This window comes from Diabrotica undecimpunctata, chromosome 8 (assembly GCF_040954645.1).
Source record: "Diabrotica undecimpunctata isolate CICGRU chromosome 8, icDiaUnde3, whole genome shotgun sequence".
NCBI classification, from domain to species: Eukaryota; Metazoa; Arthropoda; class Insecta; order Coleoptera; family Chrysomelidae; genus Diabrotica; species Diabrotica undecimpunctata.
Window position 1 is genome coordinate 134,268,743 of NC_092810.1, and position 72,089 is coordinate 134,340,831.

Genomic DNA, 72,089 nt, shown 5'->3' on the forward strand with positions numbered 1-72,089 from the left:
TACATCCAACGGTTGGTGAGAAAAATTTCCACTTGTATGTCTGTATTTGCTGAAATTTTCGTGAAAATTAAAAGTGAATATTTTGTTTGAAATTTGAATTATTTCGATTAAGGGTGACTTGCTGTTTAAAAAAAATAGACATATGGCTAGAAATTATGCACCGTTTTGCCGGAAAATCGAAAAAACTGTAGACCATTGGATTTTTATCAAATTTCGTTAATCGGCTATGTTGGCGTCAATTTTGGTCCGAGAGTCAAGCGAATGGACATTTCCTACATAAAATTGGCGGCTCGTTCTTCTGCCATACTCAGAATTTTCCTACATCTAACGGATCGTGAGAAAAATTTCCACTTGAATGTATGTATTCGCTGAAAGTTTCGAGAAAATTAAAAGTGAATATTTTGTTTGAAATTTAAATTATTTCGATTAAGGGTGACTTGCTGTTAAAAAAAAATAAACATGTGGCGAGAAATTATGCACCGTTTTGCCGGAAAATTGAAAAAACTGTAGACCATTGGATTTTTATTAAATTTCGTTAATCGGCTATGTTGGCGTCAATTTTGGTCCGAGAGTCAAGTGAATGGACATTTTCTACATAAAATTGGCCGCTCGTTCTTCTGTCATACTCAGAATTTTTCTACATCTAACGGTTCGTGAGAAAAATTTCCACTTGGATGTATGTATTCGCTGAAAATTTCGAGAAAATTAAAAGTGTATATTTTGTTTGAGTTTTGAATTATTTCGATTAAGGGTGACTTGCTGATTAAAAAAATCTAAACATGTGGGTAAAAATTATTCACCGTTTTGCCGGAAAATCGAAAAAACTGTAGATTTTTTAATTCGATTTTTCCTCTTTTCCGGCAAACTGGGGTTAAGGGATTAGAGAAAAACGCATGTTTGGAATAAGCTGGACCAAGTGCATGTACCAAAACATTAAACAAAATTTTTTTTTTGGAAAATTTGGCAAAAATTGGCAAAAAAACATGGAACAATGCAGTAACAATTTTATTACACAAGAAAGGAGACAAGGCGCACCTAGAAAACTATGGACCATTCAGCTTATTGAACCACATCTATAACATGTTTACCCGAATAATTACGACAAGACTAGAGAAAAAGTTAGATTTCTACCAGCCCCGAGAACAAGCTGGCTACCGCTCAAAATTCAGAACAAACGATCGCCTACAAACAGTAAAAACCTTAATAGAAAAGTCGCTAGAATATAACAGACCACTGGTACTTATCTTCGTAGACTTTTACAAAGCCTTCGACACTGTGGAATTAAACAGCATTATAACTGCTCTGTAGCGGGTGGCACTCCTTTACGATCCCGGTAGAGGATAGGCTACTACAGGGCTTGGTGACCCTGCCCCATGCTAGCCCCTGACATCCCTCCATCTCATTCGAGGGAGTCGGGTCCTTATACCCTTTCCTGTCTTTCCCAATTCATCCTCACCTACATCCTTGTCAACTCGCCAACCCGCTCGGCAAGCGTGGCGTTTTAATTTTAATTTTCCCTTCAATATATCCATGTATACATCGAGATTCAAAAATAAAGTACCCCAGGTGGGTAGAGTTTATAACTCAGAATCCCACTCCAATATGGACTGCCTCACGGATTCTGGGGGAGGCAGAAGATCGAAAATACATGACAATAATAAACAAATTAATTCTCAAAAATTTAAATTTGCTACATACAACATTAGAACCATGAGAACGAACGACCATCTAGAGGAATTAGAGCAGGAACTAGGGGCTATTAAATGGGATATTGTAAGCTTATGTGAAACGAGACTTCAAGGAGAGAAAAAGACCACCCTAAAATCTGGGCACACTTTATACCAATATAATTCAGAAGAGAACCACGGTCAAGGAGGAGTGGCTTTCATGGTCAACCGAAGAATAGAAGACCAGATTGTAAAATACTCAGCAGTGTCGGAAAGAGTGATATATCTTGTATTAGAACTGAATAAACGATATAGCTTACAAATAATACACTGCTATGCTCCAACTTCCACTGCGGATGACGAGTCAATACTCTACGAAGATATAACGCGAGCTAAAGACCTAGAAAAAACACATTATGTTATCATCACCGGAGATTTTAATGCAAAAATAGGGCGGCGAATACCAGGCGACTCAGACTACATAGAAAACTTCGGTCTAGGCAACAGAAACACCAGAGGAGAGACATTAGCAAATTTCATAAGAACCGAAAAAATGTTCTGCCTGAACACGTTCTATAAAAAACAAATACAAAGAAAGTGGACATGGCGTAGCCCGAACGGCCAGGTTAAGAATGAAATAGATTTTATCCTTTCCAGTGATAGATCAATATGTAAAAACATCGAGGTGCTGAACAAATTTAATACTGGCAGTGACCATAGACTAGTTCGTGCCGATATACATATTAACGTAAAGAGAGAAAGACGAAAACTATTAACAACAAACCCTTTACCGACGGCAGACATCCTAGCCAGTAATAAAGAGAAATATCAAGAGGAATTAGCACGGAAACTAGTAGCAAATACCTTTGAGCACAAGAATATAGATGAACTAGCTGAGAAAATAACTAAAGACATACAAACAGTCACTAAGAAACTTTGTTGCAGAATAAGAAAACAAAAAGAAGCTAAACTAAAACCCGAGACTCTAGAACAGATAGAGAAAAGAAGAAGAACGAACAGAGATAACCCGGACTATAAAGCGCTGAACAGAAGCGTTAAGAAAAATATTCGAAAAGACCTCAGAGCTTATAGAACAAACCAGATTCTTGAAACCATAGAGAACAATAAGAACATGAAAGTACTAAAAACATGTAAATCCGCTGGCAGGAATAAAATCATAAAGATAAAAGACGACCGTGGAACATTGTGCTCGCATAAGGAAGAGATCGTTAGAGAAATCCGAAAAGTTTACGAGAAGCTGTATACTTCTACTATTCCGAACCCCGGTATACCAACAAAACATATCTTAAATGTGGGCTCAGAGGATCTCCCTGAAATAATAACATCCGAAATTAGAGCCGCCCTAAAACAAATGAAAAATGGGAAAACACCAGAAGAAGATAAAATTACTTCAGAGATGCTAAAAATGGGAGGCACTGCATTAGAAGAGGCAATGAGAGCATTACTGAATAAATGCCTATTGGAAGGACAAATACCAAAAGCATGGAAAAATGCGGAAGTCATTCTACTCCATAAAAAAGGAGACGCCGCAAATATAGAAAACTACCGACCAATAAGCTTGTTGTCACACCTTTACAAACTACTAACCCGAATAATAACAAATAGATTGACAGCTAAGCTAGATGCATACCAACCGGTGGAGCAAGAAGGCTTTCGTAAGGGTTTTAGCACTATCGATCACTTGCAAACAATCCGGACAGTTATTGAAAAAACAATAGAGTACAACATACCACTACATCTGGCATTTGTCGATTATCACAAAGCATTCGACAGTATCGAGAAATGGGCTTTCTTAACAGCATTGGACGACGCCAGAGTAGATTCAAGATATGCTGCCCTCCTTAAGAATATATACGATGATGCTACTTTTCACGTAAAAATAGATGATGATCTGGAAACTATGAAAATAGACCTTGGCAAAGGCGTGAGACAGGGTGACACCATCTCACCCAAGTTATTTACTTTGGCATTAGAAAATGTCTTCAAAAAACTAAATTGGGTCGAAAAGGGATTAAAAATAGATGGAGTATATCTTAACCATTTGTGTTTCGCAGACGACATAGTACTAATAAGCACAGATATCCATGAACTAAAATCAATGCTACAAGATTTAAATCACAAATCGAATCAAATAGGATTAAAAATGAATCTCGACAAAACAAAGACATTAAGCAACAGCCTAGAAAACATCACGATAGATAACATCAATGTAGAAAAGGTAGAACAATATATATATGTAGAACATGCAATTAAAAACGAAAAGGAAAATCAAACCCTAGAAATTAAAAGAAGGACACAATTATCATGGGCTGCTTTTGGGAAGTTGAGCTTCATTTTAAAAGACAGAAAAATCCCAATACACTTAAAACGAAAAACCTATGACACTTCTATACTACCAGTTGCAACTTATGGATTGGAAACTATGGCAATAACAAGAAAAATGGCAGAACAATTAAGAGTAACTCAACGGGCCATGGAGAGGGCCATGTTAAATATAAGCCTCAGAGACAAAATTCCTAACACCGAAATACGTCGAAGAACTAAAGTAACCGACATCATGGAAAAAATAGCGACATTGAGATGGCAATGGGTAGCACATGTAGCAAGACAAGACACCAATAGATGGTCTCATAAAGTGACATTCTGGAGACCTCGAGAAACAAAAAGAAGCGTGGGAAGACCCAAAAAGAGATGGATAGACGATATAACAGCTGTAGCTGGAAAGCAATGGATGAGAATTGCATAAGATAGGGAAGCGTGGAAACAATTGGAGGAGGCCTATGTCCAACAATGGATGAATGAAGGCTGAAGAAGAAGAAGATAACTGCTCTGAACAATAGTAGAATAGATTACCGGCTCACAAAGTTAATACAAACATTATACCAAAACGCCACAATGCGTGTAAAACTAAATGATACCACCAGAGATATTCATATCAAGCGAGGTGTGAGACAGGGCGACACTCTCTCATCTAAATTATTTATAACGGTCCTCGAACACGTCTTTAAAATGCTAAAGTAGGAAAATAGAGGAATAAAAGTAGATGGAGAAATGCTCAATCATCTGCGTTGTGCCGACGACATAGTACTTAGTACCGAAGATCTGGGTGAAGCACAACAAATGCTACAAGAATAAGAAAATATATCTTCAACAATGGGTCTAAAAATGAACATCAGTAAGATCAAATTTATGACAAATTTAGTTCCCAACGAACACCTAATCATCTAAAATCAAGAGGTGTAATTGACAGAAAAGTACATATATCTTGGTCATGAAATCAGAATAGGCAAGGACAACCAGACCTGCGAATTTCAACGACGAATAACACTTGCTTGGGCGGCGTATGGTTCACTAAGAGACATCTTTAAGAGCAACATCCCGCTATGAAACGGAAGACATTTGACCAATGCGTTCTTCCTATTATGACATACAGAGCAGAAACTCTCACGCTCACAAAAACAACAGCACTAAAAATGCGAGTGGCACAAAGGCGCATGGAAAGATCAATTCTCGGCGTGTCAAAAAAGACAAAATAAGGAATCAAAAGGAAAAGAACAGGTATCAGTGATGTCGTCGAACGTATAGCCAAGATGAAATGGAATTGGCAGGTCACATAGCGAGACTGAAAGACACAAGATGGACCAGAAAACTAATTGACTGGCGCCCACGAGAAGACAAACGCAGCAGAGGACGACCACCAACACGCTGGATGGACGACATTAGACGAATATCCAAGAAATGGCAACAAGAAGCACAGAACCGTGAAGAGTGGCGAAAAATGGGAGAGACCTATGTCCAGCAGTGGACAGAAGAGGTTGCATGATGATGATAAACCTTACCAATAGAGGGCATACTTTTTTACACTTCTTGGAGAAGATTGTCTTTCTTTCTTAGTTCTATCCTCGTTGTTGTTGGGTACTTTAAGTTTGAACTTTACTTTAGCTACGAGGAGAGTATGATCTGATCTACATATCTGACTGTTTGGATTAATGATCTCCAGCGAATATTAGTAAGGATATAGATAGCGAACATACTGATCAAGAAGATGAATATTATAACGGAAATTGGAAGTATATGGGACTAGAAGAAGAAAAACAAATTTCAAGGTAATTTTTGTTTTAATTAAACTGTAAGCTCCCTGTAGACTAATGTCTTTTTTATCCTTGATTTCCCTTACAATGGCAATATATTACTGAACTTATTTGTGTATTTATAGATATTTAAATAAAAAAATTGCGCTATTAACATGTACATTCGGTATTGCCCATGTAGTTCAATTAGTCTTAATCAATTATATTAATTAACTACTATATTTAAATGTATTGGAATATATTATTTTAACTTGATATAATTTAATTATATGGGTTAAATTTAACATATTTAATTTGTGTGAACAAATATAAATTAAATTTAAATAATAGAAACCCCCCATTTTTTGTATTCCTGTAGAAATTTTATGGCTTTCATAATTCTTAACACCTCCTTACAAGCGGACTAATAAAAAAGTAAGATATATATCTATCTAGGTATAATATACAAAAATTTACTCTATTTCCCTTACCGACTTCTTCATCTTTTTTATTTAAGTATTCTAATACTAATAACTATACTAACTAATAACTAACTTAATTCTAAAAAGAAGGTTTTTATAAAAAGAAAATTAACATATATATTATCTAACCTAATCTTTTTTTTATAATATTAATAGAATAAACTTTTTTCTTTCATAAGCTACCCGTAGAATTACTGTAACTTCGTTTTTTTTAATTACATTGTTGAAAAAAAAATTAATTTGGAATAAACAAATAAAATAACTTTTAAATTATTTGACTGATATCTTTGAAATTTTGATCATATTCCAATATTCTATGTAATATAAAAGTTCAAGTTGATTTTTAAAAAAATTATTAACATTTATAAAAAACCGAAATTTCTGAGTTATTTTGCAACTTTGAAAGAAGCAAATAAAGATAGAAACATTTTTTAAAATGCCATTTTAAAGGCTTTTACATGAGTTATAAGTTTTTACTCTCAAATTTGTTTCAAATGGTTCATTTTTTGTTAATAGACCAAAAAAGCAAAAATTGGTCGTTTTTTGACCTTAATTTTGTTAATAACTAATTAAGTACAAAAAATGGCCTGCAGGAAACATTTAGCTTCTTATTATAGAGGTCCATACTATTCAAAGCAACTGACGTTTGCTAGGCGGGTCGGTGTTACAAACAGGGTACTTTTTTGCTTATTTCTCTGAACTGTATTCCGTTTAATGCGCCATCCAGCGGCAATAAATAACCGTTTCTTGGAGTATTGGACAAGGCATTTAAATTTAAAGTTGAAGTCCCTGGATTGTGTTGCGAAACGGGACAGTATTATATACTTATAATTTGTTCTGCATTATGTTAAGGGTATGGTATTTTTTAATTAGCTTACTTTAAAACCACTATTATTGAAATAATCGCAGTACTGTTATGCATTTATATAAATCCAATGTAACTAATATATATTTGCGTTACGTCATTCGTTTTCATTAACACAGCTTTTGTTTCTAGATTTACAAATCTAAAATATATAAATTTTTACATTTACAATACGACTACATTACTATCAAGCCTGCCGAACTTATTTCCAACAATTGACAATTTGAGTCAGTAGTTTTTTTTTATCGGAGATATGGGTTAATTATACAGGTATTTAGATACAAACACGTAAAAATAGACTATACATGTTAAAAATTAAATTTAATTAACAAATAAAAGGATTTTGTAGGTCATTGGCACTATTCAGAATTCTTAATTATTTGCAACGTAAATTAAAATGTACTATTTTAGATTCACTCGTTTTATTGCATTTACATAACAATTTTATAGTTTATCTTTTGCACTACGGCTCTTCTAGAGCTCTAGATTAATTTGTGAACGTCTTCCAATCGTCACAGTGTTGAACTCGAAGCCGCCGGCCTATAATACCAAGCTGTGCTTTTTCTGGTGGGCCGTTGTTATCGAGGATATTTATTTTTGTGGGTATACTGTTTAGGCATATTTTGTATTTTCAGGGGGTGCCTGTAAGAGTTCGTCCAATATCTAATCTAGCCATCTCTTTCGTTGTCTTCTTCATGGCCCAAGTGACTTACTCATCTTATCAACGATTTACTTTCAGTCTAATATTAGGTACAATTAGCTCTGTATTTGCACGTATACGCAACCAAGTATACCAATCCCAATGTTTTCATTACTCTGTTTATCGAACATCCACGCATACCAATTGTTACTTGCATGCCAACTCTCATCATCCACCTTCACAAATTAATTCAGTCATTAATACCCTTGTCTCCAGATCAATACCCCTTTGCGATGATCCAAGTAGATCCGCTGAGCTCTCTTGTTAAAAACAAGCCCTTATCCAAAACGATTACCGCGAAAATCACATCAATAGAAGCATCCACAGACATCAACCTCCCACTCAATCTTAACCCAAAGACTCACACCCTCATCATACGAAAGCTTTTCTTCCTTACATCAAGGGTGTCACGATAAAATCAACAAAATTCTTAAATCAAGAGGAATAAAGACAATATTTACCCCCCAACAAAAACTTTCATCTCTTGTACGATCAATTAAAGACAAAATTCCAAATGAACAACACAGAGTTTATGAAATTCCTTGTGCAGACTGCCCCCGATCTTATATAGGCCAGACAAATCGTAGAATCCAAAATAGGATTTATGAACATTCCATTCTGTTCGCAATTCAGATTCAATTTCAGCTCTAGGTCAACACCATCTCATACGGTTCCTCACCCAAACTATGTCACCATTAACGGTATAAATGAACCGTCCTCTGTTCCCAGTAGCAGTAATGGATTGGTTAGTGATCAGTGCAGTAGTGTCTGTAAGTTTGAGAGATTGAGACCTCAGAGCCCTGAAGAAGACATCAAAGAGGATGTCGAAAGCTCGGCGCAATGATAATCGACGCGGTTTAACCCGGAAATATATATGTCTAATAATAATTGGAGAAATATTCAGGAATGTGCTAAGTCCTACAAGAACTTTCAAATACGATATTAGTTACTTGACATATTTAAATGTAAAGTTCCCGAAGATGTTTTGTTTTTCTCGACAAAAAGGATATAAAATTAGACAGTTAATATTAAACGTCTTTTATTTACAATAATATATTATTCATCTATTCTTTTAAATAGGGTAAAATATTTTCTTCGAACCAAGCCCATTTGAATCTCAGATGTTCACCTTCGACTTGGAGTAAATGCAGCTTTTTTGATGCGTATAATGCTCCTAACCCCAAGCGATCCTAAAACATAAAATATACATTTAAAATATTCTAATTAAACATTTAGAATTGCTACTATTACGATAATATAAAATAACGTGCTAGCATCTCTACGGAGCTATATAAAAACTGGGTAGAATCAAAAAATGTAAAAACTTAATGAGTAGAGTGGCGTAAAAAATATGTCGGTGGTTCCTTACACTGATCCTTAACTCTGTACCTCGTACAACCGAAATAAAATAACATCTTAATTTCAATATAAATTCCAAATAGGACAAACACACCTTGGAAGACACTAATTTTATGGTTGTAAAATTAAATTACTTAAGATTATACTATGGAACGTTATAAACGTCACATTTTTCTTATTTTAATTCAAATAATTATTTTATTTCAATTCTTTTGACTTTATTCATTTGTTAACAACTTTCTCTTTAATTTTACTATTTTTAGTCTAAAAATAGTTGGCGCGTAACTATTGTATCAATATTCTGGTCCATCGTTCACTTATTTCGATTCTACACTCCATTTTATTATATGCCATAGTTATATATAAAATGTCTATGTCCCACTTAAAGCAACAAAATATATTTGTCAGTTGGCTACTCTTGACTTCTGTCGTGTCAGTTTTACTTCAATATAGAAGGGGAATATTTTTTATCTTTCGTCTTTTCGTCTATTTAAGCTGATGTCTTTGCACTGTTAAGAAACTGTACAACGCAATATACAGTATAAGTATACAGTACATGGTCAATTTTAGACTAATTCAACTACAACCACGAAAAAATGCCGGAAAAGATGATTAGTCTGCTTTGCCTACTTTGCAAGAAAACCAAGTTTTCTCTTCAGGAGTATTAGTATTAAAGGACATAGTAACCTACAGCCATAGGAAAAACATTTGCCCAATACTAGGATGTCATATCAATGCCCACTATCTGGTGCGAGAAAGCACCATCATCAATATTAAAGGTAAGTTCTTTTTACATTTCATCTTAGGTACATGTCTAGAAAATATTAATATAAGAGATAAATTTACTTTTGTTAAAGCCACTCGTAGGGAAGTATTAAATATACTTTGTAGTGGAAAATCATGCGCCTGATATGTATCAGAATAACCTTCATATTCTGATCACAGGTAAATTCAGTTTGACCTGATCTCCTCACCTTTGTGGACAAATATGTCCAAGAGAGGTAAACTCGAAAAAGTGCGCATTCGAGTGTCTTTCGAGAGAAGAATAGGGACCATTAGAGGCATGGAATATGATCCAATGGCAGTAAATATGATGACTGAGGCAATAACAGCCGCTTAAAATAAAAACTACCCAGAGAAATTAAAGAAATAAAAAATAAATACAGTTTGGTGGAATAAGGACTTGCAAAAAAGGTTAAGATATATGTAAAAGGCTATTTATAAGGCTAAATACAATAAATAGTGAGATAGTGTTGGAAAACACTGACACAATACAATAAAGAAACCCATAAAGAGAATCCAAAAAAGATTCGTAGATAAAGTTCTGCAAAGAAAGTAAAAAGACTCGTGTATGTTCTACGATCCACTCATCTAGTTCTTACCCAACGACGGTCTTGTATCGGCTTACATCCTAAACGATAAGATAGCAGACCAAACAGCATATCATACTGGCCGACAAATCCTTTTAGAAAAATCGTGAAAAGATTATTTGATAGGTACATAAGGAACGAAGCGTTAAGGGAGATCTCAGTCACGATGATCATTATGCGTGACTTAACGCTAGATGATGATCTAAGCAGACTACTCTTAAAGTCGATGGAAGAGAAAGAGATAGCGGTAGCGTCTTTTCTGGACGAGGAGAAAACGTTGAATAAAGGCGACTCGAACAAAGAGGATTATTTTATCCTCATTAGACGACGGTATTATTGTCTCCTCTGATGTAGACTATGCTGATGGGCAACCTACTAGCGAAGCAATCCAGAAAAGGTTTCTATTGCCTTAGATATGCAAACTACCTGGCAATTGTAGTCAAAGGTTGTTTCGCCAAAACAACCGACTAATTCAAAGTCGGGTAGAGAATACAATTGCCATCTACTTGGATCCAGAAGGCACTTAGTTTCGTAGAGTTGACTCCAACATATAGAAAAGATTAGCAAAGGACACATCAGTGTAAAATAAAGAGTCGCAAAGACTAAAGCGCAGTCGAACAGTTATTAGAATAATAGTAGAATATCTGACTAGACACTCTAGGCTCAAAAACATGGAGTTTGACAAAAGGAACTTTTTATCGGTTCTGTTAAGAGGTTAAGATAACCGCATGTATGCCACTGCGTAGGCCTTGCAAGATTGTGCTATCTAGAAATCGGAGAAGAAAAAATCCAAAGCATCAAGCTGTATACAATGATCTTTTTTAAGGTTGTGAAAATTATCAAGAGGGCTAGGCTACATTCATCTTTTACAGTGGACAGTGGAAAACATTTTATTTAGGAACATATGTCTCATTTTTAATGAATTAATTTTTGTTTTAAAATATATAAATTAAATATTTAATTGTAAGTGGCATACATTTAAAAAAACCAATAACCTCTTATATAATAACAATAATAATAATTTTATATAATACTAAAGTTTTATAAAGGCCTTTGTTAAGGCATGTTAAATTAGATAAATGTTATGTATTAGTTTTTGGTATTAATTGGCATAATAATTTACTTACTTCTGTATAGAGAGGCGATTCTAACAAAGGCAAAATTTCTTCCGCTTGTCCTGGTTTGTAAAATCCGAACCACTCACTTTCCACAGGTTCTACCATGGTATCATTTAAAAATTTCACAAGCACCAAGTTTTCTAAGGACTTGATTCTTTCACTGTATTCCGCATTGATCGTCTTTTCGTTGTTTATATCAGCCAAAAAGGTACTCTTTTCTTTGTAAAGGTTTTCGTCCAGTGGGTCGTGCCAGTAGGTGGCTTGCACCAAATCTTTTTGTACAAAGCTACAAACATTCGAATTAAAATAGTTATATCAAGACAGTAATTATATATGTTAGTAAAAATTTGAAGTACCATATTTAGTTTATATTTTGGGTTATTTATACATCTATTCAGAACTTTTTCATTTGTTTTTCGTGGAGTCCAAGGAATTTTTGTCTCCGGTACACCCACATTTCAAATTTCTCTAACTGATTCAGAGTTTTGATTCCATAGAAAACAACAGAGCAAACAAAACAAGTTTCAATCTTAATATCGATATGTATATCGCAGAGTAGAGCACGCTTCTTGAAGAAACTATCGCTAGCTAGCTTGATTTATTGTGGTGGGTCAACAAGCTTGTAGTTAATCCAGCTGCAAGATATGTGTAATGGTTAACCTGTTCAAATATCTTCCCAATTTAACATTATAGGTAAAGCAACACTCTACCTCTTATGGATTACCATTATCTTGTGTTTTTTATTGTTAATTTTCATTCCAATCTCTCGACAAGTATCATTAAGTTGGTCTAAGACTTTCTGTCAGTTCATGTCTGTATCAATTAGAAGTGCAGTGTCATTTATTTGCATATCTTATATTAGGAATTTGTTCTCCATTAATTTTTTTTCAGTACTTTCTTGGATAGCAGTACCGAGAAAAAGTAAAAAAATCATTGGGGACAATACAGAATCTTGCCTTACTCCTTCACTTATATTAATAATGCTGGATGTTCGTTTTTATTAATCTGAGGTCTTTATCATTTAAGTTAATGTTCTGTAGAGAACTTAACATTAAATTATGATCTAGGCGATCAAATACCTTTTCGAAATCGTCAAAGCAAAGTAAATCATCTATGTGTTGGTCGTAACAATTCTGCAATAGTACCTACTTGTAGAGAAAATAAAGCCTCTCTTCTATAGCACTTCCTCTCAAATTTTTTCTATAATCTATTGTGAACTACTTTTTGTACAATTTTAACTACTTAGTTTATAAGACCTATTAATCTGAAACCTATACAGTGTCTGCACAATTTAGCAATAAATAAAGTAAAGCGTAATTAATCTAGGACCCATTTAAGACAGAATCCTGTATTGTATATTGCATACATTATGTGTATAATATCTAATAATATTGCATACACTGCGCATAATGTATATTGCATACATTTTGGTGCTCACTCGCATACCATAAAGCAAAAACGCTATACCTAAAAATTTGGTCTACGACTGCAATATTGCGTTTTATATATGATTCACCTTATTATTAATTTTGACACTAATTTTTTAAATATTAACTTACTCCTCATATGCAGCTCCATTTAACAGCTGTCTTATATAATCACATAAAACTTCCGATATAATAGCACATCTAGGAAGTCCATAAACACCTTGATGTTGGCCACCCAAGGAAATTAAATTTAGAACTTTTACTTTTGGACATCTTTGTACCAAAGCCCTCCTAAAATAAGAATACAATAAGTGAAATAGTTTAAATATCTAAATTTTGTAAATTTAATATAAATATCGTTTATTACGAAATATACTCTAATTAATAAAAATAAGAGCTATGTTTAAAAAAGATAATTCAAAATAACTGAGTTACTTTTAAAATAATAAAATATTAAGAAATGCAATCATTTATCAATTGTTTCATCACTGCTACCGGCACTACTGATTTCGCTAATATAAATCTTGTGTACAGGTATCTAATATTGTTTTCTATCGTTGATCATTCTTGTAGGTACAGTCATAGAATAATAAACAATCAGAATGCCTTCTCTGCTTGTCAAGATAAGTACGCGCATCTTGTTCGCGCAAATGAAATCAGCCATGTTTTAAACGAAACCAGTGCTGTTCAGTGAAATTTTATCTGATGTGTGCATAGAAAAACTAACCCGGTTTAATTTATTTACGGCAACCATAGACATAATATGCACTATTTTATTCATACTTTTAGTTGAAGAATAGATTAAATTATTTCAAATTCACTAAATTAATTATCTCTAAAAATTTAAATTACAGTTCTGTCCTAGCTTGTCCTAGCTGTCCTAGATGTCCTTAAAAGAATAAACCAAGAACGCCAACTTTTCGAAACCATCAAGAAAAGGAAAACGGCGTATCTAGGTCACATCATGCGAAATGAAAAATACCAGTTCCTCCAACTTATAATCGAGGGTAAAATTGAAGGCAAGAGAGGAATGGGACGCAAGAAAATGTCCTGGCTCCGAAACATAAGGCAATGGACAGGGATTAACGACATACAATCTCTGATACATATTGCAAGAAATAGAGAATTAATGGAAAATGTGATCGCTAACATCCATTACTGGATTTGCATCTAAAGAAGAAGAGAGTCCTAGCTTGTCACAAATTTCTTAATTCGAGTCTATGTTTCCGTTTAAAATATGGCGATCGTGACACACTTCAAAGGCGGCATCTGAAAGTGGGCATTCTAATTGTTATTTATTCTGTGGTACAGTCATCCAGTACCGACTTCCAAATTTTGACAGCTGATAGTGGCTCTATTGTTAAAGCAACATCTCTGTCAAATTAGCTGTCATTTATTTAGCCTATTTTGCTAAATCATCATGCATGGATATGGCGTGCAACAGTACGTGCCAATGATAACATTGTTTTATCAAAATGGGAGTTACTTAATAAAAAATTTAATCAAACATAAAATCCTTCCACCCTATAAGATTTGTTACCTTTTGTCATTAAATAACAAAATTGTATATAACTACTTAACAGAATTTATTTTGAAACGTAACCTCAATTTGTAAGCCCAGTTAAAATAGTAACCTTTGTTTTATCCCATTTGTTTTAAACCTACTATCCGTGACCCAGTCTAATTTATGTTTTAATTTAATGTCTTCATGGGGCCCTAGACGAGAAGCGAGTAGCCATGTTTATTCCTTTACTGATAACCAAATATGCTTGTGATAATTATTTTCTTTTCTTTCTTTTTCCTTTTATAGCCGTAGGTATTTTGTTTCTTTTGCAAATGAAAGCTCCGTTCCGAACGGGACAAAAAAAAAACTTGCTCGAAGAAAGATAATTTCTATATTTAAAGAGGACATCTTCATTAATAGTGGGAAGAGATGTAATTATATTCTCTGCAATTGTAGTAAAAAATTGATTTATTTTGGCTGGAAATAGATCAGGTTGCACCGAACTCAATCTTGTGTTATTTCTTTCGAAATTTACCATTTTCCAGTAGTTTCTAGGTTTATTATTGGAATTAGTAATAAAATCTCAGTAGGCTGAGTTTGTAGAAATTTGCCGATTATATTAAATCCTTAGTGGCATCTGAAATGTGTTTAATAAGAGAAAGATTAGATCTGTAAGACCTTAATTCATTATTAAACCATTGCAAGGGTCTTTTTTCAGCAGTTTGTCGAACTTTTTTTAGTGGAAAATGCTTTAATACTAAGTTGTTATAAGTTTCGGTAAGAAAGACTGTCAAAAAATCACGATCATTATTAATATCATAGAAAAAGTCCATCATGGGTGTTCTGGTCGGGCAACGTTAAGTTTAAAGGTAATATTTTAGTTGAGTATCCTCATAAATGTGATGTATAATTATGAGAAAAAGGTACGCATATTAATAATATTAGCACGACTAGTGCTTTTAGTAAACTACGACTTACAGAAATTGACCTCCTTGTGAAAACCCAATGGCATTGAAACCATTCGCCAGTTCAGGATCCGAACCAAGCTTTTCGCATACCTCATCAATTTGTTGGTCAGGATGTCTAAAAAATCCATTTAAGACATCTTCAATAAGATTGTTTCCAATCTGGATTGAGTGAATGTACGTACCCCCAAGAGTAGTATTAAGTTTTTCGGAAAAAGCTCCCAAACTAAAGGAGAAACAACAACTGTCACCTAAAAATAAATATTAAATAAGTAAAAAATATGTGATTGATTTAGTTTCATATTACACAAAACACATTCAAATTCAAATTTTGTGTTAAAGTGGCTTTTTATAGCAATTTATTTTACGACTTTACTATAATTTATATGTAAGGTAAATCCGAGTAATATTGTCACATCTTCACTAAATATTTTTTCTCGCATATGACTATACTTAGAAATTTGAAATTACGTGTAATGTTAAGTTGCTATATTACGAGTAAATGGAGAGTAAAAGTTTTATTGTAAGTTTAAAAATTTTGATATACTTTTTTATTTTTGTAAATGTGTCAGATGTCAATGTTGGCCACACCCTAAGAAAACATTCACATCCCATATTAACTACGTTATAAACTGTGTTATAAACCAAGATTTACTAATGGTCGAGTAACATTGACATACAATAAGTTAATTATGCACTGTTTTTGGTACAAAATTTATTCAAAACCCAAAAAATTCGAAAATATCAATAATCAAAGTTAACACATAGGAGGAAAACGCGTTCTTTCGCCAGGAACGGTAGGAAATAGAAAACAGTTTTCTTTCTTTCTCAGGAAAGTCACTGCTACTTCAATACCGTCGGAAATAATTTCTTTTTACCTTTTCAATGTAATGATGGATTTCATGCCTACGCTTATCAACTGTAAATTTTACCAAAACCTAAGAGTTAATCCCAATTTTGGTAGAATCGTGTTGTTTCGTTTTTGCCACTGTATTGGGAATATCATGTTCATGTTTCAATAGAGGCGCATCTAAGTCTGAATAGTCATCTATTCATAAACTAACTTTGCTCTCAGAACTTGATTCAATTGTTTTCTTTTTCGCCTTAATCGTGTTTTTATTGATTTATTCAAGCAGTGCTTTCTGAAGGAATTCTTTCTAAAACCTCTGAGCTAGTAAGACATTCAGCAAATTTTCTTTAACTCTATTCCGTTTCAGTGTTTCTGGTCTTTTTTCTTGCCTCTTTAGTGCTGATAATAATGCGAGTTCTAAGGTTTTTTGGGTGTCACATCTTTCTGTATGGTGCCTAGACGTACTGGTAGAATTTACATCATCTGACTGAAAGTGGCGATTAACCTGAAGTTCTGAGTTTTCTGGAAAAATTGGAGCAGTTACTTCTTGTTGAAGATTTGGAGTAGATGTGTAAGCTGATACCTGACCCTACAAATCCGCCAGTTGCATTTGTTCTAGAGAAGCATCCTGTCTCGACCAATGTTTTAAGCAATGAAGGAAAAGTAATTTTGTCTACATTTTTGCATCCCGTAGCACAATAATATTCTTTAACCACATTGATTTTAACTACTCTCACAGCTAAGGGTTGCAAAGCATGAGATGTGTGGGCCGACGAACACAAAATTTCAATATTATTCACACAAGCCATTTCAATCAATGGCAAATTCAAGTGTGAATTGTGACCATCAACTATTAGAAGCTTAGGGCCTTCCAGTTTTGCAGTATGTTTGATGAAAACGTTTTTAAACTTGGCCAACTGAACTGATTCCATCCATCCCGATGGCATACAACATCGTCAGGGCCGTTTTGGCACCAGGTAGAATACAAGTGTAAACCTTTATAATTTACAAACAAAGGTAAATACTCTCCTATTGCACTATAGCAAACCAGAACAGTGTACGTTGATTTTGTTACAGTACCTACAACTTTATGCGGATTTTAAATCCTTTTCGACATAATTTTTTTGGATTTAAACTTCTGTATAGTATTGGAAACCATCAAGACACGAAAGCTGCAATACCTGGGGCATGTTATGCGTAATGAGAGATACAACCTACTTCAATTGATTATACAAGGGAAAATCCAGGGCAAGAGAAGTGTAGGAAGAAGAAGAATCTCATGGTTGCGTAACTTGAGGGAATGGTACGGATGCACATCAATTGAACTATTTAGAGCAGCAGCATCTAAGATCAGAATAGCCATGATGATTGCCAACCTCCGTCGCGGAGATGGCACGTGAAGAAGAAGATAGATGAGTGAAGCCACTAAAGGTGTGGGTAAAAACCCTTTAAATGATGTTAACTTAATTAATTAATACATATTTGTTGATAAATTTAAATGATGTTATTTTAAACAGATTTACTTCATGGCAACAGAAGACTACCAGAGGTTGCTAACCCGAGACAAGATGTCTCTTAGGTCCTCGATAACAGATTCAGTTGCTGAATAATGTTGTTAATGAGAAGTAAAAAATTAAAGGAATATATGTCAATAAAAGATTCGTTTCGTAATAATTATCAAAATTTAAAAGTCATAAATGTCATCCAATTAATAACAATATTGAATCATCTGTTTAAATTTTTATGACACTTCTCGTGTCACATAATTTCATATAAATACAATTATTATTTTGAAAGATCTTATTTAGTCTATATAATAATTAAATTTACTATCAAATGATTTATTTATATTTTTTTATTATCTTAATATTTCGTCTGAATTTGACAGGTCTGTCAGAAGTAAACAACGTGTGCTTTATTAATATGTTAGCAGGTGGCGTTAGGAGCAAACATAATAATTTATCAAATTATTTTATTTTTTTTTAAGTCTTAGTATTATTTATTTTGAAAATCGTTACAATCATTTAAATTGATACTCGACTCTTACCTTGCTTAACATATAACATTAATTTATTATAGTATCTATAACTTTAATCTATCACAATTTCTAATTCAATTCTATTTTCGGCACACAATTTTGCCACCCTGGTGGACGATCAAATCGATAATTTCTTCGCCGTAAGTGTCTACTGTTTTGATACATTATGATCTGTATTGCACAGGCAGCCTCTGCAAGTTTTTTTAATTACATTAGTAATCTCGTGATCTATGTTTGGATTGGATAAAATCTTTTCCATCACTTCCACGGCTATTTCGCAAACAGGACACTCCCAAATTTGAACTTTAATCATATCCATTTGTGATCCTCGGCACAATTTTATGTACGAACATATTTTCGGTGGATCAAGAGCAGCACTCAATAATTGAATGACAGTGTTTGCATATTGATCAACAAACTTGTTTTACGGATGATGGCATAACCTTGCAAATATCTTTAACTATAGTTTCAATTTCAGCATCAGTCGGCTTATCTTTCAATTGATCTTCTATTTTCTTCATCACAAATTCGCATAATATACACTATGGCTTGGATCCAACAGAACCAGTATGGACATTATCTACCTATATTTACATTATTTACATTATATACCTATCTATACTTTTACCTATTTGCCTGACTACACAGTGGTAAGGAATTAGCTAGTCTATTATTAGTACATATATGTAATGTCGCACACATTTCTTCAGGAGTCAAATCGGCGAGTAACATTTCGACGATATGATCTGTGTATTTATCAATAAATGTTTCGCATTGGTTGTTAATCGTTTGCGACAGAACCTTGCACAATTTTTCAAGCGCGGCCTTGATTTGAACCAGACCCAGACTTGTTATTAGACACCATCTCGTTCAACTTGGTAACAGCAGCAAGGCACAGAGGACATTTGGAGTCGCTCTTAGCTTCCAAAAACACTTCGATACCACTCTTTTAAGAACGACAAATTCTTATCATGGGACATACTTTGGAAGGATCGATTGCCTGATCTAACAGAACAACTAGAGCTGGTTCATATATATCTACAAAGCTGATACAAGTAGTGTTGACTGAAACTGGTAGTTCTTTGCAGGCTTTTTCTATTACTTACTTAATTTCTTTTTTAGTTTTAGGATATGTAAGTGCAATCTGGACATATGTAAGAAATATTTATAAAATTCGCGTTCCTTATTGTAAACAACTTGAGTATGCGGTGGCATCAAAAGATCAATGGGTAATTTTATTGTTGTTCCAAGTTAACTTTAGATAATGCACTCGTACCAACTTTTTCCGGTTTCCTTTTAAAAGAAATCTCTAACGCTTTTTCTGCATTATGTTTTTCCAAAAGTGGTGCAATGTAAAGGTCTTTCTTTTCCTTAGTCACTTTACAAATTCCAATCTAGTCATAGACTTCGGTTGTATTCAGATGATCTACTAAGAATGTGTATACTTCACCGTAATATTACGGCGAATTGTTGAACAATAATTGTTGAGCTCGTAGATCAATAGCCCGATGGGGTTTTTATTATTATACCTTTTAAAAAGGAATTTTTAAATAAATTTTTTTTGTAATACATGGTATACAGCCTACTACAGGAATTTAGTTTGCTTGTGGATTCTTGTTATGAAAACGATAAAATATATTGTTTATGGTACGGCCAGTTTTACATTTTTTATTTTAATTTTATTACATGTACTTGGGATAAAAATAAAAAAATATTTTATCGCTTTCCCAGTCGTATTACGTAAATAAGTTTTATTTTTAGTATATCAATGTTTTCAAATCATAGCTGAGTAGTCTATTACTATTTGTTTTCACTGGTGCATATATTTTTTACTTTACTAAAAGATTGGAACTGGTCCAGATGATTTAAGAATTGATTTTCAAACAATCAGGTAAAGATGAGTGAAATCTTTTTGCAAAATTGTTTTTCAGAAAGTTTCCGTCTGGCAATATACTTGTTTTTGTATTTTGAATATTTTGACATTTTGCATTTGTAAGCGAAGAATAGAATAGATGTAGGCTAGACGATATGGATCATAGCCAATGATTTTATTATGCGCTAAACATATGGACAGTTCCATATAAATGGAATAATAACATATGGACTATGCTGTAATATGTTTAAAGGCAATACACTTTTCAGTTTTTAGTTTTTATACCAAGAATTGCGCGAAGAACCTTTTTAAACGGTGCTTTGAAAAACTGACGGAAATGGAGAAAGATGCAATATTTACAGCATTTTATGTAATAGGAGATAAGAACATTGAAGATAGTTATTTAGGGTCGCTCATAGATGTAAGAAAAGTATCTGAAAGGAGAAAAACCAGCGTACTTGAAAAGAAGAAGTATTCTTATCACTATAGTGTTAAAATGGGTACAAAATCTGTAAAAGTATATGCTCAGCATTTTGTAACTTACATGCTGTTCACAAATGAGTATTGAAAATTGCACAGTAAAAAGCTTCTGGTGTGGTGCTTGAAAGGGATTCCCATGGTAAACACCATAATCGGCCAAACAAAAAGCAAGAAAATATTGTGAAACAGATTGAGGAGCACATTAATAGTTTTCCAGTGCGTGAATCACACTATTCACGAAATGAAAATAAAAAGAAATATCTATCAGCAGAGTTAAATGTGCGAAAAATGTACAAACTTTATTTGAAAAAATATGATCCCGAGCAATATTGTCTGTTAAAAAGGCACGAAAAAATAAAATCTACAGTTACGTATGATTACTATTATAGGTATTTCACAGAACATTTTAATTTGTCATTTGGTTATCCGCGATCGGACACTTGTGCTACTTGTGATCTGTTGAAAATACAACTTGATGCTGCTTCTACGGACGAACTTAAGCACCAACTGAACTTTCAAAAAGAAGTTCATCTCCGGAAAGCCCAAGCGTTCTACGATGATTTAAAAGAAAAAACTGAAATGGCGCAAATCGACGAAACTGTGAAGACTATTTGTTTCGATTATTAGTAAAATTTGCCATTTCCTGTTTTGACTACGGGAAATATTTTATGCTAGGCAGATCTGGGTTTATAATCAGCTTTTTTAATGGAAGCTGTATCGTTTTTGTGGTATTTTATACAGAAGTATATTAAAAGTTTTGTTACTGTTCTGCATTTATTTGGGGAGCAGAACAAAAATGCTGTTAGGATCCATTTCCTTTCAATTTTAGCCAAGAACGGAAGATTTTCAAAAATAGTACACCATTTATCCGAGCCAGGTCACAGCTTCTTGCCGTGTGACCGAGATTTTGCAGAAATTGAAAAAAAGAAGCGTAAGAAAGAGATTTTGTATTCCAATACACTTTTTACCACAGCTTTCAACCAATGAATACCAATGTAATCAATGGTATTCATTGGTTGAAAGCTGTGGTTAAAAGTTCACTGTGGAACGTGTAACACTGGACATGGTGTTTGATTTCAAAACATATTTCGAGCCTATTTTTAAAAAATCCGCTGTGGTTAAAAAGCGCCCTTTTGCTTTATCGAAATATAGATTATTTATATATGATTCTGCATCCCTGAGAACATTTCGGTACTGAAGCACATAATCCTTTCTCGTTAACGTCATATGCTTTAAATAAAAGTTCAGGAACCATTATTGACCTAAACGGAGCTCCTCTGGCTTATACGGAAAATATACCACTGAAATCAGCAAAATACGATAGCATTATGCCTTTAGTGAAAAAATATGTTCCTCCTTTTTGCCAAACATTTTATGATACAATCAAACGGGCAGACGCTGATCGCTGATGCAGATTTTAGACTGTCCTCTTTTATTTTATTTTTGATTTTCTGCATTATTACAGTGATAGTATAGTAAAATTTATTATTGTATTACCTACTTTGTTCTTAGGTGAGTTCTGTTATAACTAATAAAAAAGATTTTTTGCAAAAATACAGCATTTTTACTATTTTTTCGGACAATGTTTCCTATTTTGTTAGCAATAAATGACTATGTGCAACATTGCAAAAACACGTGCAAAAATTCACATAATTTCAACTATGACTAAATGACACGTTTTCTCATTTTTCCCAAAACTATGCAATGTGCACGTGGACGGTTATTGCGCCAAGCCCTTCAATTATGGTAATTTTGTCAAATGAACCACATAGATATCAATACATTTACTTAAAATTTAAAAATATATATTGATCAACAGGCAATTTACTTCCACCTAAAATTGATTGTTATAATACTTTTACCTCATGTTCTATTAAAACTACAATCCGTATTTGTCAGAAGAATGTGACATTGGCCTACACACATAGGTATGCTATATTTATATACATATATACGAGTGCGTAATACTTGAATACCTTATGGATTTAAAAATATTGTACATCGTTGTAGGTGGCAAAAATTTACTTCTCTACTGCTATTTTTACACATCATAAAAACGACACGACAAACATTTTCTGTACATCGCTGACCTTTTTCTGAACTTTTTTGAACACGGTTCTAAATCAAAACAACTATACTGAGAAAAATGGAAAATCAACAATCTAAATAAGCTTTAAAAATGGTAAAGGAGGGCCAATGTAAACATACAGTTTTTTTAAAGCAATGGAGAAATACTATCTGGGCCAGGAATTTTTCTGATACCCTCTTCTTCTTCTTTCAAAAATTGTTCAAAATCTACTTGGAAAAAGCACAACGTATACTATATGACGATATAACGTTATAGACACTGCCTTGAGGAACACAACAAGATTTACAACTAGCACGCGGTCAGAAAATTAAATAAGGATCTGTGTACAAATACCTTAGAATGAAAATAGCAAAAGATGGAACACTTGAAGAAGCAATATTAAACATAAATATAAAAGAAAGGAAACAAATATTAATATTGCATATGCACATGATATCACAGACGAAGTGGTTAGCAAATAATTAATATGGTACGGACATATACAAAGAATACCCAATCACAGAAGCCCAAAAAAAGTTATTAGAATGGAATCCAAAAGGAAGGAGAACACGAGGAAGACCACGGAAATTTGCGAGAAGACGTTGACAAAGAGATAGGGGAGAGTGGCCTGGAAGATGACATGTGGAAAAACAAAGAGTAATTAAGATTAGGAGATTATTACTATATTTCTTTGTAAATGTATTTACTTCACCGCAAAAATGTCGAGTTTGTATTAAATGTCTTTTTAAGTTTTTATCTCATAAATCACAGACCCTTTCATATAATATTCTAAAAAGAATTATTTACCCAAAGTTCTAATCTTAGTCGGCAGTAATTTACGTCAAAATTTCTCTAATGGTCATCACACACACAATTCGAGCCGCACACCTGTACTTTTTATCGTTCTATTCCCACTAAAAGGTTTTAAGAGCCGGTTGTAAAATATTTTATTGCTTTTTAATCTAAAAAACTACAAAACGATAAAAAAGATAGTAAAACATCTGCTCGAATTTAAAATATCTATAAAATGCTGCTTATTTGGCTGTAAAATTACAATCTTTAGTCCGCAGTCGGATAATCATCTCGCTCGACTTGGTAAAGTGGTCATTTCAACTCAGTTATTTTCAGGACAAATTGTAAAATAAAAGTGTTTGTAAAATTAACAGTGCTCAAAATAAAATAAATTACGTAACTCGCTGTCTACAATATTTCTTCAACATCGAATTGTACCTAGCATCGAAGAAGATTAATTAATCGGAGTCTTTCATAGTCAACTACTTAGAAGTTTAGTTCTCGTCTTTTGTTGAAGCAAAGAGACATTCATAACACATATTATTTTTGTGTCTATATTTTCTCTAATATTTCCGCTTAAAATAGTTTATCTGATCATAATTTATATATGACAAAATATGATTTAGCAAATCTAAGATTTACAGAAATATATAAAAAATAGTAAAGAATAAAGGATACCGATAGCATACCAACTAGTAAATATTTTGACTAACTTAACAAAATAATTATTTATGTTGAAGGTCAGTCACAAGTTCAAATTAAAACAAAAATAAGTTTATCAAAGAAACCACACGATACGCATCCAAGTCGGTGTGACTTAAGAGGGAAATTGCTATAATTTTATTAATCTTATCTGACGTTGGAATGCAAAATAGTTTATTTGTCATCGTTAAAAACAAATGCATCAAGTGAAATGCGAATTTATTGGATATATCAAACGAATGTAAATCGTAGTCATAATAAAATGTAAGTCAAACATTAATCCTTTTATGTTATCGATAAGAACAAAAATTAAAATCATTAATAGCTGCATTAAAAGTATACTACTTCCAAACTACAACTAAACAGTTACAAACTTTTGTAAAAAAATCTTTAAGAAAACCCCTAAAAATATTCTGGCCTAACCGAATAACTAATACAAAACTATAAGAAAGATTAAAACAAACTTTCATAATATCTACTACAGTCAAGGAAACAAAAATGAAAATGGATTGACCATACTTTAATGACAGATCAAAACAACATAGCGAGAAAAGTACTTGTATAACAACCAGAAGGAAAAAAAGAGGAAGATCGGACAACACCTGGAAAAAACTGCAACGAGAGAAGAAGAAAAAATGTATATAAGATAAAGTGAAATTAGAGCAGAGCAAGAAATAGAAGATAGTGGAAGGAACTAGTACACAGTTTATTCAGAGAATAAACATGACATAAGATGGCCCCTGACCCGGCCAATCAGCAAAAAAATTAAACAAAATTAAGTGAAATTAAATAAAATTAAATAAATATAAATAAAATCAAATAAAAGTCGAGCGTATGATCAACTAACTATAAAATACATCATCATCATCATGCAACCTCTTCTGTCCACTGCTGGACATAGGTCTCTCCCATTTTTCGCCACTCTTCACGGTTCTGTGCTTCTTGTTGCCATTTCTTGGATATTCGTCTAATGTCGTCCATCCAGCGTGTTGGTGGTCGTCCTCTGCTGCGTTTGTCTTCTCGTGGGCGCCAGTCAATTAGTTTTCTGGTCCATCTTGTGTCTTTCAGTCTCGCTATGTGACCTGCGAATTCCATTTCAGCTTGGCTATACGTTCGACGACATCACTGATACCTGTTCTTTTCCTTTTGATTCCTTATTTTGTCTTTTTTGACACGCCGAGAATTGATCTTTCCATGCGCCTTTGTGCCACTCGCATTTTTAGTGCTGTTGTTTTTGTGAGCGTGAGAGTTTCTGCTCCGTATGTCATAATAGGAAGAACGCATTGGTCAAATGTCTTCCGTTTCATAGCTATCGGGATGTTGCTCTTAAAGTGTTATTCGTCGTTGAAATTCGCAGGTCTGGTTGCCCTTGCCTATTCTGATTTCATGACCAAGATATATGTACTTTTCTGTCAATTCTACCACTTGATTTTGGATGATTAGGTGTTCGCTGAGAACTAAATTTGTCATAAATTTGGTCTAATCGTGAAAATCAACACGTAATCGTTAAGTCGATAGCACTATTCGATATATTTTTTTTTTGAGTAGTGATTAATAACCATAAAATTCTTTAAATGAAAAATTAATTTTTAGTCCATTTGTTTTTAAAAGAGAATCCTTTAAGTTTTTTCTGTCAAAATTAAATCTTCTTCTTCTTCCTCTTTATAAGCAATTCTGCTTGGTCATAGACAATTATGTCTAAATAAAAAAAAGAACAAAAATAAGGAAATGAAAATTTCTTTTTAATGCAAAGCAGTATATAAGTAGTAAAATAAATAAGATAATAGTTGACAAGTTTTAATTTACTTTTGAATCTCAAACTAGAAAACTATTGCAGAAAATTGGCAAGCTATTTTGTTTTAGACATTGAACCTTTATATTTTTGGGGAAAATATAAGTGCTAAGCTGATTTTTGTAGACTTTGTACATATATCCTAAAATGTGTAAGATACAATGTACCTATAGATATCTATTATCTAACAATATATTTAAATCGTCTGATTTCTTATCAAAATTAATACATACCAATCTATATCATATTTATTTAGCCTGGTAACCTCCATAAAATTTAATTAATGAAATTATTCAAATTTTCTCGCAGGGCATTCTATAGAAATAAATTATGTGTATCCCATGCAATCCTTTACGAAACGTCTATGTTTACCGGGTATTCTTTGTTTTGATTTTAATTTGACACAATGCACACAGGTATATTTTAAAATCATAAATGGCTTATCCCAAGAGTTTATCCCCCATTTAAGTTATTTAAAAATCATTTGGTAGGATGATTTGTTATAAAATTTGAGCTTTTATTATACTTTACTTATTACTATTTATAATAACCTATAAAATGAAAATCGTTCACTTACCCATTCCATGCCATAAAACTATTGGCGGCACCTTTGCATTAACATCACAAGTTAGATAAAAAATACTTAATAAAATAAAAAGCCTGGTCTTCATCTTGGATATTTGTTTGGTATTGAAGTATTATTATCAATAATTTTATATCATATTCATGTCTCTTGAATCTTAATTGTAACGACACACGTTGCGCGCGCAGTATGGGTAAAATAATGGCAATGTGATGTGAACATACCAAACCTGAACATAGTCGTACGCAGATTTAATTTCACAAGGAGTTAAATATTTTTATAACAGATAGTTTATATTTTATTTACGGTGGCCTTTGATGGAATTAATTAATAGATTCACGTATCCCTCAACCTTAAATATGGTATAATGTCTCTCCCTTCAAATAATAATTGACGTGTTTTTTCTTTTTTCCAGAAGTTCAAAAGTTATTTGGTGGATAGTTTTATCTGAAAAGCACTGTAATATCTCGAATTTTTCTAATTTTTTTTAAGGTGTTTAAGGTTTTTAATAATAATATTTATTTATATTAAAAACAAACTAATGATAAGTAATTATACTATATACTCGTATATAGGGTCCATGAGTTTTTGTTTCAGCTTTTTAAGCGTTTTTGATTTTTCTCATAATTAATTTTTAATAGATTTTATCCTCTGATTTCTGAAATTAACTTACTCTATCTAATACGAACCATCTCGAATATTTATAATTTTAAATGGTTTTATGCGGATTTATTAGTACATATATATCTATTAGATAGGCGTATATAAGTTAACAAATGACAATAAACATCCTTCAAATATAATAGGAAACCATAATAATGTGCCCATAATAATTATGACATATGTTTGACATTGTTAAATACAGGCGAAATTGACAATTATTTTAAATTAACTTTTTAATATTTTTCAGTTTATTTACAAAATAAATGTAGTATTAAGGGTTTCTCAAAATTCATCATAATATATCTTTTTAACCCCAAAAGGAAAAGAAAGGGAAAAATCTAGTACTGGCAAATCAAGTTTTTCACGTGAAAGAGCATATAATTAAAAACAGTAATAGTAAAAGGTATGATATAAAAGCTAAAGTCATCAGGCACTCTGCAGTTAGCTTGAAGCCTTATAAAATATCATTTAAGGTAAATTATTTAAATATTTTCTATTTCAATTGCATAAAAATGAAATTATGTGATATTTACTTTTTCATATTAAGAGCACGGATCCATCTTTTTCTTTTCTCTAATTCATATGCAATCTTTGGGAACCTATAAAAACTTCCTATTTTTACTATTATTAGCAAATTAAATACGCAACATGTATTTGCACACATTTTTGATAAAATGTATGCGTAAAAAGATTCCATGATTCCAATTTTGTCATATTTCGCCGCTACTCACGCTGGCATCGTTTCAAGGTACTCTACCATGGTCACGCACGGAGCGAATAGAGCACCTGATTCTTCCACGGAACTATTTTTTCAGAACCTGTTAAATTTGTTAGACGACCTGTCCAATAAAAGCAGAAAGATTCTATGCGGTAACTTGAATATTAATTATACTGTTGCTCGTGCTGCCCAATTATCCTTGGTCAATATATTCGAATCGTATGGTTTTACAATGCACGGTAATTCTCCTACAAGAATTACTAAAACAACATCTACCATAATTGATTATATTGTCTCAGATTTCTCACCCCTTGATGTACGCTCTAAAATTATTAATGCAGGACTATCTGATCATGAAGCAGTATATATCAAGTTTAATACTATTAACAAACAGTCCTCGAAAACTCAACGTTTAGGTATGATTTTTTCCGCTCAGAACTTTCGTAAATTCCAAAATTTGTGCTTAACTTCTGGGTGGCACTTTCCCTCTGTGGACGTGGACTATAATTTCAATGATTTTTTAGATAGGCTAGTCTACAATTAAATCAAAACATCACAACCCTGGACTATCAAATGTATTCGCATATCAACCAAGAATATGCGTTTACTACTGTACATCAAGAAATTTGGTACCAACGTCTTTGTCACTGAATATATCTCCAAGTACAGAGGAACCTATCGAAAACTTATCAAAACAGCTAAAAAAATGTATTATTAGAATCTTCTGGAAAGTTCTAAAAATGTTGCAAGAGAAACTTGGTCCATAATAAACGATCTTAGAAAAAAACTAATACAGCTCAAACATTTTCTCTTCCAAACTCTGCAAATCTAAATGAATAGTTTGGTGATGTGAATAAAAATATAAAATCAAATATTTTGCCACAACAAGATCCTATTTTCTATCTCCCCAATTCAAAAAGGTCTCGAATTCATTCTTTATAAGACCAGTTGATAAATCTGAATTGATCCAAATAATCAGTAGTATCAAAAGCAAATTTTCCTGTAGTACTGATGGACTATCCAACAATTTTCTTAAATCTCCCAAAGAATGTGTTGGAAGTCCTGGTCTCACTAATTAACGATTCCTTTGATAAAGGTATGTTTCCAGAGTGCCTAAAGTCAGCCATTATTATTCGTTTTCATAAGGGTGGTGAAAAATCGAATGTCTGCAACTATAGATTTATGTCCTATCCCGTTGAAAACAACATTTTATTACAAAGTCAGTTTGGCTTTTTATCTAATAAATGTACCAGCGATGCTATGTTTTCTGTACTACATGAGGTCTATCAAGCACTAAACAATGATCTTTATACTGCCACTGTTTTTTGTGAATATGCCAAATACTTTTAATTGTGTAAATTACGACATTTTGATAAAAAAAAAATTCTACGGAATTCGAAATATTTCTTTAAATTGGTTCCAATCTTACTTGAGGAATAGGAAACAACTAGTTAGAACAAATGATACTGACTCTAGTCACAAAAGCATTGCATGTGGAGTACCACAAGTTTCAGTACTGGGTCCTCTACATTTCCTTATCTTTATAGATGATATCACTATCTTAAAAATCGATGGTTTTTTTTTTATTTTTGCAGATGATACCAGTATTACCTGGAGGAACTCTAATGTTGCAACTCTTCATGCAATTATAACTTCTGATCTACTTGAAATAAAAATCTCGTCCGACTCTAATTTACTCTCTTTTAACGTGGATAAGGCACTCGCATTATCCTATAAAAGAGCTCTTCAACCCTTGCTTCTTAATAACAGCCAGATCAGTACCGCTGATTCTGTAAAATTTCGTGGTATTTTTATAGACAGCAACCTTAAATGATCGATTCATATCGATTTGTTAAGTAAGAAACTAGCCTCAGCCTGCTATGTAATAAGATCTGTTTCGAAGGAAATCAATTTAGCATCTTCCAAAATAACATATTTTTCTTTGTTCGAGTTTAATCTTCGATATAGAATTCCCTTTTGGGATTCTAGTACAGCTGCCCAATCTGATATTATTTTTAAATTACAAAAAAGAGTAATACGGTATCTTTTTGGCCTCAGTAGAATAACACATTGCAGAAGATACTTCAAAAATCACGGGATTTTAACTTTTCCCTCTTTATATACTCGTTAATTCGTAAACACCTACATGTTTTTCCAGTAAGACCTAATCCTAACTATTCCTTCAGAAATTTAAGCTTTTATGTGTATTTACCGATCCCGACCACTGCGTTAGTAAAGCAATCTAATTATATTCGGCAAAAAAATACATCTCTTTAAGTTCCGTAAATTGACAAAAGCCTATCTATCTGAGAAAGACTATGTTATTCAGTCAGTTCAGTCTAATAGTTTCTTAACGAATAACTAAGAAATTACAGTACGTTTAGGTACAAGCAACTAAAAGTATTTTTATATATATTTCTGTATTATATGCAGCAACTTATTCGTAAAATAGTTCGTAAGGTTTTATTATGCAATTTTCAATTTAGTAAAATTTTGCAATGGATTGTATAATTTATTATCTTTTAAAAAGGAAAAGACAGTTAAGATTTGATTTCACGTACAGGGCGCCTGTGCATCCGCTTATACGTATTTCGGCCTAATAGGCTTCTTCAGAACGGCTTTCACAGTCGCTCTGAACGTGAAAATAAATCTTTTCTGTCTTAGGAAGCAACTCTAACATGGCTTCGTATAGACGCAAATAGCGACATCTGATATAAAAATCTGTAAACTAATTTTCGAAACCAAATTCAGAATTTTGCTTTAATCTGTGCCTTCTAAGAATTGCAAGGCAAAACAGATGTTGATAAAGGTGTTATTATCTTTTATTTTGTTATATTGACGATTTATGTAATTTTAGTAAATTTTAAATTTGTTATTGTTATTTTTTTGACTTTTTGTAAGCTTTGTCCATAAAATTGTACAATTTTTACTGACAATAAAGCATATTTCTCTTCTATTTGAAAGAGGGTTTTTTCTAAATAAAAAAATTATGTATAGTTCGTTTACTTTTGACATTTAACTGTCTTTATTTGAATATCATTATATCTTGCATCTTTCAGAGAGCAGAAAAAGTCCATCGATTTATTAATAATTATTGTTTTTGTCCACTCACATACGAACTCCTTGAGGACGAGTATTATATTTTCGAGGGTAAAATATATTCTATGTGAATGGGAGAATGAAAGAAAAAACAGAAAAACATTTTTTTAAATTTATTTTTAATAAAATTATGTTATATCTAATCAGTCGAATTTTACAAAGAATTATGTACATGGTGTATTTAGGTTTTATATTCTATATTATCCTTTCTAAGGAAAAAATAACAAGCGTATGTTAAGTAGAAGACTCATGTACTCTTCATGCATAAAGGTGAGCTGTAAATCAAGCACTTTTATTATTATAATAAAACCATTTTGATCACAAGCTCACAATCGCTGGTATCTTACAGTTCATCAAACATAGGAAAAGGTTTTTGATTTACCACATTTATTATGCGCGTAACTCGTATCACAAAGAACCGCATAAAGATACGTAAGTATGTTTTTTTGTAATGCTTTTCAATTTAACATTTTTTTTCTTAATTTTAGTTTTAATACAATAATTTTAATCCTGTATTAAACAGTTCTGTTTAAATATTGTTGGATATAGGAATGTAATGTTAAAAACCTGTTTCATCATTATTATTTTAGTAATAAAATAAAAAAACAGATAAAAAGCATATTAGGTTAAGGGTATACTTAGTTTGATGTACATTATCTCTCAGCTTAATTTGCATGCGGATTATTTAGTCTTAAATGATAATATTTGCGAAACAAAACCTTTTCATTAATACTTAAGTATACGATTTGTATACTCCTTTACTAATCTTTGATTTAAATTACACATAGTATAGAAACTACAGAAATTTATCACATATTATGATTCTTGTATTGATAATTATTGCTGTTAGAATCGCACCTATAGTACTGGTTCTAGCCTGCGATTGCTGACCTTAATAAATTTTATCGTGATATGTTTAAAACCGACTTTCCCTACATTTGACGATCTGTATCAATTCTTTCGTTCGAGAAAACTAGTATCGCAGATTTAAATTCCATGTGAATCAAAAATGAATCAAACAGCCATTATGGAGTAATCTTTCCATTCGTCTGGAATATAGGACCTCTCTTTGGTAAGCCGCTCCTTGTGCCTGTAGTACGTTTTGTTAGGGACGCCTTTGGAGCAGACGCTTCTTAGATGTTCTTCATCGGAAGCTGAATATATCTGGTATACGTCCATGTAACACAAAGGTTTCCCGTTCATTGAGGTCGTTGTGTAGAGGTGAATGAAATGGCGTTTATTTTTGGTTTCATTTTGTGACAGACTGCGGTCATCTTGGATAGAGTGGTATCTGGAATTAAAAAATACAGTAAGTGTGTATATTGAAATAATCTACAATAGACAACAATATTTAAATATCTGATTTCACCAGAAATGTAGCAAAGGGCAATAACAGAACTCTTAGATTGGAATGAAATGCTACTACTATAATTATAGATTACATAATACCGGAGAAAGACAACAATAGGACCAACATTAACAAAAAAATCAAACACGGTGACAAAACTACAGAGAAACTTTTTAACAGTAGGCTTTTAGTAGACAATAGACAGGTTTTTGACGTTTTTCTAGTATAAAGGCGAAGTGCATAAGAAAATGCCTAAACAACCATGCAAAGAAAGCGGTTTCAGAAACGGTGAGTCGAGTTCGGATACAATTTTCGCAATAAAAGGAAGACGATCGATTTTATGTGGACATATACATACTTAGTTCAAACTGTAGAGAAAAACGTGCATTAATTAGTGAATTTATGAAACCAACATAGCGTTATAAAGAGTAATGTCTGGAGAAATATCCAAGTATTTGCAATTTCAAACTTTTGGTCATATTTTTTTATAACACTTTTAATTTGTAAAAAACAGTGGTTTTTTATTTATTTTTATTTTCTATCAAATTAACATTTTAAAGTACAATGAGTACGGTATTCTGAAAGTGCATATAATAAGCTTTAATTTGAGCTATGTTACATTAAATTTGACATAATAATTTACACAAAATTAACTATTAAAAATCCAAAAATGTCAATTTTTCGCCATTTTTCACCTCTAAAATAACTTTTGTAAACATTCGTTTATTTATATCAGAAAGCATGTTTTATCTGGTGGGCTCATTTTTGTAGAAATGCCCTCCTCTTTTTTGTAAATATTATAGCTGTTTCTGTTTTCTCTTTTATATAGTAGACATAACTTATATACCAGATACGTACTGGTTTTTTTCCATACTAATAAGTTTGTGGAATCCTACTCAATTTTCATTTAAAGATTATACAAAAATTTATCATATGTAAAATAAAGATGAGTAATTAAAGAGAAATGTTAATAGTCACTAAAGTTTTAATCACACCAAAAAACAAAAAATTCGTTAATTATCACAAAATTTTCCGCTTCCCCAGACAAAAAAAACGAAATTAGTCCATATTTAACGAAGATATGATAATTTTTCCGAGCGCCGTGGATTTAAATTCCGAATTTCCCCCACCATCAAGCCAATTCAGCTACTCAAAAAAACAGTCAACTTTACTTGCAAAAGTTGCCCCTACTTCAAAGCAATAAATAAGGGGTTGAAACATTTTTAATCAAATATTTTTATTTCTACATAAAAATAAAATCGACAAAGAATAGAATCTGTTTAGAATTAGATCTCTATCTGTTTTACAAAAAAAGTTCCGGCCCTGGAAAATTTATGAACTTTTAATTAAGAATTTTTAAAAATAAATCAAAGTATCTCGAAAACGAATTGATCGATCGGATCTTACAAAGTCTCATTCGATTTATAATTAAAAGAGCTAAACTATATTGATTATTGCATAAAAAATTATTTCAAAAACTAAAAATGGAGAAAATTGACATTTTTGGATATTCAGTTATTAATTTTGCATAAACCATTAGGTCAAATTTAATGAAGCATAGCTAAAATTAAAGCTTGTTTATGTATTTTCATAATTTTTTACAGTAAACTCTCTCTTAACGGACACCTCTTTGGCCGGACACCTCATCTATACGGACGGTTTTTAAAGTAAAAATTATTCTGAGATATATGAACTTGTACCCTTCAACTCTCTTCAATGGACAGTCTCAACAACGGACAAAGACAGTAAATGATAACATTTTTTTTCCAAATATTTCTTTCAAAAACTATCTCACAAAGCAAAGCTTTCCCTTTGGCCATATTGAAGGATATGTGGGAAATTATCTGGTATGAAATCCAAACAGATGTACTGGCTAAATATGACTCTAGTCAGACCTATGATTACGTATGGCGCACTAATATACCTAATAGGACTAAATGCCAACAAAAGACGAGCAGAGAGAATCTGGTGTTTACTGGAAGAAAAAGTGTTAAACCGTGTTAGGGGAACCTTATGTGTATGTGGAGAGATGGCATTAAACAAAGAATCTTTGTGCCACAAAAAATAGGGGAACCTTAAAAACGAAATTTTATTTTGTAACTTCAACACAGCAACTTGTTAAAAGTTAAAAGTTAAAATTAGAATGTATTTATTTTTAACCTTACAAAGCGTTGAATAATTTATATACCCCAGTCAAGGAAGACAGCTGAAAAAATCTTATACAGGTATTTTAAGGTTCTAAAAGGTATATGAGGGGTTTCTGATGACAATTCCATGAAGAAGTACAGCTAATTTTAAGGTATATTAAAAAAACTTCAATATTTTATTAACTTTGTTAAACATTTTGAAAAAGGACTGACTTTTTAGCTTATAAAAACTTATAATAACTTTGATTTTTTTTATGAGACACGCTTGTAAGTTAGCTCAATGAAAAGCTAGTGAATGAACAGAAGCCTCTATGGAAAATTAACATTTTTGGACATTCAATTATTAATTTTGCAGAAACAATTAGGTCAAATTTAATGTAGCATAGCTCAAATTAAAGCTTGTTTATGTATTTTCATAATTTTGTACAGTAAACTATCTCTTAAAGGACACCTCTTTTGGCCGGACACCTCCTCTACACCTTAAAGGTACCTTAAAAATGAAGACTCAAAGAATCGATTGCCATTTACAAAATACCTCTAGAGTGACTGTTTCTGCAAATGCAGTTGTTTAAATAATCGCGATCCGGGACAAACTAATTTAAAAACATACATATATTATAAACTATTGGTCGAACTGTTTGAAATTTAATACACTCTAATAACTCATTAACTGTCACAATTTTGAGTAGTTATACTACATGCCGTTGTGCAAAAAACAAAGTATTATTTATAAATTACTGCAACTGCAAAAATAATTTTTGCAATTATCTCGATCACTTCTTTTTGTATTTTAATTTGAAAACTCTCACAATTAAAGAACTTTTTATGATCTATAACTTTTATTTCAATTATTTTTCTCTAAAATGTATAAGAAACGTTTTATAGGCAAAAAAATATATTTTTCAGTTTTAGGATTGTTAAAAAAACAAAGCAAAATCAACTGTACGTCTTCAAGGATTTCAAATATCTGTATAAGATTTTTACGTGAAATCAATGATGTTTTAAACAATATTTTGTCACACGTTATAAAAGTTTTATGTAGACTTTATCGCATATTTTTATTTTCATATTAATTATAATTACGTCTCACAATTGGCAATAACCTTAATTAAAACACTGGAATGCGCTTATTGTATCTTTATGGTAATGTTGACTGATTCTGCATACCAAGCAGTTTATTATCTGAAAACAGTACCAGATGCACTTGTCGTAAACAAAATTGTTTACAAACAAATAAGCGCACTTTTACGTAATAGAAAAATATCAAAAAAATTGCAAAATGTGCTTTATTATTGTTAACAATTGAGTACTAATTGCCACATTCGTATATTCTACAATTTACATCATACAATATAAATTGTTTCAGGCTAATCTATTTTTTGTTTCTGTTACTATTGCGTAATATAACTGCAAGGACTTCCGTCATTTTCAATTTTTTGTAGAATTCGGTTAATCTTAAAATTATATTTTTCTGCTTTTATTGTTCGGCAAATGTTAGTGAGCCTTTAAATTATATTTTTTTGGTTTTACCAGGAATAAAAATTGATTGCAAAACAATACTATAAAGAGATAATCTGATAATACCTATAAATCTGATAATAAATAAGCAGATATAGAAACAATAATATGTAAATAAGTTCATAAGAATAATACTTAATAATATATCTCTTTATTATGAGGTCATGCTATTTGTTTAAAATATTGTCACTAACCAAACAGCATTGGTAACGCATTTTTAGCGGCAAAGTCTTACACTAACTTCAGATTATTCTATCAATTTTAAATATAAAACTTCCCTTGTCGTTTCTACATATTTGCTATATATGAATTGGCTAAATATCAATTCATGTTAATGGTCAAGAAGAATACTAAAGTCAACAAGGTGTAAGTAAATATTATATAGTAAACAATTTTATTTAAAAAATCCTTTATAAAAGGTATAAATATTCTAAAAAAAACCCTTTGGTCTACATCACAGAATATTTTCGGAATAAAAATTTCATCATCAGTTCTGTTACGAGGTGAATACATGAGTGAAGGCACTAAATATATGGGTAAAACCCTTTAAATGATATCAAAGATATATATTACATCGTTGCTGATAAATTCATATAATATGACAAGACTCCTAATTGGGGTTGCTGACCTTGAGACGTAGTCTCTCTATGGGCACTAGGTAGCCAGGTCACAACTGCAATAATTTAAGTTGTTACCATTATGTCGAAAAGTTATTGAGATATTGAACAAAAACAATTTCTATATAACCAATTATCGCAAGATTTTACGATCGCGCTTTTATCGCATACGTACGACCTCAAATATTGAATTTAGCAAAAAATGAAATATATTAAGATACTTCCCCCCTTCACTTTAACTATTTTCCCCCTTAACTCAAAAAAAAATATCGACAGCACGAAAAAAAAATGTAGAAAATCATATTTGCAACAAATTAAAGTCTTACCATTTTTGTCCTACTAAACCTATTGTTTGTATATTTAGAGAAGGCATACGATACGGTACCTTTGAAAAAACTGTTTCAAACATTGACGAAAGTAGGTCTCAGTAGAGAATATGTGGATGCTATCGCAAATATATACAAAAATGCAAGAAGTGTCGTTTAAGAAGGAAACTTTATAATCTGAACCATTTCCAATAACAAAGGGGCTTAAACAAGGATGGTGTCTATCTCCGACCTTATTTAAATTATATATTCAATCATCGCTAGAGCAGTGGAGGAAACAAGTATCCGCAATGGGAATAGACATAGGCGATGGTAAATGTCTAACAACTTTATTTTTCGTAGATGATCAGGTAGTCGTAGCGAATGAAGAGGAAAACATGGACTACATGTTTAGAAAAATAAAGAAAGAATATGAAAAACGACGCCTCAATATGAATATGTCAAAGACAGGGTATCTTAAAATAGGAGATGATGAAGAAGATCCAGAGTTAGAAATTAGAAACACAAAAACATGTAATGAATATAAATATCTCGGATCTATAATATCTAAAGAAGGCACTACCAAAAGAGATATCGAAAACAGAATGCAGCAGGGAAAAAAAGTGGTAAACATTCTAAACTCTCTACTATGGTGTAAAGATATTAGACAAGAAACGAAATTGACAATCTATCGAACCGTGATAGAGCCTATTATGACTTATCGGGCAGAAGTTTGGCAGATCCCGAAAAAAGATAGAAAAAGAATAGAAGTATTAGAAATGAAATTTGGAAGAAGTAGCAATTTGGAAAAATTCTATCATAACAATACACACAAAACTAAGTCTGGTAAGGGCGCTCATTTTTCCCATAGCGACATATGCATCCAAAACGTGGACCTTAAAGAAAGCGGATAAAAATAAACTGGACGCTTTTGAAATGTGGGTATACCGCCGCATGTTGGGAATATCCTGGATTGATCATCGCACGAACGTATCGATATTAGAACAACTTAAACTAAAGGATAGATTGCTTAAACAAATACAACAGAGATATTTGCAGTATTTTGGACACATTGCTAGAAGAACAGGTACGATGGAAAAACTGATCGAGGGTAGAGTTGAAGGAAAGAGACCTAGGGGAAGATCTCCAAGCCGTTGGGTAAATCAAACAAAAATACCGATTAACCAAGGGTTACATGAAGCCGAACAACTAGCCCAGGACAGAGAACGATGGAGAGAAATCGTGAAAAAACTGTAAAGGCCTGATGGTGTCACCACATCCCAAAAGGGATTAGGAGTGAGGAGGAGCAGGAGTAGAAATGACTTTTCTAAGGAGAGCGTGTGGTGTATCCAAAAAAGATCATATCAGGAATGAAGATATTAGAAGGATGACAAATAGTGTATATTCCAGTGTAGACAGAATTGAAACGAGGCAACTAGTGTGGTATGGTCACGTGAAGCGAGTGAATGAAGATAGATGGCCAAAAAAAGCTTTAAATTACATACCCCAAACTATGAAGAAGAAGGGGAAGGCCTTCAGTTGCCTGGGAAGAAAATGTATGGCACGTAATGAGAGATTATATATATATATATATATATATATATATATATATATATATATATATATACCAGATTAAGATATATATATATATATATATATATACCATTTTTGTCGAAAAGTTGAATATGGCGGAGAGATTCAGCAAAAACTGTTCTCGTGTACATTAAAGATGGCGGCTAACGCAACGGTGGGATTCAGTCGCGATTTTAAATTTACACTGTGTAATATTGACCCCCTTGAAGGTTATAATAATAAAATTTCAGATAGCTCGCCATGCAAATTCAGGCATTTTTTTCGACTAAATCGAAATACCGGTTTAAAATATATTAAAGGAGGTAAGAATATATGAAACAGTCAAAAAAGAATTATTCCAACAGCAAAAGATGGTGGGAAGAGGTTATGTAGAAACAAAACAGTAGAAAGTATTCGAAAAGACAGGTAATTACCAAAGTAAAATGAAGAGTATCCTGCAGCTTTTGGCATTAATGAGATAAGATTTGCATCTATTTCCATAAAATATTACAGAATATATTCTTCCTCTAAACAATTAAGATAAGCTTTTTTAATAAAACTCCTAAAATAAAATACTGAGATGATATCTTACAAAAATATCTGTATTTTTCTATAGTTCTTACAGTCCTTATGTCTGCGAAAATGGTTGCGTTTCGATTTAATTTGAGCTTCTTACCACTCCCTGACACGTGTTTCTGGGTCTTCCCGTCATCAGAGAGAGCTTGTAAGAAAACTCAAACTAAACCAAAACGCACCGGCTACTCGGCAATTATAGACAAAATAATTACCAGAGTATGCTACTAGAGACATCTAGTGATGAAAGATGAAGTTAAATGTGTCGATAGCAATTAAGCGTGATAGCGTGAGTATACAATTTACTTTAATTGCTATCGACACATTTAACTTCGTCCTTATGTCTCCTTAATCATCGTTATATCACGCTCTCCTTACATGCATTGGGCATCCTTTCTTCCTCATATAGTCTACTTATCATTTGCCACAACACAGCGATCCCTTCCTCTCCCAGAGACTTTCAAACCTCCATAGGTATTTCATCAGATCCTACTGCCTTATCATTCTTCATCCTATTTAAAGCCTCGACAAACTCATCTCTTGTTATCCCCGGTATTACATCGGCGGAATCGGGTCCGGCATCTTTCTTGCAACTTTTTTAAGCACTCATACCATCTTTGCTTTATTTCAACATTGGATCTTAACACTCTTCCATCTACACTCTCAATCTGCCGCACGTAAGTAAAGTACTTTGATGACTTGTCTCTTGCTTTAACAATACTGTATAACCTCTTTATATCTACAGTACATAATACAACATGTATACAATGCATGTGAAAGGTACGGACTTGCAAATGAATCTCAACAAAACGAAATCAATGATATTCTCAAAAAAAAACCAAAAAATGTAGATAACCTGGTCATCAATAATACAACGATCGAAAGAGTAACAACATATAAATATTTAGGAACGTGGCTAACCGAAGATGGAGATCAAACAAAAGAAATCAGATCTAGAATAGAAATGGCAAGAAACACGTTCATAAAATTGAAGAACTTACTTTGCAACCGTAACCTTAATCTAGAGATCCGCACAAGAATGCTACGTCGTTACGTTTTTTCTACTTTACTATACGGCATGGAAGCGTGGACAATAAAACAGTCTGAAATTAAAAAATTAAACTCCTTTGAGATGTGGTGCTACAGGAGAATTTACAGAATATCGTGGACTGAAAAATTAACTAATATAGAGGTGTTACAAAGAATGAAGAAAGAATGTGAAGTCATAAAAACTGTGAAAATTAGAAAGATTTAATATCTGGAGATATTGGCTTCTTATCTGGCGATGATGGCTTCTCGCCCCTCATATAATGAGGGGCGAGATGCTTAGATTAATTATGCAAGGGAAAATACAAGGGAAGAGAAACCCAGGACGACGCAAAATATCCTGGCTAAGAAATTTGAGAGAGTGGTTCGGTTGCAGCTCATTAGAATTATTCAGAAGCACGGCCAATAAAATTAAAATAGCGATGATGATTTCTAACCTCCGATAGGAGAAGGACCCTGAAAAAGAATAACCCCTTTATTCCCTCGCAGACGATCGTTCCTTAGCAGTAGTTTACTATCTTCTATCATTATCTTGCTCTCTTTTAGACCTATTTATAACCTCTTTTTCCTCCCTAACCTTATGTTGCACTTCATTGTTCGACCACCAAAACGGAAAAGACTCCAAAATTCTTCCTTTTTCTGTTCCTCACTCCCTACCTTTGGGGCGTAAGCACATATGATATTCTCATTGGTATGGCCTATATTTAGTTAAACCCCCATTATTTTATCCCTGCTTCTAGTTACACTTACTAGATGTTCCCAATGACACCCACACTCTATCCATTTTGCATCCATCTCCAAGATCTCTCGATATATTACCTTTCCAACGAGTTTCTTGAATACAAAGTACACCAATCCTTCTTCTTTGCTTGAAATCGGTAATCTCTCTTCCTTTACCTGTCATAATTCTGACTTTGAATGTTGCAATCCTCATGCCCTTCCTGACTTAAACCCAGTTACTACTATTAAAAATGTCTGCATTAATACGGAAAATAAAGTCAAATATATGAAGTAAACTTTGCCTATTCATTTATTTAAAATTAGTCCACTATCATAAAGTAAAAATGACTTTTTTTATCTTTGTATACAATATTGTTATTTTACAAATAGATATGAATAATTTGTTTATAATTGGATTTTATCATGGACAGCGTTATCGTATCTGGTAAATTCCTTTCGATTTTTATATGGCTTTAAAAGAAAATGAGACATTATTCCAACTGCTATTGTAAAATTGTTTGAAAGATTTTTTTAATAACAGATAATATTTATTATTTAACTAATAGAAATAGTAATCCTAAAATTTAATATTTTACTTAACTATTATACATTAAATGGGCAGGATTAGGCTTATTTGATACTTCTGATCTTGACAATTAATCAGCCATATCAAATACTTTTACCAATTATAATAATTATAAGATAAACAAAAAGAAAAAGTAATGTCTGGCGCAAATTAATTGAACCAAATATTTACTCCGCATTACCACTTTGTGGAGTCACCTTTCCGATTTTAAACAGCCTCAGTTCTCTTTGGCATAATGCCTACTAATATTTGGCAGTAATCTGCTTAAACGTTATTCCAAATTTCCCGAACTTTACCCTTTAATTCAGGGATTTTGCGAACTGTTATAGTTAGAAGTACATGTTCATCTGATGCCAAAGAGACTCGATAGGTGATAGATCAGGACAACTAGAAGACCATTTTAAAAGAGGAATATTTATTTCTGCAATCACAATGTAGCGTATTTCGTTGTAGGCCAAACTATACCATCTGATTGAAATATAAATTCCCCATCTGAAAATTGAACCTTATTAATAGAGGGGAATAATTCTTGGGTGGAGAAGATTCGAAACCCCATAATACTAGAACGTCTCAGCAAGACTACTTAGATTATAAAAAGCATCAAGAAGAGAAAGCTGGAGTACTTCGGACGTGTAATGAGAGGTCCCAAATATATATTCTTCTTCTTCTTCTTCTTTTGCTTCTTCTTCTTCCTCTTTATAATCAATTCTGCTTGTTCATTGGCGGATTAATATCTCTATGGAAGATTGTCACTCCATCTTTTGCACGTTCGTCCGATATTTCTTCTGTCAATTGGTGACTTATCTCTTGCTATTTTGACGACACGGGTCTCCCCCATTATGCTTATGTGGTTATTATATTCTTTTTTTCTATTTTGTGTCCACTCATTTATACAATGTACGTTACATTTTCTTCTAATGTCTTCACTTCTCTTCAGATCTTTCTATTTCCTGTAATTTTTCTCAGTACTCTTATCTCTGCTATTTCCAGTAGCCTTTGCGTTGTGGCTATGTCGGTTCTTGTTTCTGAGGCATGTCATTATTGGTCTTACACTAGCTTTATAAATTCTTGACTTCATTTCAGTGTTAATGTATCTATTTCGCCATATAGTGTTATTAAAGCATCCTGGCAGTTTATTTGCTTTTTGTACTTGATCTATCATTTCTTTGTCCAGGTCTCCATAGCTACACAGTGTAATTCCCAGGTATTTTATTTTCATTAGTTGTTCAATACTGATGCCATTAATTTTACATCTGGTTGGTTTTTTGCTGACTACTATTGTTTTAGTTTTCTGAGATGAAATTGTCATATTAAATTCTTTTGCTCTTCTGTTAAATCTAAGGACCAGTCTTTGCAGACTATCTTCATCTTGGGCTATCAATATTGCGTCATCTGCGTAAAAGCGTATTTTGATTTCTTTGTTTTCCATTCTGTATCCTCTTCCTTTGTTAACGGTTTTGAAGATTTCATTAATGAGTAAATTGAAGATCATGGGGTTCAATGAATCCCCTTGTCTTATTCCGCTGCCTATTTCTATAGGTGCTGTAAGTTGTTCATCTATTCTGACTTCCATTTTGTTGTTTTGGTAGATGTTTTTGATAGTTTTTATAATATTTAGGGGAGCTTCTCTATTATACAGTACATGGATTATATCTTTGAGCCTTACTTTGTCAAACGCTTTTTTTAGGTCAATCAGACACAGAAATGCTAGTCTAGTGATTTCTCAGTAATTTGTAAAATGTACTTGTTAAATTTTATTTGTAGTTCTGCTTTTTTCGGTTATTATTTTTTGGAATAGGTTTCTTATGGAGTCGTCCTGTAAGCTTTCGACTTATATTATTTCAAATATAGATTGCTACAAAATATTATGCAAGGGAAAATAGCAGGCAAACGCAGTCCAAGACGAAGAAAGACTTCATGGTTGATGAACTTGCGAGATTGATGGTATTGATACAAGCATGCTATTCAGAGTGACAGTGAATGAAATTAAGATAGCTATGATGATAACCAACGTTCTGAAAGGACATGGTACATAAATACATAATTCTTTATGTAAAATATTTTGGCACTTCATAACATTGACTGTATCATCAATGAAACAAAGATGCCCAACTCCTTAAGCGGATATACAACCTTAGATCCATCACAGCTGAGGGAACTTAACCTTTCTTTTAAGGCAATATTTCTAGGGAAATCCTCACTTAATGGGATAAGAATATACACAATATCTTGAATGAAAAGGTTAATGTATGGACAGGAACTGTTAGAAATATCATAGGTCCCTTTTCCATTGATGAGAATTTGAATGGTGATAATTATTTAGTACTTTTTCAAAATAATGTGATACCAACTCTGACAATCTTATATCCTGATCCAGCAAATCCACAAGTTCTAGCGCTCTACCGATCGATCGATGGAACGGCTAGCGGATCGCCCGATCTGACGCCATTAGACTTTTTCTTATTGGAATATGTCAAAAATTTTGCTTACAAATCCAAACCTCTTGTCAATACACTGTCAATAATCACAAAAAAGATTAAAATCCTACACGGCTTTCCCTGACAGTTGATAACTTAGAAAAAGTAGATAGCTTTATCTATTTAGGAGTCAACATCACAAAGAATAAAATTGATGATGCAGAGCTTAGCAGAAGAATCATCCTAGGCAATATCTCTTTGGCAGTCGATAGTGGTGTAGAATCGCTATAGACCGTAACGAATGGAGAGGTTCTTTGAGGGAGGCCAGTGCTCGAATTAAAAATAAGTGTTAAAAGAACAGAAGAAGATTTCATACATACAGAATCAGAAATAGTAAAATGTTCAAAATTACTTTTATAAACACAATAAAGGAAAATAATTGGCCTTATACGAATATTTATCCCGGATAAATCATAATTGGCAAGTGAAGAGAATATGGGAGGCAAAACCAATAGGGAAAAGTAGAAGAGGACGTCCTGTTAAAGCCTGGAACAGTATATGAAAGAAATATTCAAAAGTGGGTGCAAATCATGGCAAGAACAAATCAATACGCACAGAATAGAAAAGAATGGAGAACATTTACGAAAACTTCAATAAATTATGTACATAATTGTATTCTTTTGATGTCCCTTATACACGACGATAATTCAATAACTGTTTCCGAAAATGCCAAGAGACATTTTTGTTTGGCAACAGTGATCACCTGGAAAACAGTCCCACCCAAAAATACCGAACTTTAGAAATAATTTGCTGAATTTTTTGGCATCATATTTGTGCCGTTTACTTATAACTTTTCGAATCTATGACGTCTAATCATTATTCTCTTGCTACTATTTTATTTGCAGAGACTTCCTATACGATACCAACGTGAATTTAACTTTTAACGTGTTCCGACGACGCAACAAATGAAATAACGATTGAAACTCTTTTCTATAATCCAATTATTATTGGATTATAACGAAGCCACAAAAAGAAAAAGTTTTTTTACAGAAAACATCTTAAAAGAAAAGCATCCTAGCTATTTTCATACCATACTTAAAATTAATAAACTAGTAACTCAATTATATACAGCTTTAAATTTAACCCACGCTCTTGCATGTGAAAAATAATTTTAAAATGGACTTAGTATTTAGTATTTAAGTCGTTTACTGTGCAACTGACGTAAACGATACAATGTGTCATAGATTGTCGTTCAAAAAGTTCAAGCTATGAAATGGAGGTAGTTACGAGTATTTCGTTTTTTTTGCTATACCTTAACATTTGTTACTTTCAATTAAATAATTTCTTTTAATTATTATAGCTATTTCTGATTCTGATTTCTGGGCACAGTCGCACCCAGGGGGGTTTTGGGGGTTAAAACCTCCCTCCAGGGCATGCAAAGTAAAAAGTATTTAAGAATAGTAGGAAAATGTAACTTGTCTTTCACACACAATACAAAAAATCTAAAATGCTAATTTAATAATGAAATAACCTGTAACGACCTGCACATGTGAAAGGTTATTTTCATTGCTGAAGACACTACTAAAGACTTATTTAAGAAATTGTATTAGCGAAGATAGACTAAATGGTTTAGCTTTGATGTTTATCCATCACGGCATTCAAATAGATGATGAAGAGGTAATAAACCATATGCTCTAAAGCAACGCCGTTTAGAAATTTTATTATAAATTGAATTTGTTTACAAATTATTATTTAAATACAGTTTAGAATTTAAGTTAATATTTTTCATTGTATTTAGATACAGATACCTAATATTAGGCTCATGATAAGAGTAGACAGAACGAGTCTGTTGTGAGTAGCATGCGCTTACATGACTGTATCTGCGGCGGCCTTGTGGACTATCACGGGTTGTGTTCCTCTGCAAGTGTTGAAAGGAGACAATCTGTATGAGAAAAGGGAGCATTTGACAACGGCCATAAAAAAAGAAGAAAGGGAAACATCAATGGAAAAATGGCAAGAAGAATGGAGCAACACGGAAGATGTTACCCAGTGGACCAAAATGCTAATACCAAGCCTAAGGAACTGGTAGATTGTCTGTTTTAGGGCGTATCTTCATAGGTTGAGAAAGAGAGATACAGATAAATGCCTTTATTGGGAAGATTCTGATACTGTTACTCACACAATGCTAGAATGTAATAGATGTATAGTGGAGAGAAACAGAAAGTATAGAGAAATAGGTATGAATCCTAGAGAGATGATCGTGAAGATGACGGGAAGTAAGGAGGGATGGAATAGTGTTCACAATTACATCCGAACAGTAATTAAAAAGAAAGAAGAAGAGAAATACCAACCGGACCAACAATAGAGACAAGATCTAGATAAGAGATGGGAGTGTTCTCAAAATATCGTCATCCGTACAGCGGTCATCCCAATTTCGGAGTATGGTACGTGCGACAGTCAACTGCGCACACACAAGTAGGAGAGAATGGTTTTAGTTGATGGGCAGGATAACAGATACCTAAACCTTTGGGATTGCTATCTTTAGTACTTTAAATTAAACTAAAACTTAAATTTTAAGAACTCAAAATAGAGGTAACATAAATAATTGGCGACAACTATATCCATAGTCTTTTCTTGCCGATGATCAAATAATTTTAGCCGAAGACAAAGACGGCATCGTCTACTTGATAAAAAAGTTGGAAGAAGAATTTAGAAGCCAGGGTTTGTTAATTAATTATAAAAAAAGTTTTAAAACAGATACAATAAATAAAAAGAGGAATGAAAGACAATAACAACAACTACAATCGGTTATATGGAGCGACGATATTACAAAAAAAACTAAACGCCAAATGGTTAAGAGAATAGTTAAAAATAAATTGAAAACAAAATAAATGCACTGGAAGTGATGCTTTGCAAAATAAACTGCAGATTAACAATTATGGACAAAGTAAGAAATGAACTGATTAGAGAACCAATGAATATAAAGGAGACACTAAATGACGAAGTATAAAAACGAAAATTACTCTGGTATGGAACAAAAATGGACAAAAGGGACCTGTTTGAAGAAGATATTTATGACAACAATAAATGGCGATTGGCATGTGGTAAACGGCAAACGAAATATGCTGTGTGAAGCCATGGATAAATGGGAAAGTATTTCTGATTTAGCAATATCATAATTTGTGCGAAATCATATTTCCAGAAGAAACTTATAATTGGTAAAACTTAAAAAAAGAAGTTGGTAATTAAATAAATCTTGTATGCCTCAGCAACAAGCCCAATAAGGAACTGCTAAAATAGATATTTCATCGATAACGAGCTGCTACGAAATTGTTCTTAGTGTATCATTCAATTTTAAATGACTAAGCTGCCAGGAAACATTTACGTGAAAGTACCTCTATCTCCTGTATCTTAATTACATACATTTTCTACAGTGTTAGCGTAAACCAAAAAGAAATACTTTATTGTAGAATTTTTTAAAAGACTTATTAAGTGATAATTTTATTTTTTTTTTTAGAGATAAACGTCCTAGTTCCTAAGAGGTCCAGCATAGTGGGCTTTTCATTGATATTGTTTAAAGTATATGATCTTTGTCATTGTTGGCAGTTCAATGAAAGGTCAATGTTAAGTATATCGCTTCGTGACCGAGTTAGAAATGAAGACTTAAGACGAAGAACAGGAGTTAACGATGTGATTTCTCGAATTGACACACTGATATAGAACTGGGACGGACACGTGGCCCGAAACAGTGATGAAAGGTGTAAGAAGAGATTGATTGAGTGGAGGTCGAGGTTAGACAAAAGAAGTAGAGGAAGACCCCTTACTCGTTGGACTGACGATCTGAAGATAATGTCAAGAAATTGGATGAAAAGTGCACAATGGACAAAAATGAGGGATACCTATGTTCAGCAGTGTACGCAAAGGGCTGGGAGTGATGATGATGATGTATTCAAGGCAACAATCTTAAAAACATATCCTCGGGTAAACTTATCTACTCTCCTACTATCAGAAATAAAATACCAAATCTGTTAGATTTTGGTGACCATGGGTTTACCAAACAACCACTTGAGGGCTTCTGCTTGTTATGATTTGTCTTCTGACCATTCTCCTATTTTAATACAAGTATGTTCAGAAATTATTCACAAAAGAATACCATCTGCTACGTTAACAGAATACCTTAACCAATCCATACAAGAAGCTGCATGGGAATCAATAACAATCAAGTAAATAGACCGATTTCTCATAAACTACCCAATAAAATCAAACCAAATTATATAGAGAAACGAATATTAAGACGTAGATGGCAGCTGACGAGAGCACTAAAAGACAAGACCAGTCTGAATAGAGCTACAGCACAGTTAAAAGCGTTATTTAATAACCACAAAAACAATGGTTAACATTCTTATCTCAGACATCTTTCGCCTACAGTTACCGAGTGTTCACTCTGGAAAGCAACCAGGCAAATAGAACGTCCTCAATTCTCCAACCCCTAAATCCGCACTGAAGATGGCGCATGGGCAATAAGCAATAAAGAGAAAGCCGAGATTTTCGGTGAACATCTTGTAACGGTTTTCCAACGTTTCCCAGCAGACGAACGTATTAATATAGATAATGAAACCCGTTACACAACTGTATAATGCCGTTTTAAGAACAGGACATTTTCCTTTAGTTTGGAAATTAGCCCAAATAATATTAATTACAAAACCAGGAGAATCCTTGGAAGAAATAGGGTCCTACACACCTATTAGCCTGCTCCCTGTTGTCTTGGGATATAATGAAAAGACTACTGTTATCCAGAATAGAGCTAATTTTAATTGACAAACAAATAATACCCCATCACCAGTTTGCCTTTCGGCCACAGCACACTACCACTACAAACATTTACCGGGTTTACCAGCAAATACACTAATCGCTGGAAAACAAAAAATTTTGTTCGGGAATGTTCTTAGACATCCCCAGGCATTTGACAAAGTCTGGCATAATGGCCTTTTATACAAATTGGACCAGTGCTATACCTGATATTTACTGCGGAGTTATCTACATCAACAGAAGTCCCAATAGCAACTTATAACACAGCAGTAATCTCTTCTCATGAAGACCCACACGTAACACAACACAGACTACAGGCTAACCTAAATGCAATACAAACTTGGCTAAAAATGTGGCGGTTATGAGCCAACGGAACAAAATCTGCGCAGGTAACATTTACAAACAGCGAGGAAACTGTTCTCCGGTATCGTTAAACGGTCATCATCTGCCATAGAAAGGCGACATAAAATACTTGTATGTATTTGGATCGCAGGCTTACATGGAGAAAACACATCTTTACCAAGCAAAAACAGCTGAGCCTTAAACTCAACAGACTGTATTGGTTAATAGGCTGGAAGTCAAAACCGTTAATCGACAACAAACATTTAACATATAAAGTTATTTTAAAACCCATTTGGAGCTATGAAATTCAACGATGATGGGCAGCAACTAAATCCAGTATTGACATTATTGAGAGATTACATTCGAAAGTCCTCCGAATGATAACCAATGACAGGAAATTGTCAATGGACAATTTTCTACACTACATTTTTTCTTTATTAATATTTATATTGTTAAATATTGTCAGACAATTTACTTATTGTAATTATATTATAGATTATAAATATATTGGAATGTTAAATAAAAAAAATAAGCCCCAAAGTCCTGGTCAAATTTACGGATATCAAAAAAATCAATTCAATGAAGACAAAAGGAAAGTTAAATATTTTCAGCAACTATGCATCAAAATAGAAGTCAGATTAGAAAACTCAATTGGTAAAAGTTGTTATTATCTTATTAAAAATTGTAGTTTTCTGCGTGTTTTTTTTTAAATAGTTAACATTAAACATTATTTAACAACATGGACGAAAAATATATATATATACATTTAATTAGGAAATAATTGAACTAATAAATTGCCACATTTGTCTTAATTAGAAAAATAAAACAGTCGCAATGTTATAAACATCTTAAATCATTCATTAGATGTTGCAATTATTATTTAAAATGTTTGATAAGAATATTTTCATACAAAGATTTTCTGTGACTAACTTGTTCTGTTACTAAATTAAGAGATGATCTCAAATTTTTATTGTTAATTGTGATATCAGTATTTTATAATGTAACAGCTTATTTCAAATTTTACGTACTAAAACGCAGTTGAAGTTAAGTGATGTATGTGAGAATATATTAATAAAAATGGCATAAATTAGAATTATTATCTTTCGATACAGATTTTTCTTTTGTTCACTTTATTTAGGCAAATTATTATTCTTTAATGTTGCTCCATGTATTTTGTTGAAATATTGAGCCTTTAGTTTGTCCTGTTGATAACATTTATATAGAATTCCACTAATGCTTCGATTCCATTCTTGTTTTTTAACTTTAACCATGCAAATTTATGTTGTCTATTCTGGGTTTCTGATTTGATTTTCTTACTCATTATTCTCCATATCGTATTGTTTTTGTCTACTTGTTTTTATCACTTCTTGCTTAATATTATTGTCATTTTGTAAACCGATTATGAAGCACTTAATTTTCTCTCTTGGTCTACCATTTGGTTTTCAACTTAGAGTTTGCATCTTTCATGTTTTAATACTAGAAACTTCAGCGATCATCGAAACCAAAGACGTTTGATCGAGAGTTGCTCGATCCCTAACCATTCTTTTTTCATTAAACTGGGTTAAAGTAAGTTACTGAATCGTGAGTCTAAGCTAAGAATCTACAAAACAGTAATTAGACCAGTGGTCACATATAGATGTGAAACGTGGACCCTCTCAACCACTGATGAAAATCAACTAAGAATATCTGAGCGCAAAATACTAAGGAAGATATTTGGACCAACCTAATGCAGCGATGGTTCGTGGAGAATTAAAATGAACCACGAGCTGGATGAACTAATGCAGAGAGCAGATATGGTAAGATTTGTAAAGTCACAAAGACTAAACTGGCTTGGTCACCTAGAAAGAATGCCAGATAATCGAGCTGTAAAAGTAGCCCCAAGGAAACAGAACAAGAGGAAGGCCCCGTAAAAGATGGATAGACGACGTAGAGAGGGATCTTAAAACCATGAACATCAGGCAGTGGCGAAGGAAAGTATCCGACAGGGCAGAATGGAAGAATATTGTTAAGCAAGCCAAGGCTCACAAAGGGTTGTAGCGCCATTAAAAGAAGAAGAAGAAGGGTTAAAGTGTTGATATGGTCGATGCAAGATCGTCCAACTCAAATTACTGCTGTTGTCCCAGCTCCAGTATTTTTATTATTCTTATTTTCCCTAGTTATTTTATGTAGTAGCTTTATTTTTTCCCCATAATTTTTGTTTACTGTTTAATATAAATACTGTTTTATAAATCCTAGTTATCTACCATTCATTAAAAAATTATTCTTAATTAACCATCATTCCGCTAATTCGTATTCGTAACTTCGTAATAAATCTTATTGGTAAGATAATAAAGACCTTTAACATTATGTGGGTATTGTATCAATTATCTTAATATAGACGACATTGACTTACTGGCTAATAACCGAAGAAAAATAGGATGTTTAATGTCATACGTTTAAATAGCTCACATAACATAATCAAAATATTGTTAAAATATAAAATGGTTTACATAAGTAAGAATTTGATTCTATTTCGTTATGTAAACTTTGATCCTTTAGTGCACAACAATTAACTGAATGTTTTATTTCACTCTGACAGTTCGCGACTGATATTTGGGTGCATGAGAGGTCAATTAGTTCAGTTAATAGATTTAAGAAAGCTCGGGTGTATTTTATTGCTAAATTAATAAAAGCAACAATTTTTTTCTGGTATAAAATCCGAGAATGCAGGATTCCGGCTAATAACATGGGAGATTGACGAAAATAATCATCTTTTGAGTCATGTACAAAAAAAAAGTACACCAGATTTTCCATCAGTTAGGGTAGAAAGAATATATTTTTATACGTGTTCTGTACCCAGTTTATTTTTTATTTCTTCCAAATCGAAAGACCTGCCAATGATGTAAAATATAACCAATTGGAAAAACAAAGCGCATAAGAAGGAACATCTTAGAGCAGTCCGAGATCTATAATAATGGTTGTCGAGTCTATGATGCTGAAAATATTTATTCATTGATATAAAATAATAATGTTTCCAGTATTCAGCCTTTATTTTTCCTTATTTAATATTATAGCCTTATTCTTGCTATGTTCTTCTCTGTGATGAAATATCTTTGAAACTTGCTGTGAATATTTCTTTTATTAGATTCTTGGTTGATTTTCCTAGTATGTCTCTCTATCTTATCTAGCTAAATTATAACAAAAATAAATTATGTTGTAAGCTCTTGTCACTTGTGCGACGTAAATGTTTTAATAAGAAAATTATGTAAGTAATTAAGTCGTTAATTTTATCAAACGAACAAATCTAGGAACTATAAAATACCAATATATAGATAAGACAAATTGATATTCAATAAAGGGGATTTTAAGAATTTAACAAATTAATATTGGTATTCTAATTTTGTTTGCACAAAAATTAATTTTATGGAGATTTTATCATTTCCTTTCTCTTATTATGGCGTTGGTTACATTATTTCTCCATGATCTTGTTTTATGTCTATTCTTTAATCCATAGGGCTCTATTATGCCATTTTCTTTAGCAATCTAATTCATTCGCACCAAAATCCTACGGTATTAAAAGGATTGAGCTTTGGTAGGGCTCTTTCTGTGTTATCGAGCCCTAGGTGACTTAATAACTAACTTAATAATATAACCCTATTCGCTTTTGCTGATGATCTCGCTGTGATTTCGGGTTAGACATACAGGACAACGTCGTGAAGGACTAGATAAAAGACCACGGACTAGAACTTGCAGCTGAGAAGACTGAAGCCATCATTCTAAAGGGTAAACGGAAAATAAAAGGGATGTAACTTCAATCTGCAGGGGTATAGCTAACATAAAAAAAATGCGTCAAATATTTTGGAATGACGCGACACCAATATGGCGGATGGAAAAGTGCGGCTAGAGATACCAACCTACAAGGGGCTCATGAAACGAGTAGAAAGAACGAGTCTGTTGCGAGTAGCATGCACCTATCTGCGGCGGCCTCGTAGACTATCACGAGTTGTGTTCCTCTGAATCGGTTAGCAGTAGAAAGTAGACTTTTCTATGAGAGAAGAGAGCTTTTGACAACAGCCATAAAAAAGAAGAAAGGAAAAAATCAATGGAAATATAGCAAGAAGAGTGGAACAACACGGAAGGTGTTGCCCAATAGCTTAAGATGCTGATCCCGAGCCTAAGGGACTGGGTGGAATGTTGTCACAGGCGACTGGATTACTTCCAGCAAATGCTCACAGGACATGGATGTTTTAGGGCGTATCTCTAAAGACAGATACAGATAAATACCTACACTGCGAATACTCCAACACTGTTACTCACACAACGCTATAGTGTAATAGATGGACAGTGAAGAGAAACATAATGTATAGAGAAATAGGTATGAACTTTGTGACTGTGAGAGAGATGATCGTAAAGATGACGGGAAGTAAGAAGGTATGGAATAGTGTACAAAAGTACATCCAAGCAGTCATTAAAAAGAAAGAAAAAGAAGAGAAACACAAGCCGGACCAACGACAGAGATAAGATATAGATAAGAGAAATGAGTGCTCCGAAAAAGTCGTCAGCTTTATAGCGACCATCCCACTTTCGTAGAACGGTACGTGCGACAGTCAATTGCGCATAAGTAGGAGAGGGTGGTTTTAGTTGGTATCCAAGGATAACAGAAAAACCTCCTTCTAGGGGGAAATGGACTCGGATGTATTCCTCTACCCTGAATCCAACACACGCCAAATGGGTTAACCCTTTACGGCTTTTAGAAATTTTTACCCTTACAAAAGAAAAAAAAAATATCGCGTCATAGTCTTGACTGGCTTCATTGAGATATCGTCCGTGTAGAGGTTTAACCAGCCAGGCGCTTAATTTTTTATCCTTCTTCAGGTGGTTTATGCGCATATTATCTTCATTATATAAAAAGTATTAATTTCTTGACTGTGTTTCATCTCTTAAAAATTACACTTTATGCTTGTGTCTTGCTGATAGTAGTACTGGTAGCCAATAGGTTGGCAACGTGAGCACTGTTGATCCATATAATAAGTGTGCAATATTAAGCTACAGAATAAACAAGAGCTAAGTCTAAAGACTTGAGATGCCAATGTTACTTAAATGTTCTCTAACGGTTAACGTTATATTCAAAGTCACGACTAGGTATTTTGGGTGTTTATTGTGGTTAATCGTGTAATATCAAAATGAACGAAATTGAATAAATGAAAATGAAGTGCTCTTGAAGCCAAATTGTTGTTTTGGTGGAAGCAGGTTACTTCTGTTTCAGAGGCATTGGGTCAAAGTCTCCAACTTTGAAAGTAATTATCCATAACTTCTAGGTCTTCCGTCAGTATCTCTTCAGCTTTTTCTAGGGATTTTGGTTTGTGTTAATAAAGCCCAGTCATGGGCATAGCCAAATTTTGTTGATGTTGTTGTCGGCATGTCTGCGATGTCAAGGCTAAAAAGCAGTGGTGCAAATACCGATTCTTGTTTTTAAATGTTATTTTACGTCTCGTATGTGAGCTTACTTACATATTTTTGAAAATGCAAAGTGGCTTTACAACTGCATGGATTTATGAATGGATCATTATGAAATATCGTTAGTTAATTATGACTTACAAGTAAACTATTTTGAAGAATTACTAAGAATAATCAAAGAGAGGAAAATGCAATACTTGGGTCATGTATTGAGAGGCGAAAGATACGAATTACTTCAAGTTATACTGGAAGGAAAACTAAAGGGCAAAAGATCAGTAGGAAGACGCCAGAACTCGTGGATGAAAAACCTGAGGAGATGGTTCGACCACTCACCCGCAGAAATCTTTCGCGCAGCAGTTTCCAAAATTACAATTGCCATTTGGATCGCCAACCTTTGAAAGGAGACGGCGCCATGAGAAGAAAAGTAAACTATTTATGTATTATAAAACTCATTAATTTAGTTTATTATATATACAATATATCTAAAAAGTACCTTATTGTTGTAGCAAAATTCGTTTTATGTAGTTTTTGATATGATGGAAATTTGACGCATTAGCGAAACATGGGCATTGTTTTAAATTTTTAAGAGGTGTAATAAATCAATGAATTAATACTTTTTCTTAAAAATGGAGTTTATATAGAAATAAAAACCATTTGTGTTGGAATACTCTATCAAAGCGATTCTGAAATGATATGTCACACGATATGGTATATTTTCCTTTTGAAATTAAATGGTTTTATATAACTAGTAGAAAAAAGTAGACAAGTGTCTGTATCGTTAAAATGTACACCATATGAAAATAAAATCGACGTATTTTACCATTTATACAAAACCTAATTAATATTACCAAATAGCAGGGTTGACTGATTTCACTGGTGCACTCTAATACCTTTTACAGCGGACATACTAGAATAATAGTGAATGCTATGAAATATATAAAAGATATTAATATAAAAACATGAAAAAAAAAAAGAATAAAATTATTGAGTAATGATAACTATAACAATACGTTGTATACCAAGCAGTAGGTACAATTTAATGAAGAATACTGAGATAATGACCCTAATAACATACATTTACAAATAGTAATTATTCGGCAAATGAGAATTTCTCTAGTAACCTGAAATTATTTCTATGGATTTGCTTTAATACTGATCAACTTCATATTTTCATTGTAAAAACACATTTTTTCACGGTCATCGCTATTTTTTTTATTTCTCCTTGCATTTCTTCTTTAAAACGTCTGTAAACAAAATCTCGTATTTTTACAAAAAAAAATTGTAAAATTTGGCATTCATGACAGTTTTCTTTATCCATTGTTGCCACTTTTTTAAATTTATATTTTCCTAAAATACAAACTGACACTATTCCAATTCAAACACCAATTCCAAGTTATGTAAATAATTAAATTAGACTAGGTTAAGTTAGGTCAGATCAGGTTATGTTAGGTGAATGTGTTTACATCGCTAATTAAAAAATGTTAATTTTTTCTTTGTCTTTTCATAAAATAATTCATATTTTTATAGAACGGATATGACTTAAATGTGACAACTCTTTATATGTACAGAAAATAACTTTGTGGATATGTTATATAAAATTTTGGGTTGCAAGTTGTGTGAATGTATATTTTTACTTCATATAACATTAAAAAATATCGGTATTTATAGCTTTTGGAATATATTTTATTATGAAGACAGTCTCGTAGTTTTTCATGACTTCCATTGCCAATTTCAGATATTCTACTACGTTTTATGTAATTTTTATTCTTTTTTTTTTTATTTTTTTAAACATTCAAAAGGCATCAAATGTTTGCCTTTTTCGCCATCTTTTGGGTAAAGTTCAAAAACTGCGCATTTTGCAATAACATATTGCAGCAATGATAACTATAGGGGCAAAGCTTCTTACAATATGGGAAACAAAAAGAAAAAGAACAACAAAATTATTAACAGTAATTTAATTACATGACAGTAATGTAATTAATAAGATATGTATAATATTATAGATAAGAAATATGAGAACAGATCCAAGGATTCAAGTTATAAGATTCCTGTAGAACAAGACAAGTATACCGCCAAATAGTGCTCAAACTAACCAATGAAAAATGTAATTTACATGACAGAAAATTGCAATCTTGTAAATTTAAGAAACAAATAAATGTCGTTACATAAAAATTAATTTAATAAACAAAAGAAGTATTATGGCATTTAAAAATGTAATAAAAATAATTTTAAAACTAATAATACAATTTTTTAATTTGTTTAGGTACTTGGATTATTCAATTTTTTTGAATTATTTTAAATATAGCTACTTACAGCTTTTTCTCCGGGCAAACACTCCTGTAAATGACATAACCAATCCATAAGAACTGGAGGATTATAAGGTCCATCACTTTCACTAAAAATTTCATTTTCGTTTACATTTACACACTTTGGTAGAGAGAGAAATTCTTGTGAAGGCTCCAGTGCAACTACTTGGTGATAAAAATAAGTACCGACTAGGAGGTAATATACGGGTATTTAAATTTCTGTCGCGATATAAGGTGAGAATGAGTTGACAACTATGACGATGATTATTTGAATCGGACTACCAAGCGGCGATTGTGCTACTCCGATCGTGGTTGTGTCGTTAATAGTATCATACACCAACACGTATTAGTACATAGGCCAACTATGAAGATTTACTGCTACGCATAAACACAGCAGAGCACTACCGTACCAGTCAAAATAACCAGTTTTACTGTTTTTATTTTAAGTAAACATAATCTATGATAATTTTTAACAACGTTTATGAAACTTTTACAATTATCTTTTTCAAAAATATTCACAAATACTAATTTTACGGACAACGTCATTTAATAATACCTTATTCAATATCGTATTATGAAATATATATAAATAATCATATGATATAAATCAGTCAATTTTAGAACTTTTGCAGCACTCAAAAAATAGTAATTTACTTAACAAGTTCGGAAAGTGATATTTTACAAGACGATTAGCAAGTTTCCAGGGCGAGCCGTACGCGAGTCCTGGAATGCTATGAGTCTCGTAAAATTACTTTTGGATCGTGTTACGTACAATATTTTTTCTGCAGCAGTTTTGTATGTTAAAAAGAATATATGGATAAACTTAACTTAATGAACTTTTATTAAACACTTTAAAGTTACTCTCGTGAATTTAACATTAGAAAAATCTACTTATGAATATTATTAAACAATTATAACCATTATTTACATTTATATTGTTAGGAATATTACCAGAAGTGGCAATATTGAAATTAGTGTTAGACGTTTCAGGGCTTTTACTATTTTTTGAGATATTAACTTGGTTGCCGCCATTTTCAATCTGTGAAGCTATATGAATTTTATTTCTTAAAGAATTTTCTATGTATTCCTTTGCTACATTAGTTGATTTCCATCTTCCGTGTCTTTTCAAGTTGGTTATGGTACCACCACTATTAGCCAGTAAAGTGGCTGAGCTCCTTCGTAGACAGTGCCCGGTGTATTTTTTGGGATGCGGTAATTTAAGAAATTCAGCAATAGTGCAGGCGATTTTTCCAAAAGTGTGAATACCAATAGGTTGTATAGTACACCTGTAGTAATATACAAATAATCTACGATGCAGTGTGTTTGCTTGACGTAATGACAAATATTTTTTGTATAAAGAAATATTATTTTCTCCAATAACCACAAAGGTTCTTTCCATGTTCGTTTTAGAATTAGGAATTTTAATCACTAACATGGTTATTTTATCTTCTATATCATCTAAACTCATTTTGCAAAGCTCCTCACGACGACAAGTCCATGCCAAACCAATTATTAAGGCAACCTAAAGTACAAAAAAAATAATAAAAAAAAGAGAAATTAGATTTAATTTCCCACTTTAAGAAAGGAGACGAAGAAGACCCCTACAATTATAGAGGTATAAATCTACTAAACACCGCACTTAAGCTTACCACAAAAGTCCTAACCAACAAAATCAATAAACTAACAACTTTATCAGATAAACAACAAGGATTCAAATCCGGAAGGTTCTGCATAGACGTCGTATTTGTAAGACAAATCACAGAAAAGCCATCGAGTATCCAAGTCGAAGACCTCTTACACCTACTGTATAAAAGAAACATACCAATTAGGATTATACAAACCATCGAAAACATATACTTCCATAATCGAATACAGACAAAGATAAATGGAAAACTAACTCAGTGTATATCAGTACAAAGCGGAGTCAGACAGGGTGACTCGTTAAGCCCACTTCTCTTTAATATAGTAATGGACGAAATTATACAAGCAGTACGTAAAGGTCATGGTTACAGAACGGGGAACAAAGAAATCCAAATATTATGTTATGCAGACGACGCCGCATTAATCGCCGAGACAGAAGATGATCTCCAAAGATTAACACACATCTTCAATACAACAGCCAAGAAATACAATATCGTAATACCAGCAGAAAAAACCAAATGTATGACAACATCTATAAATAAATACCCACTACGATGTAAAATCCAAACTGATGGGAAAATAATAAAGCGGAAGCAAGGTTTAGATATCTGGAAATAGACATAACTAGTTACGGAGATGTTGAAGAAGAACGACAACAAAGCTTAATAGCAAGTAAAGCGACGGGATTTCTTAATGACACAATCTGGAAGAACAAATACCTAAGACAAGACACAAAAACAAGAATCTATAAAGCAGCAATTAGACCTATATTAACATACACGGCGGAGACAAGACCTGACACATCTAAAACAAGACGACTACTAGAAACAACAGATAAGAAAATACTCCGACGAATATCAGGGAAAAGTCTATTGGATAGGAAGAGAAAAGAAAACATAAGAAGAGCATGCAATATAGAACACATAAATGGATGGGTTACAAAACGGAAACAGGAGTGGACCGTACACACTAGTAGAATTGCAGATGATAGGATAGTACGAATAGCGTATATGAGATAAGTCACCAAATGCACGAAGAAGTATTGGCAGACCAAGAGAAAGATGATGCGATAATTTAAACAATTTAGGAGGCTAATATTGAAGAAGAAACAGGCTTTAAAGCCTACATATAAGAAGGAAGAAGAAGAAGAAGTCTTTACTACACTGTTGACGTTTCTCAAGGTTTTATTGAACTGATAGCCTTATCAGATGTTGCATGATGAACTTCCAAAAACAAAAGTATAAATTGATTTTTAGCATTTGAGACATATGTAGTACTTGCGGCTAAAAGTTCTATTGAAAAATATCTAACAGGTTTTTATGTACAATAATTTCAGCTATAAAAATTTTCATTTACCACAATAATGTTTAAGTGTTAATTATTTTCGATTCGTCATGTTTATTTAGTTTTAAATCGTTACGTACACTAGTACGTTGATTTTTTATGACTATCGGTAAATGAGTAGATTTTCCGCAATTGAATTTTACGATCATCGTCACCAATATTTTTAAAGCAAATTTTTAGTAATTTAAATATTAACTCTCCATTTTTAGTAATTTTTCTTCTTGGAATTTTTCTTTTGGGTATTTACTGTTTTTATTATTATCATCATCATCATGCCACCTGTTCTGTCCACTGCTGGACACAAGTCTCTCCCATTTTTCGCCACTATTCACGGTTCTGTGCGTCTTGTTGCCATTTCTTGGATATTCGTTTAATGTTGTCCATCCAGCGTGTTGGTGGTCGTCCTCTGCTGCGTTTGTCTTCTCTTGGGCGCCAGTCAATTAGTTTTCTGGTTCATCTTGAGTCTTTTAATCTCGCTATGTGACCTGCCCAATTCCATTTCAGCTTGGCTATACGTTCGACAACATCAGTGATACCTGTTCTCTTCCTTAGGTCTTGATTCCTTATTTTGTCTTTTTTTGTCACGCCGAGAATTGATCTTTCCATGCACCTTTGTGCCACTTGCATTTTTAGTGCTATTGTTTTTGTGAGAGTGAGAGTTTCTGCTCCGTATGTCATAATAGGAAGAACGCATTGGTCAATTATCTTCAATTCATAGGTAAAGATGTCTCTTAGTGAACCATACGCCGCCCAAGCAAGTGTTATTCGTCGTTGAAATTCAAAGGTCTGATTATCCTTGCTCATTCTGATTTCATGACCGAGATATATGTACCTTTCTGTCAATTAAACCACTTGATTTTGGATGGTTAGGTGTTCGCTGGGAACCAAATTTGTCATAAATTTGGTCTTACCGATCTTCATTTTTAGACCTATTGTTGAAGATACGTTTTCTAATACTTGTAGCATTTTTTTTGCTTTACGCAGATCTTCGATAATAAGTACTATATCGTCGGCAAAACGCAGATGATTGAGCATTTCCCCATCTATTTTTATTCCTCTATTTTCCCACTTTAGCATTTTAAAGGCGTATTCGAGGACCGTTATAAATAATTTAGGTGAGATTGTGTCGCCATGTCTCACACCTCGTTTTATATGAATTTCTCTGGTATCATGTAGTTTTACACGCATGGTGGCGTTGTGGTACAATGCTTGTACTAACTGTTGATAAAAGGTTAAATGAACTTTGATCAAATAAAAGAACGATATCGAGCACAGTTTATTAATTAAATTTTGCCCAAGTACTTTCGCTTCCTAGCGCATCTTCAGGGGTAGGAATTTCTCTGGTATCATGTAGTTTTACACGCATGGTGGCGTTGTGGTACAATGCTTGTACTAACTGTTGATAAAAGGTTAAATGAACTTTGATCAAATAAAAGACAGATATCGAGCACAGTTTATTAATTAAATTTTGCCCAAGTACTTTCGCTTCCTAGAGCATCTTCAGGGACATTTCGTCAACTTTGGCCTATCCAACAAACATGAAATGTTATAAACATAAAATTGTACATTTCACTACACTACACAAGGACAAACAGTTTTAAATTATTTAAAAAATAGGCAAATCATCACATTTGAATGGCTTAGCCATTTTTTGAAATGAAGATCTTTCTCTATCCTACATTTGATTTTATGGGAATGGTCCCAATTTTCATTGACGTTTGTACTAAGGTAGGTATATGTGTATGTATGTGAACGGTTGCCCGTTCACCCTGATTCTGACAAAGTGCTGTTCCATCTTAGAGGAACATCAAACTTAGCCGTCTACAATTTAAAGCTCCCAGAAGGCATAAAATAAAAATTTAAAACTAATATCCAAAGCAAGTAGCTAGAACTTTGGATCACCAAAAACACAAAAAGAGAAATACAGCCTAATGTTAATGGCTATTTATCTCTAAAATCTCTAAATACAAAGGAGGAGTTAATAAACGAAGATGGAGGATAGGACACACACGTGTGACACATGGTCACGCATCAGTCAAGCACGCTCTCACAGAATGTTAACACTACTAGGCCATTCGCATTGCCAAAAATATAAACCACAGTTTAAAAGAACCTCTAAAGTGTTCAAGTCGACTCGAGAGACTAATAGATTTCTTAAAGACTACACAAATTATTTAACAAAATTTAATTCACTTAGTATTGTTATTCTTTAACTGCTTGAGTATCTGTAGTGTAAATGTACATAACCATGTACTATCGTAAACCTTTGCTCCCGTGTCAATAACCAACAATGTCAAGACACGTTAATTTGAAGTAAAAAAGGATGAACATTGAAAGATCAAATTAGAAATTAGGATATAAGGGCCGAATTAAATATATTCTCGAAGAATAACATAATATATCAAAACCAGTTAAAATGGGGAGAACATATTGAAAGAATGAACCAAGATAGATAGGTAAGATAGTGGAAGAAGAGATGTGGGACGGCTCCGAAGAAGATGGCAAGACTGAAGGCGGAACAGGGTTGAAGTCTAATCCTTAAGGTGAAGAAGAATATCGAATTATATATATATATATATATATATATATATATATATATATATATATATATATATATATATATATTTATATATACATATATTATATAATAAACTAACAAAACAGTGCAGACAATAAACTGTTAACCAGATACTGAGGTTTATTTAAATATGTAATATTAGATATAAAAAAATTTAAATATTAACTGGCTTTTCTTTTGTATCATAAGATACTAACATTTCATCAGGTTTTGCGATATACTGTGATACCACGTAATAAATTTATTGTACAATTAACAAATAAGTTGTTGCTTTATCTGTTGCCGAGTTATAAATTTAGAGTGCTGCATACCTGATTACGTTTTACCTGATTAACCTTGACTTTTTAAATTTTTGTAACCCGATTTAAATTCAGTGCCCATATTTTCGCAAATAAAATGTGAAATCTTTTTTAGAAACACCTTGCACATTAGTCTACGAGTCGATGTAAAAATTCGTTAAATGTGATGGTTTTAAAAACAAATTACAAACAGCTTCATGACATACTTATATATACATACACAGCGAATCTGTTACAAACCAAGCCATTTTTCGCCTAGTTGTTTTGACCTAATTTCCTCGCTGCCACTACTTCTTTTATCTCAATGTTCCAAATACTCTTTGTCCTCGTTTCGTCCTTCCAAGGGGAGTCCACTACCACACTCTTCTCGGCCATCGATCTCTTCCATTCTTTGGAGGTGTTTATACTACATAAGCTGCGTGTTATTAGAATGTTCCATCTCCAAGCAGTATTCTTTTGATCTTATCATTTATTAGTGTTTGAACTTGGACATCCCAAAGCTTCTTCTCCAGTAATCCATCTCCATAGCGGGAGTATACTACCACACTCTTCTCGGCCATCTATCTCTTCCATTCTCTGGAGGTGTTTATACTACATAAGCTGCGTGTTATTAGAATGTTCCATTTTCAAACATCATCCATTTGATCCTATCATTTATTAGTGTTTAAAGTTTTACATCCCAAAGCTTCTTCTTCAGTAATTCATCTCCATAACGTTTTAATTTTTTTTGTCCCTTTTTTTGGTATTTAGACTTCAGATCTATATATCCACTTTGTATTACTGCCTTAAAATAAGATGTTTAGTGTCTTGTAATTGTATCATTCCGTGTTTCTGTGATACGGAACCAAGTTCAATTGCCTTAAGCTCTCTTATTTTGAGCTGTTTTATTGTTAACGTCTATATTAGATCTTCCTCCACACTGTTTAAACACATCATTCTTAATCCTGAGTACTTGTTTAGGATAACTGATCTCTATTTATGTTTTGTTTTCTCCATATTAATTTACAGGCCATATTTAGCCAAATGTTCTTGTAATTTCCACATCGTATAGGGTGCATCGTCCAGATCAGCTACTGTGCTAAGCTAATGGTCAGCAAATCGAAGAGTATACAGTATTGGGTCTCCCATTGATATTCCCATCTCCCCACATTTTCTTTTCCAGTCTGTTATCTGCTTCATTTATGTATACTTTAAAAAAAGTAGGAGCAATACAACACCCTTTTCTTACTTTATTTGCGACTGTTGCAGCGACTTGTCTTAGTTCAAATTTTGTCCCCATGTTTATACTACTCGTCGCCTCAAGATAAAGCTTTTGCACAACTTTTGAAGCTTCTCGAAAGTTAGGTGGACGAGTCAGTTCTTTTCATATTACTTTTCAATAACTTATCATAAAACAAAAAATATATTATGAATACATGAACGCCCAGCTCTAAAACCACTTTGCTCTTCGCTTTCTGTCATATCTTCTTCTATTTAAACTTTAATATTTCTTTTATATAGACATCCAATTGACACCAAAACACTGATCATGCACTCTGGCTTATGAAGCCAGTAACTGCTCAGTAAGCTAAGGCCATCCACCATTTAATGGGGATGTTTTCAGGTCTTGTAGATTTCCCGTTTTTTATTTCATTTAAGGTTCGCCTTATCTCATTCACACTGATTAGTTGTACTTCGTCTTCGTCTATTCGATCTGTTCTGAAATCTCTGCAACTTATTTCACAACGTGGTCTTGCTTCAATAGGGATCTGTAATATTTTTTCGCTCTGACATATGGGATTTAATCTCGTTGTTCCTTTGTGATTTTGTGAGATCTCTTATAAACTTCTATACTTGAATTCCACTCGTATATCATTTTATTTCTTTACATTTCTTGTCCCATGTTTTGTTTTTTCTTTTGGTCACAGTTTCCTTAACTTTCCTTTTCCAGTAAGTCTATATTCTCTACTCTTCTGGATTTTTTTTTTGTTTTAGCTAGATTCAATAGCTTTCTTTTTGGTATCTACGAACTAACTTGTGAGCAAAACTCTGGATCTTGGTTTGCACATTTTCCTTATACCATCTGGTCTCTTCGCTTCTTGTGCTGCATTAGGTATACAGTCTTTTATTTAACAGTATAGTTCTTCCACCGAATGGTTTTCTTTTTTAATATTTTGTAATTTTGTAGCCAATCTGAGTTTGTACAAAAATTGGGTGGATTCATTTTTAAGACTTTCCAAATTATATTATTTGTTTACACTCATATTTCAAGGCAAGTATTTTCATATTGATGGTCGCAACTAGTTTTGCGGTATTTAACCAGCACCTTTGCCATGGTTAAGTGATCAAATCTATACTCCGCTTCTCAATACACCATTACGTCCAAAACTTTTAGATTTTTTTGTGGTGCATGATGACATAATCAATAATTGACCTTAGCTCTCTTGTTGGCTGTTCCCAGGTATATTTGTGTATGTCTTTAAGAGCGTAGAACCCATTTGCGCTTCTAACGATAAACTCTTACATAAACCAATTAGTCGCGCACCGTTTTTGTTTAAAATAGCCTCTCCATACTTTCCAATACTGTGACTGTTGCCCTTCTTTCCACTCGGGCATTTAAATCTCCTAGAATGAATACTTTCTTGTTTTTATTAAATCCTTCTAATGCGTTCAGTAGATTATAGTAAAGTGTTTATTTACCATCACAGCATCTTTGTTGGGAGCATAAATCCCTGATGATATTATGGCTATTTATGAGCTCTACCATGGCAGCTACACTCTGTTTGGCTGTATTACTCTTTGGTACACCGTTGTACATATGCGTATAGTTACCGACTCTTTCGTTATCTTTGCCTTTTTCGTTTGTTTCCATCAGTACACAGATATCGATTTCCTTTTTTTTAATTTCCAATAAAACTTTTTTCTGCTTATTTCTGATACCGTTTACGTTCCATATAGCCGTTTCCGTTGCAATCTTCGTCGTCGTTTTAATCCATCCATATTTTGAGGCGAATTATCTAAATTTCTAGCATATTTAAAGAGTTTTCCGAATTACGCAACTTGCTGAATCAGAATTTTTGTTCGGGATTGTTTCCCCTAGCCGACCTGTTCCAATATTTAGGCGCTGGAAACCCGCATTTTACCCTCTCTGCTCTGCTGCATAATGTACATCCATTGTACGCCTTACACCCATTAATTACGCGACATATATCTTCCAGGACGCTAGAGTAGGATTTGCTGGCAGAGTTGAATCCTATTTCTAGAACCCTTAACTTATTCGTCGGGAAAAAGTGGACATTTCTAAGAGTTTTACCACAGGGTGAGGGTAGACACTTCACGCTGTCTCCGAGGTCCATTAACCACTTTCAGCAAACTTAAAATCATTAGAAACTATATCAGAAGTACAATGGAACAGAAGAGAATCTCTAATCTAAGTATAATCCTTTATCAACTTTGACGACATTATCAGCACATCTACAGCTAAGGAGACTCGAATAATTCCATTTTGAGGTACAATACATAAGAAATTTTTGTTTTGGAACTTACGGACCAATTATAGCTTATTGAAGTATTCAGGTAGTGGGAGTGAGATCGGAAAATGAAGCGGCAACTGATCTTTGCCTCACAACAGCAACAGCAACAGTTTCACTAAAATAGCAGATGACATTATTTTAATAAAATGTTTACACCTCTTCACAGTAGCAGCAGAAAATTAATTTAATAAAACTGATTATGAGAATAACAAAAACTAAAAAAAAAACGACAAATATATATTTGAATTATTTTCTATCCACAATTATTAATTATAATAATCAAGTGATCATACTTTACGTTATAAAAATAGTAACGCTGTGAATCATGCATCTCTTAAGATTCCATTTTCCAGATGGTGCGGTAAAAGGTTATGGTTACGGAAGTTCGGTACAGTTCGTGATAATTGAGTGTTTTTTGTTTTTCTTTCTAGTTAACAAAAAATGTAAATATCAGTATTCAATTTTGATTGGCTAATTAAAACTGAGTAGAAAATATATTGCCATATTTTTGTTCAAGGTCATATACTAGCAAAAATATCTTTAGTTCCCTTGTACTCAGTCAACTATTATTCTAAAATATGCATGCGTTGAAAGATAAAAATAATCTTTATAGTCTGTGGGCTGAGCACCATAAATATATTTTTGGTACAATTGATATTTTTTATTTTAAAAATACAATCCTCATCAGCCTGCTGGGTTATTAGTGAGGTAACGTGCAGAAAGATTTGATTTATTTACATTAAATAGATGCATATTAACATAAATCTTTTAACACGTTCACCGTTCACGCCGCTACCAGATACATGAGTCTGGTATGAACTTTACGTTCAACCTGCACTGAAATTTGGAGACCTTGCGCTAGCGCCGAAAACGATAAAATGGCTATTTATGAACTAAATATTATGATATAGGTACCTACGAAATCGTCATGATGTGCTTTATATTTTAGTTCTGTTTTAAGTTACCAGATGCCAGCACCTGGTAACGTCCCACAAAGAAATTTTTTACGCTATGGGATTTACCGGAACTCCGTATCTGGTTATTAATGTTATAGTAAACATTGTACAAGTGTGTTGTTTTTTTATTAAAATCCATAAAAATGTCGTCTAGAGGCGAAAAAATGGTTAAATTGGTGCTGAACAAGCACCAAAATGCTTGGATACAAACTGAAAGTGAATCTGATAGTGATCCATTTGAAAACTTGTCTGATGAAGATCCTGAATACACTCCTAGTGAAGATAGCGATAATTCTGATGGGGACGAATCCATATATGTATTTGAACGAAGAACTTTCCAGTGATATAGAAACTGATAATTATGAATCGGAAAAAGAAATTGGTAAGAAGAAAAATGAATTTTACAATTTGATTCTCATTATCTTTATTTTTAGGTGATGCTGAGGAAGATGTATGGACTGACATTAAGGAAACAGATAAATTAGATTTTGATGAATATCCTACAGATTTATACAGAAAATATTTCACAGATGAAATTTTGGAATTAATTGTTCAAGAAACCAATAGATATACAGAACAAGAAATTGGTGTACACAGTATCAAAAAAAATCTAACAGTAAGTGGGTTCCGACTAATAAAGAAGAAATTAAAAAATTCTTTAGTATCGTGATCTGCATGGGATTCGTGAAGGTCCCTAATATTCGATTATATTGGTCCAAAAATGACCTTTATAACAATAAGTTTATCTCCTCAGTTATGACTAGGGACAGATTTTTGTTAATTCTACGGTATCTACATTTTCAAAATAACGACGGTATACTATAAAGCAACGATAAATTATACAAAATCAGACATGTTTGAGACTTACTTCATGACAGATTTATGAAAATCATGACTCCAGGATGGAATGTAGTCATAGACGAAAGTATGGTACCATGGCGTGGTCGTTTGAGTATGCGGCAATATATAAGAATCATAGTAACTTGAGCAAATTTCCATTGCATTGGGAAGTATCGAAGATGTAGTATGCTGTTGCATATTATTGTTAATAACACCACTGCTTTTCTCGGTAGCTTCTGAAGTAATTCCCCTGTTATCAAATCATAGCCAGGAGCTTTCTTGGGATTTAGCATTTTTATTTGTTGTCGAACCTCTGTCGGAGTAAATGTTGTCAGAGGAAGAGATAGTTGACATGGAGTTTCGAGTTACATTCTTATATTAGCATCTTCATCGTTATTAGTATCTGGTGCTGCGAATACAGTTGCAAGATGCTTCGCGAATACTGTTTTTCTTAAAGGTGAATTTGTTATTATCGGTCGTTTAAACTTTTTTGTAGCTTTCCATATAGAGTGGTCTTCATGTGAGAGGTTCGAAACATAATACTGGAAAGAGTCGTTTTTTTCTTCATGTCATGCTCTATTTAGTCTATGAATTATTCTGTTAAGGTACGTTTTATTTATTGGATTTCTCGTTTGTTGCCATATGCGTCGAGCTTTTCTTTTTTCTGCTACCAGTTCTCTTATATGAAGGGGGATATTATGGTTTTCTTGCACACTTCTTTGGCGCTGTGGTGTTCCTTCTTATCCTGTTGTTTGTAAAACTGTTGTTAAACAGTCTACTGCTTTCACTATAACTTGGTTTTCTTTTATTCTAATATTTAGTCCAATTTGTGTGGAACTATTTTCTGTAAATTCTTCCTCAGTGTCAATATTGTGGTCTTAAGTTTCTAATTTGTCAAAAACAAGGCTCTTATCATCGTCATTATCATGTATTTGTTGATTATTAGATTTATGCTTCAACTCATTTCATAGCATTTGAATTATCTCTTGTTCTCTTTCATAATCTCCCATCACCATAAAAAATATGCTATAACAAAAAGTTAGGTTATTCTACTAAAAACAAACGCCAAAAAGAAAATCGTAGTAAGAGTTTTATAATAGAAAAATAAAGGTTTACTAACCTCGGTCCCAGATACCGGTTTTGATTATGGCGGGAAAAATGCACACGCTTTCTCAACACCACTGATACAATAAACAGAAGACACCATTTTGATGCTGTCGGTCTCAGAGATTGAAGATAAGCAACGGAGGGTTAAAAATTCTGTTATATAGTTTTATCTTTTTCTATTTCGAGCTAGTTTTTGACCACAGTACTGAGTTTAGTGCGTCTTTTTTTCGATTTCATATATCGAATCATTATGGCAAATATTCGATATCATTATAGGAAATATTCTCTACGAAAGGCTACAAGTTTACACAGTTGGCATAGTTGGAAAATACCAGGATGGATTTACTACAGGAAAATCAACAATTGACCAGATTCCAATAAGACAGATTTTAGAGAAAACATTAGAATTTAACATTAAAACCCATCACCTATTCGTCGACGAAGTTTTAAGACAACAGTATTATACCAATCAATGCGTGAGTTTCGTATATCAGAAAAACTCACACGAGTTAGAGACGGAGGTACTATTTACAATGGATCGATACAAATCTTAGCTGATGATATTGACATAATAGGGCGTAGCAAGCGAGATGTTGAGCAATATTTCCTAGAATTAGAAACGGCGGCAAAACAGGTCCGTCTAGTCATCAACGAAGACAATACCAAGTACATGTTGGTTACTAAGGATCCTATAGCAAATTAGGAACGGGAAACAGCATTTGGAAATCATATCTTTAAACGTATTGACAGCTTCACATACCTTGGCTCTCTAGTAACTACTACCAATAAAGCAAGCGAAGAAATTAAAAGACGAATAAATCTTACAAATAGGACATACTATGGACTCCAAAAACAATTCCACTTAAGAAATATCTAAAGAAAAGCTAAAACTATTATATACAAAACACTGTTTGTGAGACCGGTCCTCACACACGGAACGAAAACATGGACTCTAAAACAGAGACTTAGATGGGCCGGACCAAAGTAAATTCGTAAATATTGAAAAATTAGAAATACGACGCATAGGATACCTATTTATTAAAAAAGATTCAAAGCTGCTTCTCCATCTCGTATTCATGTGATATTACAATTATTATTATAGGTGCGTTTGTATTAAATATGACGCACATTTATAAACAACCCAATGATACATACCACAATTTTTGCTTGTTAATTACCAAAGTCCATACCTAAAATTATTTATATAGACCGAAACAGATTTATAAACAGTATTTTCAAAGAAAAAAAATTAATTTCTGAAACTTCCTTGAAATAAAATATGCGTCCCGTATCCTTAAATCTTACAAAAATATTTAAGAAATCGATAAATAAGATGTAGATATTAATGGCAATTTTATACTTCTGTTTTTCCATCGTTTGTGTGGTGTTGTTGGCTTATTTGTTCTATAAATAAAAAGTACTTTCAAAGTGTGTATAAGGATATTTTATTTAAGTAAATATATAGGCATTTTATTTTTATTACTACATATATGCGCTTGTAATAAAAATGACGGTACTTTTCCTAATTAATAAACCATTGACGCATTTACTATGCTATACTAAAACTAAAACGTAGCTGGTGTATTATTAACAAGATATTGTTGTAACTTGCGATAAATATATCCATTAGTTAAAAATTTAAGTAAAAATAAGTGTTTTCAGCATACCTACATATATTATTTTGTTAAAATTATACAGGGTGTTTCAAAAAAGGTAACACAGTCACTAGGATAGGTAAAAAACTGAAAAATAATTGGGGTTTGGGTAAAAAAAAATGTTTGTAACGCCATCTGTTTTCAAGGTAAAGTGCGTAAAACTACACATTTTTTACGATTTTGCCGAAACTATTGGCAACATTGTAGGTAATGAAATTTTATAAAAATATCTTTTTGGAAGCGGACACATACCATGAATTTGTTTTTATATCTGACTCAATGTTTTTTCGTTTTCCATAGCATCACCACATCATCCGCGAACGCTATGCATTGTTCCTTACTATTGAAAATATTCCTGTTTCCTGTGCTCATATTTGATCTTCTTGCGATTTGTTTTAATACTAGATTCATTCATAATAGATCCTCTTGTTTTAAACCTTGCCTTCAACCTTGCCAGTCCCGCGCCGATCTTTTCCAGGTTCTCACGTCTAGCAAATTTTGCGCGTCCGCTGCCACTTCATCCTCCCACCTTTTCCGTGGCCTTTTGGACTTGCACACTGCATTTTACTATCTAGAGCTCTTTTTGGTAATCTTTCAGTCTCTATTCTTACTACATGACCAGCAGGGAGAGTGGGGCTCCTTCAGACATAAAAATTTGAACTGTCATATCACTCTAAATACCTGACCAAATAAAGAAAGAAAATATTCATAAAATACAAAACCCTATACTTGTAACAAAAAATCAAAACCACTTTTTCAAAAACGTCTGAAGGTGCCCCACTAAAGGGTCACCTTCAGACGGGGAATGGGGCAGCTTCAGACACAATTGGAAAAATGACAACCTCATATAAATATTTTTAGACATTATTTATTACAATATTTAAAACTATATTATAATTCTTAATCAAACCCCTAATGCATATTGAAGTTTTCCAATGAAACTGAAAAAAACAATAATGATGTCTGTCGCTTTGTACTATACTCAGGAGTTGGCAAAAGGTCTATAATTTCTGATAAAGCAGCACTAGAGATATCTGGTACGATGGGGTAGAAAAATTTATAATTTACTTTAGATGACATTCTCAAAAATGAAATTTCAACATCCCCATCATTACATTTACCAATGATTCCACCAACATAGTACACATCTTTTTGTTTTACAGTCCCAAATTTAGCAGCACAAAATCTTCAATTTTTAATTCACTCCT

The 72,089-nt window shown here is 32.9% G+C and overlaps 1 protein-coding gene and 1 long non-coding RNA gene across 2 annotated transcripts; both read right to left on the minus strand.

Annotated features, from left to right (window-relative positions):
- Nucleotides 1-8,827: 8,827 nt before the first annotated feature.
- Nucleotides 8,828-26,884, minus strand: LOC140448594 (palmitoyl-protein thioesterase 1-like). The gene is made up of 5 exons (XM_072541677.1): nt 26,721-26,884; nt 15,562-15,799; nt 13,212-13,370; nt 11,662-11,938; nt 8,828-8,995 (listed from the first exon to the last, which is right to left on the minus strand). Exons 1-5 carry the CDS (start codon nt 26,812-26,814, stop codon nt 8,870-8,872), a joined length of 894 nt encoding a protein of 297 aa, XP_072397778.1. The 5' UTR covers nt 26,815-26,884; the 3' UTR covers nt 8,828-8,869.
- A 4,420-nt stretch (nt 26,885-31,304) lies between these two features.
- On the minus strand, nt 31,305-57,362 carry LOC140448595 (uncharacterized). Its single transcript, XR_011951742.1, has 2 exons — nt 56,957-57,362; nt 31,305-32,497 (listed from the first exon to the last, which is right to left on the minus strand). It is a non-coding gene; the product is annotated as an uncharacterized lncRNA (long non-coding RNA).
- Nucleotides 57,363-72,089: the final 14,727 nt, after the last annotated feature.

Coding starts and splice junctions, on each gene's coding strand:
- LOC140448594 (XM_072541677.1), bottom strand. CDS start 26,814: ATGAAGACCAGGCTTTTTATTTTATTAAGTATTTTTTATCTAACTTGT. Junction 15,800..26,720: donor AGTTTTATGGCATGGAATGG/GTAAGTGAACGA, acceptor ATTTATTTTTAG/GTGACAGTTGTTGTTTCTCC. Junction 13,371..15,561: donor TCACAAGGAGGTCAATTTCT/GTAAGTCGTAGT, acceptor TTCTTATTTTAG/GAGGGCTTTGGTACAAAGAT.